Source organism: Corylus avellana, chromosome ca8 (assembly GCF_901000735.1).
Source record: "Corylus avellana chromosome ca8, CavTom2PMs-1.0".
NCBI lineage: Eukaryota > Viridiplantae > Streptophyta > Magnoliopsida > Fagales > Betulaceae > Corylus > Corylus avellana.
In genome coordinates, this window is record NC_081548.1 from 20,319,323 (window position 1) to 20,380,270 (window position 60,948).

The 60,948-nt window shown below is 37.6% G+C and overlaps 8 protein-coding genes across 8 annotated transcripts; 6 read left to right on the plus strand and 2 right to left on the minus strand.

Moving 5' to 3' along the window:
- Positions 1-621: 621 nt before the first annotated feature.
- LOC132189664 (7-deoxyloganetin glucosyltransferase-like) lies at positions 622-2,432 on the minus strand. The gene is made up of 2 exons (XM_059604426.1): positions 1,777-2,432; positions 622-1,685 (listed from the first exon to the last, which is right to left on the minus strand). Exons 1-2 carry the CDS (start codon positions 2,291-2,293, stop codon positions 748-750), a joined length of 1,455 nt encoding a protein of 484 aa, XP_059460409.1. The 5' UTR covers positions 2,294-2,432; the 3' UTR covers positions 622-747.
- A 12,144-nt stretch (positions 2,433-14,576) lies between these two features.
- On the minus strand, positions 14,577-15,545 carry LOC132190498 (protein PHOSPHATE-INDUCED 1-like). Its single transcript, XM_059605508.1, has one exon. The coding sequence runs from the start codon at positions 15,504-15,506 to the stop codon at positions 14,577-14,579; it is 930 nt and encodes a 309-aa protein (XP_059461491.1). The 5' UTR covers positions 15,507-15,545.
- A 7,071-nt stretch (positions 15,546-22,616) lies between these two features.
- Positions 22,617-23,837, plus strand: LOC132189658 (protein PHOSPHATE-INDUCED 1-like). The gene has a single exon (XM_059604418.1). It carries the CDS (start codon positions 22,698-22,700, stop codon positions 23,661-23,663), a length of 966 nt encoding a protein of 321 aa, XP_059460401.1. The 5' UTR covers positions 22,617-22,697; the 3' UTR covers positions 23,664-23,837.
- Positions 23,838-26,826: 2,989 nt separating this feature from the next.
- On the plus strand, positions 26,827-28,024 carry LOC132189989 (protein PHOSPHATE-INDUCED 1-like). Its single transcript, XM_059604852.1, has one exon. It carries the CDS (start codon positions 26,925-26,927, stop codon positions 27,879-27,881), a length of 957 nt encoding a protein of 318 aa, XP_059460835.1. The 5' UTR covers positions 26,827-26,924; the 3' UTR covers positions 27,882-28,024.
- Positions 28,025-39,486: 11,462 nt separating this feature from the next.
- On the plus strand, positions 39,487-40,693 carry LOC132189910 (protein PHOSPHATE-INDUCED 1-like). The gene has a single exon (XM_059604747.1). The coding sequence runs from the start codon at positions 39,606-39,608 to the stop codon at positions 40,560-40,562; it is 957 nt and encodes a 318-aa protein (XP_059460730.1). The 5' UTR covers positions 39,487-39,605; the 3' UTR covers positions 40,563-40,693.
- A 3,227-nt stretch (positions 40,694-43,920) lies between these two features.
- On the plus strand, positions 43,921-45,084 carry LOC132189847 (protein PHOSPHATE-INDUCED 1-like). The gene has a single exon (XM_059604661.1). The coding sequence runs from the start codon at positions 44,001-44,003 to the stop codon at positions 44,955-44,957; it is 957 nt and encodes a 318-aa protein (XP_059460644.1). The 5' UTR covers positions 43,921-44,000; the 3' UTR covers positions 44,958-45,084.
- A 4,362-nt stretch (positions 45,085-49,446) lies between these two features.
- LOC132189983 (protein PHOSPHATE-INDUCED 1-like) lies at positions 49,447-50,647 on the plus strand. The gene has a single exon (XM_059604847.1). It carries the CDS (start codon positions 49,571-49,573, stop codon positions 50,525-50,527), a length of 957 nt encoding a protein of 318 aa, XP_059460830.1. The 5' UTR covers positions 49,447-49,570; the 3' UTR covers positions 50,528-50,647.
- A 4,246-nt stretch (positions 50,648-54,893) lies between these two features.
- On the plus strand, positions 54,894-59,993 carry LOC132190398 (uncharacterized). Its single transcript, XM_059605374.1, is given in 3 exon segments — positions 54,894-55,050; positions 55,052-56,107; positions 59,741-59,993. Coding segments are annotated over 3 exon segments (1,167 nt in total). The 5' UTR covers positions 54,894-54,946; the 3' UTR covers positions 59,748-59,993.
- The last annotated feature ends 955 nt before the right edge of the window (positions 59,994-60,948 follow it).

Sequence of the window (60,948 nt, forward strand, 5' to 3'; positions counted from 1 at the left end):
AGGGACCACTCATAAGTCATATATATCTTCGTACAACATGCAACTAAAAAACAATCTTTTTCCATTTGAAGGTGCAATCACTGACAAGAACCATTCAAATGGCCAAATCTCCTTCGATTTCTGAATATATATGACAAATTTGTCGTGCATGATCTTTAAAGATAAGCTACAGAAATATATATAAACAATCTTTTTCCATTTGAAGGTGCAATCACTGACAAGAACCATTCAAATGGCCAAATCTCCTTCGATTTCTGAATATATATGACAAATTTGTCGTGCATGATCTTTAAAGATAAGCTACATGCAGAAATATGAGATATGCTCTTCTTCATTCTACCCACCATCTCCCCACCATCTCTTCTCTCTCTGCCTTTTTTTTTGTTTTTTTGTTTTTTTGAAAAAATCAAGATGACAAGGTGAAGAGATGGTGGGTAGAATGCATGGCAGCATTCCTCCAGAAATATATATAAACAATCTTTTTCCATTTGAAGGTGCAATCACTGACAAGAACCATTCAAATGGTCAAATCTCCTTCCATTTCTGAATATATATGACAAATTTGTCGTGCATGATCTTTAAAGATAAGCTACAGAAATATATATATAAATCAAGAAACAATAAAAAATTAAAATGAAGAATATGACAAATTAATATGTCGTACATTAGATTGTTCAGGACACAAAGTTTACACCATGCTCTATAAGCTTATTGAATGTGAACAACCTTTAATCAATCCAATAAAATCTAATTTTTTGCACAAAGAAGAACTTCATTGATCATTTTGTCAACATTCACGAAAGACGACCCATTAGGCCTACTGGTGGCCTCCTTGGTCAACTTCTTCCAATCCATGGCCTTCTTCTTCAACTCTTTCCCCTTCTCTCCTACCATCAGCTCTATCACAAGGCTTTCTATTTCTCCTCTCTTAACGCCACCATCAATCTCCATGCCTATGCCCCACTCATTGCAAGAGTATCGGCAATTGGTTTGCTGCTCAGCGAAGAAGGGCCAAGAGATCATTGGCACTCCGCCGCACACGCTTTCAATCGTAGAATTCCACCCACTGTGCGTTAAGAATCCTCCGATGGAAGGATGACTGAGAACTTGTTCTTGAGGACACCAACTTGCCAATAGACTCCTTTCTTCGATGTCTGCTAAGAACTCCGGTGGAAGAACGGCAGAATCACCCTCCACAAGATCAGGCCTTATTATCCACAAGAATTTTTGGTTGCTATTCGCAAGTCCCCAAGCAAACTCAATTAATTGCTCGCTTGTCATGACCGTTATGCTTCCAAAATTCACGTAAACAACGGAGTTGGGCTCTTTTTTGTCTAACCATTCCAGACACCCATCTTCTTCTTTCCAGAGGTTTGACCCAATTGATTTAAGATCATCATCTGGGATCTGATTTTGGAGAAGATGCAGGGGACCAATGGAGTAAATTGGAGGAAACATGGACGAAAGTGCGTCTAACACTTCATGCTCCAATGCATCAAAAGTATTGAAGAGGAGAGCTGAAGCTTTCCGGGCTCTCTCGCATTCAACCATTGGAAAATCTAGCATATACTCATCTGGGTCTGTTGTTCTAATGAAGGTCGGAAGATCCTTCAGGCGAATACCTTTCATACCCGGAATCCAATCTATCACCGTATCCAAATACCCATTCGTTAAGTAGCTCGCATCTGCACAACAAATTAAGAAACTCAATAAGTAAATTTACACCTGAAATTGGGCATGTTTCACTAATAAATGAAATGTGGTGGATTATTATACCTTTGAGTGGTGTTAGACCCTTCTCAATGAGACTGCGATATTGAACGTACCCCATGAACCCACATGCGCTAGTTGTCCAGAAAAGAACCTCCGGGATGCCCAGCTCTGCTGCGGCGTCTAGAGTGAAGCTCATGACACCATCGGAAACTACGCAAGTGACAGGAGGGACGTTGGAAGAAGCGGTGTCGTTTAGTCTCGAGAGTAGGCTTCTGAAGGGAGCTAAGCAATGCTTTTTTGTAGAGCGGCATAGGGAAGGTATGTCTTGAGTGGCTTCGACGTCGGACTCAGGAAGGCCGTCGGGAATAGTCTCGAATCGGAAAGAGGGGAGGCCGTCGAGGGAGTTGGGGCCTCGGGATTTGAGGAGGCGTTTGTGGTTGAACTCGGTGTTGACGAAGGTGACATGAAAGCCTCTGAAATGGAGGATTTTGGCCACCTTTAGCATGGGGTTGATGTGGCCTTGGGCGGGGAAGGGGATGCAAACTGCATGGGGCTTCTCTGTTATGCCGATGGAACCCATATGATATTTCTCACACGTACGTACAGCTGAAAATGGGATATTGGATTGTGTTGGTGATAGAAGAAGCTTTACTTTCTGTTTGATTTTATAGAGGAAGAAAGAGGGCTGAAGACCACTATTCAATTCCAAGAAAACGCAAGGTGATAAAGAGTCGTTCAATGACGCCGCCAGCTCATTCAATCAAAAGTCTCTTACGTATTTCGGCCATACCGACTTCTTAATGGAGGCTCTGTGTCAGTTTTGGAACTCCGTGTGGGATGTGTCGATCGATGAAATTATATAAAAAGCAATATATTATATATACCCAATAATAATATTGTATTTGCCACATGCAGATGATGTCACTAGTGATGAAGGCCGGCTTTAAATAATGCTAATTATGAATCATTCTCTTTTTTTTTTTTTCTCTCTGTTAAGTGACATTTAATTGCAACATATGCCCTATTTTGGGTTGTGCTACATATAATTTTTTTATGTAAAATTTAATTTGTGAAAAATGAAATTTATTTTATTTTAAAAGTTATTTTAGTGAACAAACTTAGCTTATATGTTGGTTCTAAGTTGTAAAATTATGAGTTTTTTTTTTTTTTTGTAAACAAACTTTCCATAGAAACCAGAGAAACAACAAAATACAGCAAGAAAAAAACAGAAAACAAAAACTAAAGGGGAGGTGGATCTTTACCACTACAAATGGGGATGGAAGAAGAGGGAGGAAAATAAGTGGGAATGCAGCCTGAGTGAACTCTAGCCGCGGCCCAATACGCTACATGATGAGCGCAGAAGTTAGCACTTCTGTGAATTTTCCGAGCCTCCCAAGAGGAGGAGGCTGGAATGAGAGAGATGGAATCAGCAATGACATTTGCAATCTTCCAGTCTTGAACAATGTCGAAGTGTTGAAGAGCAAAGATAACCACAAGAGAGTCTCCTTCTAAAATAAAATGCTGAAGCTGTAGAGAGGAAGCTAGAGATGTAGCAAGGCGAGCTGCAAGAGCCTCTCCATAGTTTGGATCACATGGAGGGTTAATTTGAGAGATAGCCTTGATGATGCACCCACAGGAGTCTCGGCAAACAGCAGATTGGGCTGAGAAGCTTTCCCTGATGGCTGTATCAAAATTAATTTTGAAAGATCCAGCAGGAGGTGGAGACCAATTCTCTTTAGTTGGCTGAGACTTGGCCTTCCAAGCTGAAAAATGCTCCAAAGTTGTCTTTCTTATAGAGTTTGCCAATCCCAAGATATCAGGGATAATACCATCGTGATGAGCTTTATTTCTGCTAAACCAAAGGAGATCACAAAGAACAGCAGAAAAAATCTGGAAAAGGTGAGCATCAGCAAGGGGAATACCAAAAAGGAGATGTGGGGAGAGGATGCCCTTGATCCAACTAGATAATGAGAGGATAGACCAATTTTGAGAATCAAGAGGCCAAAATGAAGACCTCCAGGCAACCCTAGCAAAAATGCAACTAAAAAATAAGTGAGGCAGGGAGTCCACATCTGAATTGCATAGAGGACAAAGCAAGTCAGCAACAGGAAGATTTAGAAAATTGTTCAAACGAGCCTTGGAAGGGACTATGTCCCAAGCTATTTTCCACAAAAAGAGTTTCAGCCTATCATTAAGATTTAACTTCCATAAGAGTTTCCAAGAATTTGGTTCTAAAGGAGGGAAGACTGAAACTGTCCTAGAGCTATTGATAAGATTAAAAGCTGATTTGGAAGAGAAAAGGCCATTTGAGGAAGGGGTCCAAAGGAAATCAGAAGAGGAGGAAGAACTAATATTTATTTTCAGGATTTCTCTAACACTTGAGGTCTCAAAAAGGGAGTTCAGCATGGGAATATTCCAAGAGGAATTTGAGGAAAAAAGATCGCGGACAGAAAACATGGAGTGGGAGAGGTGACTTTGATTTTTTGAGGTGGGAATAAAAGAGGGAAGTGAAGGAATCCAAGGAGCATTCCAAATGGACAAAGTGGAAGAAGAGTGAATTTTATGGCATGCTCCTTGGGCAATAAGGCCTTGGGATTTAAGAATGCCTTTCCAAAGCCAAGAGGCTGAAGAATGGGAAGAGAGGGAGAGAAAAGAACTAGATTTGAGATACTTACCTCGCAATTGGGACACCCACATGCAGTCAAAATTGGAATGCATCTTCCATCCAAGCTTTGCAATAAGGGCCAGATTAACATCTTTCATCTTTCTGAGGCCTAAGCCTCCCATGGCTTTTGGAAGACACATAGAATCCCAGGATTTGAGAGTGAGATTTCTAGTCTTTTTTGGAGAAAAGCCCCACCAGAAGTTCTTGAAGGATATGTCTAAACTGCTGCAGAGCTTTGTAGGGAGAATAAACGAACTCATGGCATAAGAGGGCAAAGCAGCAGCTACTGACTTTATAAGAACCAATCTCCCTGCCTGAGAAAGAGTCTTAGCTCTCCATCCTTCAATCTTTTTTTGAACCTTATCAAGAATACCTTGAAACGCCATTTTCTTTGAGCTTCCAAAAAGAATGGGGAGACCAAGATAGATGGAACCAGAGGGATTAGTCACATAGGGGAGGACCCTGTGGATGGTGTTTGAAGTGCTTTGGTTGGTATTTTTACTGAAACGGATTGAAGATTTATTTGCATTGATGGATTGGCCAGACCATTTGCAATATTTATCCAAGCAAGACTTAATACAGCAAGCCTCAGAAAAAGTAGCTTTACCAAAAATCAGAAGATCATCCGCAAAGAGTAGATGGTGAATAGCTGGACAGTTTCTAGCTATTTGCAAACCTTTTAAGAAACCAGCCCTTTCTTCCCTGAACAAAAGTCTTGAGAGGACCTCAGAGCCTAAAATGAAAAGAAAAGGGGAGAGAGGGTCTCCCTGCCTCAAACCTCTTTCTGGAGAGAACAAACCAAAAGGACTGCCATTGATCAAAATGGAGAAAGAGGAGGAGGAGATACAAATCCTAATCCAATTTATCCAAGTAGAATGAAAACCCAGCTTTTCCATAATGGCCAAAAGAAATTCCCACTCCATCTTATCAAATGCCTTTTCCATATCCAATTTGAGAAACATAAAACCACCCTTACCTTTTTTGTTTTTGAAAGAGTGCAGCAGCTCATGAGCTAAAATGGTGTTGTCTTGAATGTTTCTATTAGGCACAAAAGCTGTTTGAAAAGGAGAGATGATCTTGGGGAGAAGAAGCTTCAGTCTATTTGCCAAAATTTTTGTAATGGTCTTATAAACAATATTGCACAGACTGATTGGCCGAAAATGATGGACAGTGTGAGAACCACTTTGCTTTGGAACTAGAGTAATGAACGTGTGGTTTTGCTCCCTCAAAATCTGGTTATTCTCAAAGAAATTCCAGACACAACTTAGCACATCATCTTTAACCGAAGACCAATATTTTTTGTAGAAGAGGGCTGTAAAACCATCTGGACCAGGAGCCTTGGTGGAACCAAGACTAAAGAGAGCTAGAGTCACTTCAGATTCAGATGGAATTGAGCAAAGATTAATATTTTCCTCCTCAGAGATAATGGGAGCAAACAAGTCCAGCATTTCATCCTCTATGGGGGGAAAAGAAGAGGAAAAAAGATTTGAAAAATGAGAGACAAATTTACCTCCAATAGCAGGCCTATCCGAGAGCCAAGCCCCAGTTTCTGTCTTCAAAAAATCTACTGCATTGGACCTTCTTCTGATGAGAGTTGAAGTGTGAAAATATTTTGTGTTTAGGTCTTTGCAGGTCAACCAAGATTCTCTTGATTTAGAACGCCATAGAATCTCTTCCTTAACAAGCAGATCTTCAAGCTCACCTTTTAGCTTAACTTCCAAAACAAAAGAGTTAGAGCTTTGAGGAGCACATTGAACTAGATCAATCCTAGCCATTGTGGATTTGATCTTTTTCTGAATGTTACCAAAATGGAGAGAATTCCACCTCTTCAGAGCTGCTTGAGTATGTTTGAGCTTTTTAACCAAGCAGAATGCCGGACTCCCAGAGACAACAAGTTTCCAGGCAGCATCAATAACAAGGCCACATGAAGGGTCCTTTGTCCAAAATTCCTCAAACTTAAAAGGCCTAGGGACAAAAAGAGAGGAGCTAGCTGTGTTGAGGAAAATAGGATTATGATCAGAAGAGAAAGCAGGGATGTGGATCAAAGAAAATTCTGGATGAAGATGAACCCATTGATTTGAAGCCAAACCTCTATCCAATCTTTCTTTTATGGAATTAAAACCATGCCTGTTATTACTCCAAGTGAAGGGATTACCAGAGAACCCCAAATCAATCATGCCAAAACGATCAATAAAATTTTTGAAGGGACACCTAGAAGAGCTTGCCACAGGTCTTCCACCTTTTTTTTCTGATTGGTCTAAGACATGATTAAAATCACCAATACAGAGCCAAGAGCTATCAAACTTTTCACCAATAGCAGAAAACGATTCCCAAAAAACAAACTTATCCTTCCTAACTGGAGGACCATAAACACAAGAGAGGATCCAAGGGGAGTTAGGAGGATCTGAATAACACCAAGCAGAAATATTATTTTTATTCAAAACAAAGCATTCCAGCTCAACACCCGGTCTCCAAGTTAACACAAGACCACCACTGGAGCCAGAGGAAGCCACATGAGACATCAAGAAAAAACCAAGCCTGTTCAAAATGGAGAGGACTTGAGGGGGAGAAGATTTTGTTTCAGACAAGAACATCACATCAGGATTCAAATTGCGGATCAGCACCCGTAAGCTTCGGACTGCAGCAGGACGGGTAAGCCCCCTACAGTTCCATGAGAGAATTTTCATGTGTTTTGTGGGGGCATGGCAAAGCCCGCCTCCTCAGCTGAAAAGTTATCTGGAGAACAAAAATCAACTTCATTTTGCTCTTCAACTGGAGCAGTAGATATAGCTTTTTTCCCTTTTCTGGCAGCCTTGAAAATAGCTCGTGCTGGATGTTTAAATTGATTCTGCATTGAGGCTGTTTCAGTGGTTACTTCCATAGGATGATGAGAGTCCAAATTCTGAAAAGAGGCTCCAGGACCTCTTTTGGAAGTTATGGGATTCTCATATTGACAAATTCTTTTATTTTTATTTTTTTGGGATGAGGGGGATTTTGAGGGTAAATAAATGTCATCTTCTGGGAGGGATATGACTGGGGAAGTGTTTGAGAATGGTTTTTTGGGTGGACGAATGGTATAAGGAGAAAGCCTATCCTTTTTGGGAGAACCAGATTTTAAGATTTTGGCGGGAGCAGAAGAGAAGGCTGAGACATCAGCAATGGGAGTAGTTAACCAAGTGAGAGCTGGGCCATTTGGTGGGGATGAGAATTGCTGAGTTGGGCTGCTAAAGTCTTTTTTGGAGATAGGCCCAGAAGAGTGGTTTTTGGAGCCCAGAGGAAATAAGCCCGGCAGAATTTGGAAAATGTTAACATTAAAATTTGGGTTGGATGAAGGGGTGCCAATATCTGTGTCATGATTGAAAGGGGTATGACAGTGGATGTCTTCTCGAGCATCTGTAGGTGAGAAAATGCTAGACGCATTTATGGAGGGGTGAGGTGTGTTATCAGAGGGTTGTCCTAACAAGGATGACTGCAGTTTTGGAAACAGAGGTAGATGGTCTTTGAGGGGTTCAAGAGAAACAGTGGAATTGTTGGCTGGTTTCACGCAAGACATGGGGACTTGGGAAAATGAGACAAATATCTTGGGATTGTTATTTGCATCATGGGACTGAGTTAACTCACCACCATGCAATTGGGATGATGAGGAAGAAGATTGAGAAGACTTACCTGTAGTAAGCTCTGAAACACTGGAGGATTCTGGTAGCAGGTTTGAGAAGATCGTGACTTTGAGAGAAATCTTATATTTTTCCGGGGTGATGAGCTCAGGAGATGAACGACATCCCTGTTTCTTATGGCCTAACAGACCACAATCTGTGCAGTAGTCTCCCAGTCTTTCATACTTTAAGAAGACCCATATGGCATCTCCACCTTCACGATGAAAAGGGAAACCTGGCTTAAGAGGTTTGCTCACATCAATCTCCACCAAAAGTCTGAGATAACTCCTAAAAGTAGCTCCTGAAGCTCCAAAATCTTCCACTTTTAGGAAATTTCCGAGACCTTTTCCAATGGCTATGGCATTTTTGAGCGTCATGTTGATTAATGGAAGACCATGGACTTGCACCCAAAAGGAAGAATTTTTTTGAGTTAGTTCTCCCATCGTGGCCGAGGGAGACCATTTTTGAAGGACCAACAGAGAACCATTTACATTCCACGTGGCTTGTTTGAAGATTTTGACTAAATGCTCCTGTTTGGTGAATTTGAGAAGGAATTTGTTTGGGCCTAGAACTGCAAAAGAGAAGGGGACAGCAAATTCCCATGATTTGATGAGAGAAGCTTTTATTGACTGGTTATTATGGGTTTTTTGTGAGATAAGATACCCTACCAATGGTAAACATTCCTCAAGAAGAGAGTCAGAGGAGAGTGACTCAAGCTGAGAAGATGGATCTTCCCATGAAAGGGCAGTTGTTTGGGAGATAAGAGTATCCAGGTCCAGTGAGATATCCATGAAAGGAGAGAAGATCAAAGGATTGAGTAGAGGAAGGGGAATGAAGGGGAGGAAGACAAAGTCTTCAGATGTAGAACGAAAGTTCTAGGAGGAGCTCTGCAGCGAGAGCGAGTATTTGTAAAATTATGAGTTTAATAACTACTTTAAAATGCAGTTAACGTGATTTTTCATTTTTCTCTCTTTTCCTCTAAAGTCATAATATCTTAATATTTAATTTTTTGTATTTATTTTTTTGTTGTAATTGGGACCTTATTTTATTGGGGGTACCTTAGGCGATTGCCTACTTCGCCTAGGCATTTTGCCGGCCTTGCTAGTGATGCCTCTCAATTCCAAGTCTCTATCGGGGTTTCAATTGCTAATAATTTCGACAGCATACAAGATTGCAACGCTTACTTACTTTGCTGGCGACCATACAACCCTAAATGCAGGATATCTTGATAGTGACATAATTTGCATTTATGTGCAACAGAAATAATAGAGGTACTTGTTAGATGCAAATTACGTTTTTCAAAGGATACGCAAATGTTAGATAATATTTATTGGCAAGGCTGGCAAAACTGATACTTACCATGACCGATTTATGACCCATTTATCTTATGTATGTTTTTTTATAATAGGGTTCATATAAACATTATAAAAAATAATTACATGCATAAAATAAATAAGTTCATGTTTATTTGTCAAATACCTGTTTTGTCAGCGGGAAATATTATTATTCTGATTTGGTAATAAAATACATTTAAATATATATGGAAAGTCGGCAGGCTTTTTTTTATTTAATATCCCGTGCAAGTTAAGTGAGTTTTTCTTCGTTCTTTTTCTGGACTAGAGTGAGTTTTTCTTCAGTGTCCTTTCTTGTCAATCTAAAAATGATTATCATATAAACGACTGTGGACGTTTGGAAGCTCTGACCCGATTCATGCAATAATTCTCCGGCGTTGCCTTCATCAACGCTGCCCTAAGTTGACGACATTCAAAGCATTTGTAATGCCCAAAGGAGATGCTCAACAAAATCAAAGCGCAGATTCAGATCTAATTAAAAATTCTGCTAAAAGGAATTTTTTAAAAATAGCCAAGAAATCTATGATTTCTTCGCTCTTATATATATGCCTCCTACATGTAAACTTCTAGCCACCTAATGCGGTGTGATTACTGTTATGAAAATCAAGTAACCATCTAAGTCAATCACAATAACAATGGTAAAAAAATCTATAACTTTATATTACATCAATCAACGTCAATTATAGGAACAAAGGCAAAAGAGTTTGTTGTACCAAAAACAAACAAACCATAGCAATGGTATGCGCTTGTTAATTTACTATTCCCACGGCATTAAAAACCCTAACCAATAAATATGAGAAGCAGGGATAGGGACGGAACCAAAAAAATTTATGGGAGGGGGCTGGTCAATTTTTTTTTTTTTTTTTTTTTCGTTCTTTAGAATTTTTTTATTAAAAAATATATATTTTGGTTGTTTTTTATGAACTAAATATTACCGTAATGGCTAAAAAGTGGGCATTTGAAAGCAAGGGCCAAAAAAGACAACTTAATGGGTATGGCCCAAAAAAAATTAAGAATAGGGCAAAAAAATTTAAAAATAGGGCAGAAATTTTTTTTTTTCAGAGGGGCCAAATAACTTAAATTAAAAATTTACTTTTTTTTTTAACTTATAATATTTTTTTTTTCCTTATTTTGTGGGGGCCAGGGGGCATGACCTATCCCGGTCCCCCTCCCTCCGTCACTGGTGAGAAAAAGAGAGCATGCATACCGTGCTTTGAACGGAATGGGATCCTCTCCATTTCAAAAGAAATGAAAAGGAACCGGTTCGTTAGTACAGTATAAGAAGACAAAATGATCTTTTTAATTTTTTTATGACTATTTTGCCTAATCGCCCTTTTTGGCTTTGAACGTGCATTAGGTTTTAAAGCACAATGAAAACGTTAATGACGCAGAATTCCAATTTCTATGCGAGCTAGTGTGAAAGATTAATTGGAATTTGGTGTGTAAATTTTGTTCAAGTCATTTGTGAAGAGACAAATTTTTTTTTTTTTTTTGACATGTTCACACAAGAAAATGAAGAAGAAGAATTCAAACTAGTGACCTCCACTTTATTAAGCATAGTCCACAACAAATTGAGCTTACCCTCGTAGACATAAAGAGGCAAATTTACTGCACATTGATGCCGTGCCAAGTTGCCAACATGTGAAGGGAACGCCAAGTCAAAGGAGGCCGACGTACGTAAAAGGCATTCGTGTGATTGGGTGCCAGTTCTGACTTAACATTCTGTGAAGTCCCGTGACGACTTCAGATCGGTCAAAAATGGAGTAAGTCAAACTTCAACAATTATCAATTCCAGAATGGATCGCACCAAGTGCTTTAAACGTGCAATTAATCAATCAACCCACCGCTTCTTACCCTAAGACAATTTCTTCTTTCTTTCTTTTTTTTTTTTCTTTTTTTTTTAACTTCATTTAACTCCCTTCAACTAACACTCTAATAATAATTTACTCCATAAACTATTACTTACGACAATTTACCTCTTAAACTACTAAAATAATAATAATATACCACCAATTTTAATTAAATGCCAAAATTACCCTTACTAAAATAAAAACAAAAATATTTTTAAAAAAATTTCAAACTTTGAAGGGTATTTTTGTATTATTGAAAATTTTATAAGGGTAATTTCGTCATTTTGCTAGCGTTGGGGGGGTACATTGTCATTGTTTTGGTAGTTTGAGAAGTAAATTATGGTAATTGATAATTTAAAAGTAGATTGTTATTAAGGTAGTAGTTCGAGGGGGTTAAGTGAAATTTACCTTTTTTTAAAAAAAAAAAAAAGAAAAAAAAAAGAAAGAAAAACACAACGGATTCTTAAAACTGAATATTCGGTATATTGGTGTACCCTTATACAGTTGTATGGGATTTGCTACATGTAGGTAAAGATGGCATGCATTATGGTACTCATCAATAAGGTTGACCGAACATTGGAGTGTTATATACCGAATGTTTATGAGACGATACGCAAATATTATAGTTGAATATGTAATGAGCTCATAAGTGAAAGTTTAACTTGATATAATAAACATAATTTTTTACAAATGTAACGTGTATTGTCTCCGTTATTATATCATAGAAATGTAGTTTATTTTAAAGAATTATGGGACATTATTCAAGTTACAACCACTGATATTTTGATGTAAGAAAATCATATTGCTATATAGGTATATAGTAAATCATAGCTATCATATGGATGATCTATCAAAGCTCATAACCTCGTTTTAGGATGGTTGACGTTGTTTCGAAAAACTTGTAATACAACATCGGTGCCCCAGATATCATATGCATACCGTCCACTCACTAGCAAGCCGACCGAATTCAACTTCGGGTAGTCCACGCTACTAATAACGTCCATCTATAGAAATCACTCTCAAACATAGTGGTGTCGAGCGCAAAACAACCATTGATCTAACCAAACATAGATGATAAACATATTTTTAACCGGTCAAGCTCATATAGTAAGCTTATTGTCATACCATGTCATATAATTCAAATATTGTTTATTCAATTAAATATTTATTCATCTTTATAAAAGTATTAATATGTTAACATCTTAACATATTATTGAAATTTACTAGGCTCTTAACATACTTATTCATCTTTATAAAAGTACTAGGCTCTTAACATACTCAATTTGTTGACATATCGTATTTTTTATTTATTTAAAGCAATTATAAATATTTACTTATCTCATCCATAAACTTCGATATCTTAGACTCCCACTACTGCGAAACGTAGTCTAACACTATACTCAATACTTCAAGAATCTACTTTATGCATATAATGCTAGAACACCATTAAAACATCTAGCTAGTTATCCATTTTTGGGCACTATTGAATGTTGGCCTCAATAGTGAATGTTCGGTATAAGATAGTTGAACGTTCAAGTTTCAACCATATCCTATAGAACGTTCAAAGGGCATCAAAATCCATGCAAAATTCTAAAACTCCTACCTAACACGTATCATCTTTAACCAAAGCTTCTAACAACTTAATTAAAACATGTTAAACAATATCAACATGATAAATCTTGAAAAACATGAGTAAGCTAATTACTTTTTGGGAAAATCCTCGTCTTTTAAGAATAATAAATTATAAATGCATTTTGTGATATTTAGGACTTACAAAAATCATGGTAAATCACATGGATAGAGTATAAGCAACATGAAAAACAGACATGGTTCAAAATTTACCTTAATGAAAATGGATTAACACCAAAACACTCCCTTCCCTCTCTAGAATTTTGTTCTCTCACTAGGTTTGGTGTGGGTGAAATTCATGGAAGATGATTGCGATTTGAAGGTCGTGATGGTGGGTTTATATAGGAGTGGGTTAGGTTGATAAGGTAGGATGACGTAGCTCATAAGTTAAATTTTATTTTTAGGTTCATCAAACGTTCGATGTACTACATTCAAATGTTCGGTATACTATTGTACTAACTGCTCTAGAGTTTTCATCGAACGTTCATAAAAAAATAATTAAAAATTAATATTTGAATTTTTACAAAAAATTATTTAAGTCGTTTTAAATTGTTGGTATTATATGAAATGTGACAAACATGGTTAAATACACATTATTATTATTATTATTATTATTATTATTATTTTTTAGTTATTACATGTGCACCCGCTCTCGAAACGAATATGCTTATGTTCGAACAATACTAAGTCAAATGAATTAAATAAGCAACGAGTTAATATCACATCTCACCACACAAATTTTAAACAGACGCTTAGCATTAAAATGTACATCCCATCAATTTTTTGGCACTTGGCGAAATTGTGGTCGTGGATCATCACGTCTCACTCAGTCGTAGGCAGACACATGGAAATATTGTTCCATTCAAACATGTTCTTTTATTCAAATGTGATCAACTCAAATTTATCACCGTCGTTCGTTTTTTTCCGCACTCACCATTGTCTGACACATGGCACATCATCTTATTCTAGCAGGATTACCTTCTGTTTTAATAGGACATTCTGTATTCTTTAAGGGGGAAAAAAAAAAAAATGAAGTTTTGAGCCTAAGCATTAACCCTTAATTGATTCGACAGCTTTGGGTCTAACCCTGCATAATTCTAACACAACCAAGACATATTTCTTATGAATATTTCCTTAATACTAATATTAATATTATTATGATTAGTCTTTAATTTATTCGAGTGTTACATTCCTTGTTATGAAAATTTTGTCATCAAAATTTAAATTATAAATATAGCGGGATGTGTATTTACCTTAATTCTCAAAAGAGTCTTCTCATAGCCATTTTTTGGGCCTAAGTAGTGCTGAGCCCATTGGTACTCAGCTCATCTCACAATGTGATGAGCTTCGCATATGGGCTAAGTTTGGGCCACCCTGACTCAGCATATATCTCTTATTTTCAAAACGACTCTTTGGTGTATAGTATTACGCTCGTTAAAAAGCTCACGTGAAAAAACAATTAAAAAATAAAAACCATGTTCTTAAAGCACAGTGGGTGTATTTTTAAATGTTTAACATGAATAACAAATTATCCCATCATATGCTTAAGAAATTATTCATGTAACACTAATTAATATAAGAATTTGAAAATAAATTACAGTCTCGCTTCTGCATTTCGTTCATTGTATGTCCATGAATTTTATTTTTATGTACATGGTTCATGCAGATGTAGATAAATTATATACAAACGTCATCGATGGACGCCACTTGTGTCTCACACAACCGTTGAACACTGAGAAGTTGAAGGGTCAAACACCGCGGGCAACAAATACTTCCTTCCGCTCGCGCCGTGAGCATTATAGCTCGCGCCACTGACCGAATCCACCAACAGCTCTCCGGCGTAACCCGGATACGCCCCCTTACCGTACACCCCCGGACAAGCCGAAGCGGCCTCGAGAGGCGGCGCGCCAGCCGAGCCCAGGAAATAGCCGTTCCCGAAGGGGTTCGTCACGGTTCCGGCTAAAAGACTCGCGATATTTACGATCATGCCATCCAACCCCACGTCCCCGTTGGGTGTGCCCAGGGGTGCGGTCTGTGGTCCGTAGATGGGTTGGTGGAATGGCCACGCGCACTGACCCGGGCACTGAGTCACCGAGTTGCCAACCCAGATGAAAGCCGATTTGAGCTTCGTATCCGACCCGTGAAACCCACAGCTACTCATGCAAAAGCCTTCAACCGCAACGTCTTTGGCTGTCAGAACGAGGGTCAACCCACCGGGTTTCGAGTTGACCCGAGCAGCCAACTCGGAAATCCGGGGTTTCTTTAAAATCTTGCCAATGGAGCAGTTCTCGTCTGAGATTTGTTTCGACAAGACAACGCGGGTTTCTTTCATTCCAGCTTTTTTCATGTAAATTTGGATGGTATTCCACCACTGAGAAACAGAGGGCTTTTGTTCTTTTTGTGGGTTGAGAGAGAGAAGGAAGTCCGAGACGACGGATTTCTGCGCCGGTGAAAATTCTCCGTACCAGAGAACGGAAACCGGGAGGTCTCCTTCAAGCAAAGCCCCATTATGGTAAGTTAGAGACAGGGGTGGCGGTTGATAAAGAGAATTTAGCTTTCTCGCACATAAACACAAGTCAGTAAAGCTCAAGTGAACAAGAAGAAGAAGAAGAGCGGCTCTTTCTACAAACTGGGAGAACCCCATTTCAGAGATTTCAGACAATTTGAATTTGGCAGTGAAAGAGATTTTGGTGAAGGGAGAAGGGTGAAGAGAGAAGTATATATAGGTGGATGGGTGCATGCACTGAGCTAGTGGAGGTTCATTGCAACTTCGTCTCATAAAACTATAGGGTCACGAGTATTTATCAAAAAGATAAAGGAGGAGACATTTGGCGAGAATCTTTCTTTTAGGATTTACTGTATATATCAAGAAGATTAAGGAGACTTTTAATGGCGGTTGCATTTATATCTCAGCCGGCAGAACATGCATGGAAGTATATATATATATATCTGATCAAGATGAAATATTCGTAGACCACGGGCATATCATATGGGCTGAATCAGCATACTGTCGAACAGATATTAAGTACCATTTAATTATGGCTATCTTCAATCTTAAGCCACTTTAATTGGATAGCTCTAATTGTTTAATTACGTGTGATTTTTGGGCATTAGACGAGCACAATCTCTTACTAATTTGATCCACCTTTCATGAGGAAGTATATTGAGTCCATCAAAGTAAATGGGCCGCCCCGGTAGCCATGCTTGGTTTCTTGAGCTATTTGCTTGGCTAGGGGTTCTTCCAGTTTTCGAAATTACGGATGCCAATAATTTTGCTTCAACAATGCCTTCTAAACCCATCATGTGACGAATTCATTGTTTCGCATTGCTGCGAGAATTTTGCAGTTTTCTAGGGCCGGGGTTTCTCAAGATATGTGCAGAACTTGAATGTGCATGCCCCTTGCTTTCATCACTTTGTCCACGGCAGAAGTGCACTGAACTGACACACCGTGGGATTCCAAAACTTTAGCTTGCTTTTTTCTATTTTTTTTTATAATATATCGCAGGATCCATTAAAATTTGGTTATTTAAATTTCACAAAAATTAATTAACCACCTTAATATGGAAACTAGTTTATTATAAAACCATTTATGTAGAAATGGCTTTAATTATCAGCATATCGACTTTATTATAAGAAGGTATTGTGAGTTACGTTATGGAGATATACACCACTCGTGCAAGTTTAAATTATTGAGATAATCATATATGGGGGAGACCATGTTTGGCGGTATGCGAACAGGGTTTAACTCCATCAACCATGAGACAGGCTGGATGCTCTGCTCGAGCTCATCGGAAGCTGGTGACAGGCATCCAGGGAGTCTTAATGCGCTGCTAATGGAATATTAAATTGCCAGGAAAAATAAAAAATAAAAAACTTGCCATTTTTATATTATTTATAGGTTATCTTCAAATTTGTAAAGATACTTTTGAGATGTGATTCTTCCATATTCGAGTTAATGAGGAAGAGTGGCAGACAGTTGAAACGTTGGAGAGGTTGAAAATGCTTAGACAGTGGCGGAGGGATTGGCCGGGGCCGATGCGACCAAGTTCCCCCCACCGGGGGACACCCTTAATTAGCAAGGAAAATTTATGCTGCCCCCTTCCCCTCAATAAAAATTAAAAAATAAAAAACTTTTTACATTAATTTTTTTTTTTTTTTCATTTTTTGGTACCATTATATATCTCTCAAGATGATGCGGAAAAGACTGAGTAATGATGCAAAGCACGCGGCGTGCCACGCACGCCAGTGCAAAAATTTTTTTTTTTTTTTTTTTTTTTAAAAAAATAATAAAATAATAATAAAATAATAATAAAAAAAAAATTTTGTGCCTGGCGTGCATCACTGTTGATGCACGCCAGGCGTGCTTTCCATCATTACTCGAAAAGACTATAGCAGATTCTCTTTTCTAAAATATTATATTCCCATTTTCTCAATTAAAAAGATTTTTTTTTTTTTTTTTATTCACTTGTTTTAAGAAAGTCTCAATAGTAAGTTAGCAACATTGTGATCATGCTGGGTGTGCCGGGTATTGGATGTACAAGTTTAACTTATTCAATTTAATTTATTGTAAACATGAGCTAAGTTCGAGCTTTGATTCATTTATTTTTTGAATAAACTCTAGCCCGTTCACGAACTGTTTAAAAAATTTATTTATTCCTTATGCAAAGTAAGTATAGTGATTCTCTTCTCTCTCTTTTTTTATTTTTCTTTTTTCATTTTTTTATTTTATTTTTCTGAAAATTCATACTAGTCATTAGTTAATTAATTATTTTTAATTAAGATTTTATCATTTGAGTTAATTATATAAATTAACTAAATTTTAAACAATCCAATCTCAATATATATTCATGTTCTGATGTTATATATATTCATTATAGACACCACACACATACATATTGGCCATGAAAAGTGTGAGTGCATTTTGTCTTCTCATCCTCTGACAGTTTGGAGGCCTCGTAACTTTAATTAGTATTTGCATCCCATCAAACAAGAAGCATATATTTAAATAAATAATAATAATAATTTAAATATAAGAAATATCTTAAAATTATTGCCTTTAAGTCTCAAAATTATACACCACATACTAACATGCATAAAATTATAAATATTTGTATACATATAGTAACAAGTCTGAACAATAGGTCAGCTTACTCTCGTATTTATATTTTTCTATTCCGATGAACGTGTATATATATATTCTAATCGTTCGGCGTAGATGTTGGTATATATTGACTTTGTGTGACACATAATTTTCAAGCTCAAACTAAATAAAGTTGTCTAGCTAGGTTGAGTAGAAAAAAAAAATAAAGCTGTCTAGGTTGCTTTTTAAAATAAAAGGCAGGTATAGGTGGAACGGCGACATGACATATAGACCAACAATATTCAATGGGTGCACTGTTTGCCTGCACACGGGCTTGTAACTCCATAATTTCATTTGTTTTATAAGGAGAACGTTGTTTAATTCCATTTCTTATTATATGTGAGAGACTTGTTGCGGCTTTAGAAATCTAATTCAACGTACAACTGTAATCTCCATCATGCAGACGAATTGGAGAAACGTTCTCGTGTCTCTCGCGTTTGTATCGCCTCGAAGCTTCACGTCCAGACAGGTTTTTGATTCCAAAACCACCAATTGCAAATTAGTCATATCAACGCAAGTAGTATTCGATATTGCCCCTTGTCTAACCCCAAAAACAACCTAATTAAAGTTAAAGATATGACCCAACCAAAAACATTATGATGAAAGGCAACGTTCATTCATTAAGAAATGTCATGAAAGAGTGTCAATTTTTTATATGATTTGTGAATATGACACGAAATTATAAATACGATTAAATAGATTGAGGTATAATTGACTTATATTTGTCTAATATTCATGTTTCGCTACCATCCAAACTTAACAAGTGACAATTATGATATCAATTTTTTATATCCGACTCACGAGCCCAACGTGAATCTAGTATGAAATTAATTGATTATGGCTGAAGTGTCTAACTTGTTTAATTAAATGAGTAGAATTATAATTGATTTATATAATTTTTTACACATGCCTTGATACGATCTGATAAAGTATTTGTGTCTTCTGACCAAAAGATAAAACAAGTCCGCATGCCTAAGAAAAATAAAACAATGCAAAGTGTTTGAAAGAAATTTTCTGATTTGATAATAATTCAATTGATTAAATTTTATATTGCAAATTAATATATTTATAGAAGATAAATACTTGCAAACAAAGTACACATAATCTTAGTAAAGAAAGTAAGTAAAATCCTTGTAAAGAGAGGATTTATAAAATCAAATAATTTTCTTTTCTTTTCTTTTAGCCTTTACGTCCTACATCATACGAACAAGTCACGTGAACATGAATTGTCACTCCTAATGTAACGTGGTGTGAATACTAAATATCAATAGGGACAGGAACAATTACACCACTAATGAAAATGATTTTACGTTTATTGATTTGTTTTTTGCTCTATCAAACATTCAAATGAGAATATACCAATCACAGTCATTAGTCACGGAATTAATATATAAGAGACAGCAATATTCGGGCTACGTAATGAGGTAGTAGAACAATTGCTGAGAAATAATAGACAATTACGCAATAATCCTGCGACCACATTGCAGACAAAAAGAATCAAAGATTGATGTGAAATTTTGTCAAAGCTCTCATCCATAAACGTGACTCCAATCAAAGATTAAGGTGGGTTGGATTCGTGGGACCTCGTTAACGTAGCTACAAACCACGTCAAAATGTTTACTTCATCATGTCATGTCTGCAAGTATGAAACATTGCGCGCAGCTATCTCCAGTGATGAAAAATACCCCATCAGACACGTTCATTGTGTATATATATATATATCTTTCGCGTATATCGGGAATTCAGGGCATTGTAGGTGGACACACTGCTAAGTATGATGATTTAAATATAAATGTGCGACAATCACAAGTAAGAATCTCGTAATTAAATAAGATAATAGTGCATGCCTCGTGAATGCTTTTGTTTAATTAATTAATGTTTAAGTACTATTCTATTACTCTTAAGCTCGTGAATTCAGGTTGAAGATAGGATGACGACAGGTTTTCGATCTAGCTTCTTGTGATCATTTTATTATTATTACAAAACCTTTGCTTTTTTTTGCCACCTTCTTTTCTTTTTCTTTTTTTTTAATCTAATTAAACAGGGAAAATGGTTATAACTTATAAGGGAGGGTAGATAAAAACGAGAAATATTAGGTGTACTAAATTTTTTATTAAGAAATACATGCTAAGATGATATGAATTAGCTTATTTATTAAAAATTATCAGAACAATTAATAAAAAAATTGGTAAATAAGTTCTATACACCATTTTAGTATTTATTTAAAAAAAAAAAAAAAAAAATTAGTATCATATATAGTATTTATCTATTCTAAAAGAGTAGAAAAATTTGCAGCTGTGTAAAACTTGCCAGTTAAGATTGAATGGACTTGCTTTTCTATGAAACTAAGAAAGTATCCAATGAATAATGACACAAAATTAGGATATTTTATGCCACTAACATTATTCAATCGTGGTATATATCCAGATTAATTTTTTTTACAGCGTTTTCGAGGTAAAAGATTCAGAAACTTGACGACGCCAGACTTGCTATTACCCAATTACTTAAGCCAATGTCTCGTTCATTGCTCCCCACTAAATTATCACATGGTTAAAACTTAAAATATGTCTTTTATCTACATATCTTAATCCGCAATAGAAAAAACATAATAAAAAATAAATCCTCTAATGCTAACATTTAGTTAAACGAAAAATTAGCTTATTGTTATTCATCTAAATAAAAAATATGGGAAACTTCAGTTTAACCCACTAAACTTCTAACCAATTTGACAAAGCTTTCCTCAATTTTTATATCTTCCATTTTGGACTTTTGAACTTTAATTTGCTCTCATTTTGGATCTCTCTATTACTTTTTAATGTTAAACTCAAACAGTTTGACTTTTTATGCCTATTATATCTTCACCCAGTCCACTTGAAATTTCGAAAACACCTAAAACTAGAGCACCCACCCCCAGCCCAAAATGATACCGCTTTGGGCATTAAAATTATTATTTTTTCTTAAAAAAAAAAAGAAAAAAGTAAATTCAAAATAAAAAATTACAAAAAAAACCCCAGCCCAAAACGGTGTCGTTTTGGGCATTAAAATTCTTTATTTTCTTTTTTAAAAAGGCAAAATATTATAAAAAAAAAAAAAAAAAAAAAACAAACAAACAAAAACACTAAGAAAAATCGAGGTGGTTGCAGCCACCTCTTGGCCAAAATAGGGTAGCCGGAGGGCCAAGGGGTGACTCCGGTTTGGGGGTGGTTCCATGGCCAAGAGGGTGGTCGGACCACCCCCAAAAGGCCAAAAAAAAAAAAACACAATGGGTTTTAGGTTGGGTTTGGGCTTTTTGGGGTGGTCCGGCCACCCCCAAAAGCCATTCTCTTTTTTTTTTTGTTTTTGTTTTTTTTTTTTTGCCTTTTTCCGATTTTTCTTAGTTTTTTTTTTTAATAATAATTTAATGCCTAAAACGGTGTTGTTTTGAACTAGGTGAGTGTTTGGGGCTCAAAATGGTGTACTTTTAACGTGATAGTATAATAAACATAAAAAATTAAATCGTTTGAGTTTAACGTTATAAACTAACATATGGGTCTACAATGATACAAATTAAAAGTTTGGAAGGCCAAATTAAAGTTTTTCCCTAAAAAAAAATATTAGCTTAATCTCTGACCAGCCAGGATGGTTATCATTTGGACTTACAAATGGCCCCAATTTTGTACTCCTGTAAAAACGTACGTACCCCCATTACTTCCAAGTTCCAACTAGGACTGGCTCTGACCCCTTGCTGCACTATACGGGCAGACCCAATAAAGTAAAGTAAAATTTTGTCTTTAGTCCAATGAATTTTCAATAAAAAAAGGTGGGAATTGAATAAATACATAATAAAAATCTACGTAATTTTATGACTCCTGAGTGTAAAATCAAATTATCTTTCACTTCCATGATTCAGAGTTGTTGTTTCAGGGCAGTGATAAAGGCTGTCCTTACGTGTTACCTTTAACGTGTCAGCTTGATCCAGCTGGACTGGTGCTGACTCATCTGATCTCACGGGTTGTGCATGCCTGTCATAGTAGACGAGGCAGGGGCGCGTCATCTCACGGGCTCTCCTCGGATACCCACTGGCTCTGGTGGCCCAAACATGACTGCCAGTTGGATGAGCGCTTCCCAATAAAATACACCCAATTTCATGGTAGCCTCCAGCTGTCCTACTAACGTCTATTTTTCACCCTTTTTCATTCAATACCCTTCTCTGCTGTTACCGTACAATAGCAGGAGTTGGGCTACTTTGGGCATTTACCAACTCCTGCCATCTGTTGCCAATCTGTAACGCTTTTTGTATTCTTGCGAGAAAAAGGTTCACTTACTTCCACGTTTGCTTTAGCAAACCACAAAGCCACGGGCTTCTAATGCTTACCCCCCCACGCGCCTTAGGAACTTCTGTACGCCTGGAGCGTGGAATCCAAGTGCGTGGAAGTAGCGTGAGATCTCTTTTCCGAAATAAAGAAAACGCGCTGCGGAGTACCGTTGCCCGTTGCGATCTCTTTTCTTACTCGACAAGTCGCAACCAAACACACACAGTGTATTTACTGTCTATTTCTGAGCAATTTCCTTCGCCTAATTTATTAACAAACCCCTAATTTCTGACCTATAAATAACGACGCCTCTCCCACCATCAAATCCCACTCACAATCGCAAGCTATCTCAGCTTCTATCTCCTCTTCTCTTCACTATTTTTATCCGCTAAAGAAAAAAAAATGGCCTGTTTAGCATCTGAAACTTTCATCAAATTATTCCTTGTAATCTCTCTGATTCAAGTAGCTTTGGCTACTAGAAAGCTCAATGAGCTCGTGCAAGATCAGCCTCAGCTCTTGCAATACCACAATGGGCCTCTGCTTTCGGGCAAAATTTCCGTAAATCTCATCTGGTACGGCAAGTTCAGGCCATCCCAGAGAGCCATCATCTCCGATTTCATCACCTCTTTGTCACCTTCTTCTACTTCCCAGAACGCCCAACCCTCTGTTGCCACCTGGTGGAAAACCACTGAGAAATACTACCACCTCACCTCCTCCAGGAGACTACACTCGTCTCTTTCGCTCTCCTTGGGAAAGCAAATACTGGACGAGAGCTACTCGTTGGGGAAGTCGCTCACGTCCAAACAAATCGTGGAATTGGCTTCCAAGGGTGACCAGAAGAACGCTATCAACGTCGTTCTTACCGCCTCAGACGTGGCCGTCGAAAAGTTCTGTCTTAGCCGGTGTGGGACTCATGGGTCTGCACCAGGCAAAAACATCGGTCACGTCAAGGGCACGAACTACAGATTCGCTTACATCTGGGTTGGTAACTCTGAGATCCAGTGCCCGGGGCAATGCGCGTGGCCATTCCACCAGCCAATCTACGGACCCCAGAGCCCACCCCTGGTCGCACCCAACAACGATGTGGGTCTGGACGGAATGACAATCAACCTGGCTAGCCTCTTGGCAGGGACTGCCACGAACCCATTTGGAAACGGCTACTTCCAGGGCCCGGCGGAGGCTCCCCTGGAGGCGGCGTCGGCTTGTCCTGGTGTATATGGCAAAGGGGCTTACCCTGGTTATGCTGGGGACCTTTTGGTGGATCCAACAACTGGTGCTAGCTACAATGCACATGGAAGTAATGGGAGGAAATTCATGCTTCCTGCGTTGTATGATCCTGCAACATCGTCTTGTTCAACTCTGGTCTGATCGGAAAGTGGACAGTGGATTAGTACGGTTAGAGCAATGGCTAGTGGAATGATCAATGTATACTCTAGAGAGAGAGAGAGAGAGGCAGATAATCTAATTCATTTATTTGTTCATTTGTTTTGGTTTTGCGGATTAATAATGCAAGAGCAAATTACTTTGGTTTGCTTCTTTAAATTTTTGAATCTCTGTGTCTATTTTCAATCGTTGCATGACAACAAAGCTCTATTTCAACAAAGTCAAATTATTTTCTTGTTGCAATTTTTCCAACCCCGGATCTGGTTGCCAAAGTTCCCAACATTCTGGGACCACAAGTATGATGGTCACTTCCACAAATGATTATTATTGCTATACACTGGATTTTCAATAGATATATGGGGTCCCAGAATGTTGGGAATTTTTGGTAAATTCCGTTTGATAAAATGTCGTTTTTTTGTACGCTTATCTCATGCTTTAAATTCCTTTTATTTTAATTTTTTTTGGTTAGAATGTTGAAAATATTTTTATTTAAAAAAATAAGGTAAAAATCCCAACAACAACAAAAAAAAAAAAAGGTGATAAGATTTGTCACCAGCGGCTGTGGGTCAGTTATAGGTGTGGCTGTGGGTGAGAGAGTTCAACGCATTTTTTTATTTTTTTAAAAGAAAAAGGGTATTTCAAGTATTTTGGTGAAATTAAAAGAGATTGAGATATTGATATTCCAGTGGAAATGAAATTTCTCCATTGAAAATTAATATACAAAGTATTTTTGGCGAATTCCATGAAAAAAGCACGTTAGATCTTGTCTAAATTTAAGTTTTTTTTTTTTTTTTTGACATGTTCAAATATATTAGGTTTTGTCTAAATCTAAATTGAGCGGTGTTAATTGATTATTGATGACATAAGCACCACCCTTAATTGATTGTATGGTTTTTACTTTGTAGGACATGAAGCGATATGAATAACCTTTTAGTATTATTATTATTATTGTTGTTAATATTATTATTATTATTATTATTTAGTTAATTTTTATGGTTGCTAATGGATCTATTAATCTTGAATGAGATCTAAAGGCTAAATCAAGTCTCACTTTTTCCTCCAAAGCAGCCGCTCTCATCACTCTTTAGCAGCCTCATTCTTTTTTCCAACCACCTCCTTTTCCGAAAGTTGGCTTTCTTTTTCTTCTTTTTTTTTGAACTTCAAAAGGTCAAAAAAATTCTTGATCAAATGTGTTCAAGGGAGTTTAGGGCAAAACAAGATGGTTTTAAGATGTTATGCTAGTCTTTTTGGTAAAGATTAGGTATAAGACTTTCATCATTTTTATGCAAATGTTTTTTTTATTTGCAAGTGTGACTTAGATGAAAAATACATTAAGATATGCATGAACAGGTCGCACCCACAGTATGCTAGTGGGAGATGGGCGCCCACATTGGGAGCGTTCCTCCATGTGTTTTTGAAAAGCATGTTACAAAGCTAAGCGTTTGTAATACATAACTTGATTATAGAAATCCATAACACCTTCATTTATGTCTTCATTTATGTCTCATAGGCGTTAATGCGTTATGCTTAACAATGAATATGAGTAAGTGGTGGCTCCTCCCATCAATGGGGGTGAGGCTATAAATAGCCCTCGATTAAATGAGTTAAAGCATCATATCACATTTCAACAATTTGTTTGAGTGTCAAACTCTCTCATAGAGTTTTTTAAGTGGTCTTAGACTGTGGGTTTGTGAGTATTACTCTAGTAACTCTGGTAGTGTACTCTACTGCCGAGAGGAAAGACAATTTGCTAGAGAATCACATGGAATAACAAAGTTCAGTATAATTGAAGTACTATTTTAATTCCACTGTGCTATCATCCCATTGCAATGGGGGTCTACTATTTTTTTCACCAAAAATACAACTGACTGTCAAGCTTTCTATTGTGATGTTGAGCAACTAGAAACCCAAGCAACTAGAAATAGTTTATCAATATACATGGGAAAAAAAAATACCTAGCTCATTCAAATGACAAATGGACAGCCTTTTGCAAAGACACTCCAATTTATCATTTGTGGCATTTAAATCCATTAAACAACCATTTGAAAAAAAAAAAAAAAAATTGGTTCCTTGGTTAAACGTTTGAATTAAAATGGATGAAAATTGCACTTTGCACATATAACATGCATGTACAAAAGTTTGGGCATTTTTTTCCCATATGTGGAGTCGTCAATTATGTGAACCCAGTGGCGGAGCCACTTGAGTCTTTGGCACCCCCAAAGCTTTTAAAAAAATAATTTTTTTTTGTTATTTTCCTACTCAAGTTTCACACGGCACCCCAAAGAAAAGAAAAAAAAATTATCTCCTACTTATGCAAGTTAACACTTAGCACCCTTAAAAAAATTTTAACTGCACCCCAATATTAATTGTACTCCGCCACTGCATGAATCTAATATCCAAAATCAACATAATTTGGGCATCTTGAGTCCAAAACATGCACGTTTAAATCGTGTATGCCATTTATCATCTATTTTAACACTAACAACTAATAGTTTGGAGATTTCGTTAAAAAAATAAAAAAGAGTGAGAGTTTAACAGGGCTTTTCATTTTTTTTGCCCTGTCCAAAAGTGTGTCAGACAAGTTTTGCTCTCTTGTAAAGTATCCCTTGCTAATTAGGATCCGAAACACCAAAAAGAAATGTCATTATTGATTAATATCACCACCAAATTTGCCCAGTACCTAAATATTCACCAAATCTTGTAGTGATCATTATTGATTAACCACTTTATTCCTGAAACTCTCTTTTAGGCTTTGTAACAACTTTATTCCCACCAAATAAAAAAAAATAAAAAATAAAAAAAACTTTATTCTCAAGTGATCTTAGCTTTAATCATGTCATACACAAATATGATATGAACAAAATCATCCGTTGGAACTTGGAAACGTACCTCGTAGGCTCATATAAGCCTGGACCACAAGCACTCGATTTCCCCTTAGCTGGCCAAAGCCTGTAGTGATACACTATTGACTTATAAAAAGTAGGATTCGGCTGAAAGTGAGACTACACTCCATACATATTCATTAAAAAACCAACGCGTTCTCAAGCTGGCATCTCACTCTCTAATTACTACTTTAATTTAATTTAAACGCCCCTTCCCTGCACTTTCTCACCCACTACTTTTGAGCACTATATATACATATCCACCCTCAATTCTTCTTCTCCACAATCGATCCCAGCTCCTCCTCCAATTCTCATCTTCTCTAGTTGCCATATTACCACTGAGATTTCAATCCTCAAATCTACGATGGCCTCTTTTGTTTCCACACATTTCTTTCTTCAGCTACTCCTCGTCATCTCCTTCTTCCATTTCAGCTCGGCGGCGAGGAGACTGGCGGAATCCGATGAGACCCAACAGCCTTTGCTCTTCCAATACCACAGTGGCCCTCTTCTTACTGGCAAAATCGCCATCAATCTTATCTGGTATGGAACATTTAAGCCCTCCCAACGAGCCATCGTCTCTGATTTCATTACCTCCCTCTCTACTCCCACACGCCCAATAGCCCAAGCTTCGGTTGCCACGTGGTGGAAAACCACCGACAAATACTACCACGTCGTCAATTCCAAGAAGCCCTCCGCTCTTGCACTCTCATTGGGTACCCAGATCGTTGATGAGACCTACTCTCTAGGCAAATCACTCTCGAATCAGCAAATTGTTGCGTTGGCATCGAAGGGAGGCCAGAAAAACGCCATTAACGTTGTTCTGACATCCGCTGACGTGGCAGTTGAAGGGTTCTGTATGAGCAAATGCGGGACTCATGGATCTTCAAAGGGTGCATCCGTGGACGGGAAGAGCTACAAGTTCGCTTATATTTGGGTTGGGAATTCAGAGACCCAGTGCCCGGGGCAATGCGCGTGGCCATTCCACCAGCCCATCTACGGGCCTCAGAGCCCACCTTTGATTGCACCCAACAACGACGTGGGTCTGGACGGCATGGTCGTCAACCTGGCAAGCCTTTTGGCTGGGACAGCCACGAACCCATTCGGAAATGGCTACTTCCAGGGTCCAAAGGAGGCGCCACTAGAAGCTGCATCGGCTTGTCCTGGTGTGTACGGGAAGGGGGCTTACCCTGGCTATGCTGGGAACCTCTTGGTGGACCCAACCACTGGCGCCAGCTACAATGCAAATGGTGCACATGGAAGGAAATACTTGCTTCCAGCTCTCTTTGACCCATCAACCCAAACTTGTTCAACTCTGGTCTGAGGGACGACCTTCCAAACGTGCCTACAAGTAACACGTTAATGTATACAATTAATAGATTAGCCACTAGAATTAAGAAATATTAAAATTCTTTGATTTATTTATTTGTATTACGGTTGAATATTAAAAATACAAAATTTATTCATATCCCATGCTCAGACTTGTGGCTCTTTTTGCATTTATTAGTTATTGCCGTTCATTACTGCAGGGACATGCAGTGGTCTCAAAATTAATGACATTCAAGTCTAAATACGACTAATTTTAGGAGGTCTACTTGTGTTTTATTAAAAATGATGTGGCTATTAAAATTACTATTGGGTTTGTGATTAATCATTATTGAGTTTCGATCCAAGAATGATTTTAATAGCCATATTATTTTTAGTAGGATGCAAGTAGAACACAAGTAAGCTATTTAGAATTACTCGTCTAAATACTGATTTACTTCATCAAAACAATTCCGCTGCGCAAAAATGTTGGGAATTTTTTGTAAATTCCGTTTGATAAATTAAAATGTCGCATTTTTGTACGCTTATCTCATGCTTTAAATTCCTTTTATTGTTTTTTTGGTTAGAATGTTGAAAATATTTTTATTTAAAAAATAAGGTAAACATTCCAACCAAAAAAAGGAAAGAAAAAAAAACTGAAAAGATTTGTCACCAGCGTCCGGCGGCTGTGGGTCAGTTACCCGTAGTGTGGCCGCGGGTGAGAGTTCAACCCTTTTTTTTTATTATTTTTTTAAAAGAAAAAGGGTATTTCAAGTATTTTGGTGAAATTAAAAGAGATTGAGACATTGACATTCCAGTGGAAATGAAATTTCCCCATTGAAAATTAATATACAAAGTATTTTTGGTGAGTTCCATGAAAAAAAAAACACGTTAGATTTTGTTTAAATTTAAGTTTTTTTTTTTTTTTTTTTTGACATTTTCGAATATGTTAGATTTTGTCTAAATCTAAGTTGAGTGGTGTTAATTGATTATTGATGACATAAGCACCACCCTTAATTGATTGTATGGTTTTTACTTTGTAGGACATGAAGCGATATGAATAACCTTTTATTATTATTATTGTTGTTGATATTATTATTATTATTATTTAATTAATTTTTATGGTAGCTAATTGATCTATTAATCTTGAATGAGATCTAAAGGCTAAATCAAATCTCACTTTTTCCTCCAAAGCAGCCGCTCTCATCACATAGCAAGTAAAGTTGGATGATACAAATAGATGTAATCTTATTGGATTCAGGGGCGGAACCTCTCTTCACCTTTAGGTTTATTCGTCCCTCTAAAACTTAATAGATGTCACAAAAATTTGAATATTTTTTTAAAAAACATAATTTTTATCCTCAAAATATTGATTTACTAAGTTTTGTCCCTCCCCTCATAATTTTAATCCTGCTCCCCAATTGGAGCTAAGATGATGTCCATGGAATTGTTTAGTATATCCATAGATAGCTCACAATCCATGCAGCAATTGATTAGCAAGATGCAAGACCTTAATTTGGCGTTTGAGGTAACGAGCAAATGAAGGACTCGGATTGATGCTCGAGTAACGTCAGACTAAGATCCATACAATGTTTTGAGTTTAGACATACTCTCGTTTGGAAAGATAACTTCATTGCAGTACATTCTATATGTGTTTATTTGACTGACAATGGAGATGAGTGAATATATCCTGCTGTCTCACTGTGTTAGTCCCATTCGTCATATTTATGACTATTTTATGCCTTCGTTGACCTTTGACTATGTCATGCGATGAAGGTCTTGATATATGCTACTATAGTGTGTTGTGTTGTCTATGACCATGATTGATGCAATGTAAAGGAGCATGACTGAAAAAGCAATTGGACCAAATTTGAGTTACATGAAGGCGAAGAGAAAACTATTCGATAACACATCATTGAGTGTATTCATTGTCGACGGGTTATGACGATAGCAACATAATCTTGAATACATCATGGTAAAGAAGGGTACGTAGGTTAAGCATTGTTCTAATCTTTTTTTTTTTTTGAACTTAAAAAAAAAAAAAAAAAAAAAAAAGCAAGCTTGATTAGATGTGTTCAAATGAGTCTAGGGCATAACGAGATGATTTAAAGGATGTTATGCTTGTCTTTCTGGTAAAGATTAGGTATAAGACTCCAGAAACAGAACTGGCAGGGAGTCGATATAGGCCATGGCCCTACCATTTGTTTAGAAAACAAATTACACAAGGTAAAATCAGTATGCTTTAACTATTTTTCCTAACCATGCACAATTTTGGACCCTTGCCATAGAATCTAAAAAGGCCAATTGGCCCTATAAGTCAAAAGGAGTCAAAAGGCTTCTCTCCTTCCTCGAGCCGCTTCTAGTGAGAGAAGCTCTTCCCACTCTCTAGTTTGAGCTTTCCTTTTCCTGGTTTTCCTTTTCTTCTCTTTTCCTTTCCTTTCCTTTCCTTCCTCTCCTCTGTTTCGTTCCCCCACCCTTCAGCTAGTTATGGACCTTCTCATCTCTCAAACTGAAGCTCTTAACTGGTCAGACAAACCTCCTTCCCTTATTCCCACAGTTACCAATAGTGAAGCCCCTCCCTGTATCCTTGCTGGCCGGGTTATTTCCCTTCGTCCTACCACAAAAAGTACTGTAAAATTTAATCTAGAAACTGCTTGGCATTTTCTATCCTCAATATCCATAGAAGAGACTGAAGCCAAAAACACTTTTCTCTTCACCTTTGAAAATCAGCAGGATTTGCAACGTGTTTTGGACCTATCCCCGTGGAACATACGTGGTCATCCACTTATCCTCAAGTATTGGGATCCTAGAATGACTCTCTCAGAGCTAGACTTCTCTAAAGGAGAATATTGGATTCAAGTGCATAATTTACCCCTTGAATTAATGACCGCTCAGAATGCGGATATCCTTGGCGGGCAGCTAGGGACTCTACTGGAAAAGGAGTCCTTCCGACGTGAATTCCTCAGGATTAAGGTCCTCATTCCCCTGCACCAACCCCTGGCTTCGGGGTTTTATCAGGAACGTTAAGGTAAACCTTCCTCTTGGGTACAACTGAAGTACGAAAGACTATCAGATTTTTGCTTTTCTTGTGGCAGATTGGGTCATGCAAAAATATATTGTCCAGCTGGGCCTCCTTCCAAATCTTTCACACCTTTTGGTCCTGTTATGCGAGCGAAAACCCCTCCCCAACAAAAAACTGTTAACATGAACCCCATCCATAAAGCCAATTCTCCTCCCGTCATTCCACCTCATTTTGAGACTTTCAAACCCCTTGTCCCCACTCCTTCCCCTTCAAAGGGAAAAACCCATTCGAATGAGGCTTCTAGCTCTCTTCCTGCCCCCATGGATACAACTGAGTCCATTTACTCTACCTCGACTCAGTTCACAAAAACCCAGTCCCATCATCCCACTCCCCTAGGTCAGCCTAAGTCTCAATCTCTTACAATCATCCCCTCATCGAGCCCATCCCCTGGCACTGAGTCTATCTCTACCATACCCTCCCATCGCTTCTCTTTAAACACTCCACCTCTTTTCCAAGTTACCAGTAACCCTACTGTCCCATCTAATATTTCGCAAGCTCTCAATCACAAACTAGATATTCCCCCGAGTATTAAAGACCCTCACATCCCCTCCTTAGCTAATTACCAAATCAACCCTCCTGATTTCAAATCCCTTATCACTGATATTGAGGATATTTCTGACCTTTTCTTGGAATCATCCTCCTGTCTTGACCCCACCTTCCCTCATCTGGCACTCAACCCTTCCGACGTGCTATCCCCTCCTCAAAATAACCAAATTATCACCACTAACCTTACCCCTCCCCACCCTAACTACCTGGTTAGAAAGAAACACGCCTCGTCCAAATTCCACCCTTACTCCTCTACCAGAAAGCCCCTAGCCTCTCCCCATGGATACTCATCTTCTAACCCTTCCCTTGATCCTCCCTCTTTTGAAGATCATCCCAACCCTGCCCCCCTTGCAACTCTGGCAATTACTTACCCACACCAGTTCTCTCTCTCTAATGACACGGCTGAGGAGGCGGGCCTGCCCATGCCCCCCCCAGTCCCATGAAGATCTTATCATGGAACTGTCGAGGCTTTGCCCATGCATCGACAGTGCGTACTCTCCGGGCACTCTGTAGTCTTCACAAGCCTGATATCATCTTCTTGTGTGAAACTAAGATTTTTCTCCATGCTGATCAGAATCCTCTCTCTAGGATGGGATTCCCTTTTTTGTTGCATGTCCCCCCAGTTGGCACTAAGGGGGGTCTTGCAGTAGCTTGGAAGATGGGTACTGATATTGAGCCTGTTTTCCTTAACAATCATCAAATCTCCTTTTTGGTTTATTCAGATCCGATCTCCTCCCCTTGGCTAGCTTCTTGTGTTCATGCCCCTTTTGCTTGGAGGTCACGTAGGGGCTTTTGGGAAGATTTGGATCGTGTTGGTAATAGGTTCGGAGGCCCGTGGATGTTGATTGGTGATTTTAATGCTATCCTTTCTTCAGCTGAGAAGAAAGGAGGTAGGCATTTTGGTTCCTCCTCCCATTCTCTCTTTGGGAATTTTGTTCAGGATAATGGCCTTGTGGACCTGGGTTTCTCCGGTAATCCTTTTACCTGGAATAATAAGCGCCATGGCAGATTCAACATAAAGGAACGTCTAGATAGGGGTCTTTCCAACCACCTTTGGGTCCTTCTTTTTCCAAATTCCCACCTCACTCACTTGCCTGCTTCAGAGTCTGACCATAATCCTCTTTTGTTATCCACTTCTGGAAATTTTCCAAATCTCCCTAAGCCATTCAAATTTGAAGCCTTTTGGACCCGTGATATTTCTAGCCATGCTGTCATTGCTGATGCTTGGAATACCCCCTTCAATGGCTCAGCTGCTTTTGCTTTGAGTAGGAAAATAAAAGCTTCAAAGGCCTCCTTGAAGCTATGGAACATACATCATTTTGGCAACATTCACCATAACATCAAGAATTTGTTGGCTGAGCTCAACAAAATTCAATGCTCCCCTTCTACTGATGATGCATTGGCCAAAGAAGATAACTTGCAGTTTGCTTTACAAGAAGAGCTCATTCGGGAAGAAAGCCTATGGAAGCAAAAATCTAGAGACCTCTGGCTCTCTAGTAAAAATTTGAATACCAAATTCTTTCACGCCTCTACTACCATTCGCCGCAGGTATAATTCTATCTCTTCTTTAAAAACTGACAATGGCTCTTTTGTTTCCAACCGTAATGATATTGGCCTTCTCTTTTGTGATTATTTCAAATCTTTATTTACCTCTTCCAATCCCTCTTTGGACGATGAGCTTGATTCCCTGCTTCCCCCTGTTATTACCTCAGAGGAAAATTTGAGCTTATGTGCCATCACTGACGAAAGGGAGATCAGTTTAGTCATCTCCCAGCTTGGCCTTTATAAGGCTCCTGGCCCAGATGGCTTTACTGGCCTCTTTTTTAAAACCTACTGGTCTATTGTCCGTCTTAATGTGATCAATTTTGTCCAAAGCTTCTTCAGACATGGATTTCTTCTTAAGGAATTCAACCATACCCACCTTGCTCTTATTCCAAAAATTGACAACCCCTCTCGTGTTACCCAATTTAGACCTATTAGCCTTTCTAATTTTACTTATAAAATTATCTCCAAAATCATGGCTAATAGGCTAAAACCTCTTCTTCAAAAAATTATTTCCCTAAACCAATCTGCTTTCTTGCAGGGTCGTTCTATTCAGGATAACTCTATTTTAGCTCATGAGATTTTCCACTCTATGAAGAAGAAAAGAGGTAATGGAGGGCTTATGGCTCTTAAGCTCGACATGGAGAAGGCCTTTGATCGAATGGAGTGGAGTTTCATCCTGAAAATCTTCTCTTGTTTAGGCTTTAATTTGAAATGGATCCAATTGATTGAGCAATGTATCTCCACAGTCTCCTTCTCGGTCCTTTTGAATGGCTCTCCTTTTGGCAAGTTTTCTCCTAATAGAGGTCTCAGGCAAGGGGACCCTCTTTCCCCCTTTCTGTTTTTGCTGGGTTCAGAAGTGCTCTCCAGACTCATTCTCAAGGAAGAAATGGCAGGTAATATCCACGGTATAAAGATCTCTAGAAATAGCCCCCCCGTGGCTCATCTTCTTTTTGCTGACGACCTCATGGTCTTCACCAAGGGAAATGCTTTTGAAGCTTCTTGCATTCTGAAATGCTTGGATAAATTTTCAGCTTGGTCGGGTCAGAAAGTTAATATGGCAAAATCTTCTATGTTTTTAAGTAGGAACTGCTCTCCTACCACTTCTGCTGCAATTCAGTCTATCCTCAATCTCAGGAAGATCCCCTCCAATGCGAAGCACCTAGGGTTGCCTCTGTTTTTTCACAGAAACAAAAGCCTTGCTTTTGAAGACCTCAAACTCAAGATTCTCAGCAATCTTTCTGGTTGGAAGTCTAAGCTTCTGTCTCAAGCGGCTCGCACAACTCTCATCAAGTCTGTCGCCAATGCAATGCCAAGTTACTCCATGTCTCTGTTTCTTTTCCCCAAGCCCCTTTGCAAAGCAATCGACTCCTCCCTCAGAAAATTTTGGTGGGGTTTTCCCCAAGACAAAAGACATAACCTTTTTCTATTGGGTTGGAACAAAATATGTTCCCCTGTTGAGGCAGGAGGTCTCGGGCTCAGAAATATGGAATGCCAAAACCTTGCTCTCCTTTCAAAAATTGGCTGGAAATTGCTTTCTAATCAAGACCTTCTTTGGGTTAAGGCTCTATCTACCAAGTACCTCCAATCTTCCAGCTTTCTCTCCTCCCCAATTCCCTCCTCTGCTTCGTGGTTATGGAAAGGGGTCCTAAAATGCAGAACTGTAGTAGCCAAAGGCGCCTGTTGGTCGGTCTCTGTTGGGCATAATCTGAATGTTTGGAACTCTCCATGGATCCCCTCCCTTGCAGGTTTTAAGCCAACCCCTAACCCATCTTTGTTTTCCCTCCCCAACCTGGACGTGTCTGATCTTATTTCCCCCATTACTAGAGATTGGTTCTTACCTCTCTTAAACCTTCTTTTTGATCCCATTTCTGTTGCTCAAATTCAAGCCATCCATCTCCCCCATTCCCCCTCTTTGGATCGTTGGGTTTGGACTCCTTCTCCCAATGGTTCCTTCTCAGTTAAATCTGCCCACTCTTTGATCTCTAGCCAACTCAACCCTTCTATTTCCCCCCTTTCCGAGTCAGATTGGAAAACTCTTTGGAGTCTTAAAATTCAGCTCAGACTCAAACATCTTTTATGGAGAATCTCTTGGAATATACTTCCTGTGCGTACTAATATTTTCAGATTTCTTCCTAATGCAGATTTAGAGATGCTTTGCTGTCCCATGTGTTTGGGCCCTCCTGAAACTTTGCAACATTTATTTTTGGGTTGTCCTTTTGCTAGAAGATTGTGGCTTAACTCCCCATGGCCTTTGATCACCGAAGTTTTCAGTTCCCAGCCCATTGCTGTTTGGGCCAAGTCGTTGCTGCATCCAACTACTTCTCTTGGTATTCAGCCGCAGGATGTCCATAGCTTCCAGATTTCTGTTTTGGTTCTTTTCAATCAGATATGGCTCTCCCGTAACTCTCTTATTCATGGTGGATCCCATCCTGACCCGGAAGCTGTGTTGAAGAAGATTCGCACTACTACTCTCCACCATCTTCATGCATGGAAGTCTGGAGATGCCCTCTCTGCAGAATGGCTTTCCCCTCCTCCTGGTTCTCTTAAGGCTAATTTTGATGTAGCCATTAGGCCTAATTTTGCTGTAGCTGCAGCAACTCTCAGAGATCATGAAGGTAACTTCTTGGCTGTGTGCTCCAAAAAATTGCCGTCTATGGATGCTAATTTGGGTGAAGCTCATGCGGCTCTTTTGGCTACTTCTCTCGCTGTCTCAGTAGGTTGTTCCTCTTTGATTTTAGAGGGTGATTCCCTCCTGTCTATTGTAGCTATCAAAGATCCACACCTTTTCTCTGATTGGGTTTCGGCTCCTGTGATCTCTGATACTCTTGATCTTCTGCTCTCCATTCCTGTTTGGTCAGCTTTGAAGATTTCTCGTAGTGCAAATGTTTGTGCACATAATGTAGCTAGATGGGCCGCTTCCCACCATGTGTTTGGAAGCATTCCCACTTCTTCTTCTTTTCTTAGTTCTGTTCGTTTTAGGAGTGGCAAGGACCCTCCCTTGTAGCCTCTTTCCCTTTTCCTTTGTTTGATTAAAAAAAAAAAAAAAAAAAAGAAGACTTTTGAAAAGCCTTGGCCAACCCACAACCGCATATATACATATATTGCACCCAAGCATTGTGTTACCGTGGAGTAATGGTAGAAAGAAAACTAAAATCTTTTTAAAATTATTGTGGCATTTAAAATTATTAACAAATCAAATTCAATAATGATCATTTCAAATTCAATAGTAATTTTAAATACCACATTACAATTGAGATGACTCTAAAAAGACTCTAATTCTCTTTATATCATTACTCGCTACCATATACAATAAGGCCTAGATGCAAGAATACCCCGTAGGTCACGTGCTTATGTTAGAAATATATCATTGAATTTTGAGCTCTGGCCAAAAAAAAAAAATTATTTAAGACTGCAAAAGTATCAACTTTGCTTATCTCATGCTTGGTTTATCACAAAAAATTGAAAAAAAAAAAAAAAAAAAAAAAAGAAGAAAAAAAGCCGATTATATTTCTGTAGTAAAATGTGTTTATAAAAGAAATTGTTATCATTAAATTGTTATTTGATTACAAATTACAATATTTTTTAATTGCTATAATTGAGAATTATAGTTTAGAGTAATTTTTAGTTCATGAGAAACAACAATATATATATATATATATAAAGAACAAAAATTGTAGAAAAAAACCCTGAGAACCAATAAATATAAAAAGATTAAGAAAAAAATAGTACACAACTAATTGGTTATTAAAAGTTTAAACAACCAATTTGAGAATTTGACATCTGAAAGCTATTATATTCTATTATTTTTCATGTGATTCTGTTTATTGTTAACCACATATATGTTTTTCTATCCTTTTCAAAGACTCCAATGTGAAACAAATTTATTTGTAGCTGATGAGAAAGCTAAATCTAATACCTGACATGTTCGAAAGAATTTTTTTTTTTTTTTTTTTTTTAATGTTGTATAGTATAAAAAGAAATTGCAGTGCGATTTAGTATATATTCAATCATAAATGATTTTCAGAATCTAAAAAATGCGAAGTTCCATTTTGATAAATAATTTTTAGGATCTCAAAAATGCGAAGTTCCATTTTGATAAATGATTTTCATGATCTAAACAACGCGAAGTTCCTTTTTGATAAGGGTTTCAGCTTGAAATTGAAATATATTTTATGAAATAATTGTTTTGTCTTTTTTTTTTTTTTTAACACCGAATTTATGCTAAGTTTATTTTTATATATTAATTTAATCATATTATTTTAATGTATAATCTTAATATATTTCTCATTTATGCTTGGCCTGCTTGACCCTCCCATCAAAGTTTTTGGTTCTGTCCCTATAAGACTCCCATCCTTTTTATGCAAATGTACTCGGCAGTTGCTCAGTTTATTTGCAAGTACGAATTAGATGGAAAATACATTAAGATATGCATGAACAGGTAGCGCCCACTATATGCTAGTGGGAGATGGGTGCCCACATTGGGAGCGTTCCTCCACGTGCCTTTTACCAAGCCAAGCGTTTGTAATACCTAATTTGATTATAGACATCCATAACACCTTCATTTATGTCTGATAGGCGTTATGCTTAACAATGAATATGAGTAAGTGGTGGCTGTTCTCCATCAATGGGGGTGAGGCTATAATTAAACAGCCCTCAATTGAATGAGTCAAGGCATCATATCACATTTCAACAATTTGAGTGAGTGTCAAACTCCCTCATAGAGTTTTTTAAGTGGTCTTAGACTGTGGGTTTGCGAGTATTACTCTAGTAACTCTGGTGGTGTACCCTACTGCCGAGAGGAAAGACAATTTGCTAGAGAATCACATGGAATAACAAAGTTCAGTATAATTGTAGTACTATTTTAATTCCACTGTGCTATCATCCTATTGCAATGGAGGTCTACTACTTTTTGTCACCAAAAATACAACTGATTGTTAAGCTTTCTATTGTGATGTTGAGCAAGCAGAAACCCAAGCAACTAGAAATAGTTTATCAATATACAAGGAAAAGAAAATACCTAGCTCATTCAAATAGACAGCCCTTTTGCAAAGACACTCCAATTTATCATTTGTAACATTTAAATCCCTTAAACAACCATTTGACAAAAAAAAAATTGGTTCCTCAGTTAAACGTTTGAATTAAAATGGGTGAAAATTGCACTTTGTACATATAACATTCATGTGTAAAAGTTTGGACATCTTTTTTCCCATACGTGGAGTCGTCAATTATGTGAATCCAGTGGCAGAGCCACTTGAGGCTTTGGGGGTGCCAAAGCTTTTAAAAGTCTTTCTTTTTTTTTTTTCTTTTTTTTTTTTCTATTTTCCTACTGAAGTTCCATACGGCACCCCCAAAAAAGGAAAAAAAAAAAAAAAATTCTCTCCTACTTATTCAAGTTATCACTCAGCACCATCAAAAAAAATTTAGCAGCATCCCTAATATTAATTGTCTAACTGTATGAATCTAACATCCAAAATCAACATAATTTAGGCATCTTGAGTTCAAAACATGCACGTTTAAATCGTTTATGCCATTTCTCATCTATTTTAACACAAACAACTAATAGTTTGGAGATTTCGATAAAAGAATAAAAAAGTGTGAGAGTTTAATAGAGCCTTTTTCGAAAGTGTGTCCGACAAGTTTTTCTCCCTTGTAAAGTATCCCTTGTTAATTAGGATCCGAAAGACCAAAAAGAAATATCATTATTGATTAATATCACTACCAAATTTGCCCAGTGCCTAAATATTCACCAAATCTTGTAGTGATCATTATTGATTAACCACTTTATTCCTGAAACTCTCTTTTAGGCTTTGTAACAACCTTATTCCCACCAAATTTTTTTTTTTTTTTTTTTTTAAAAAAAAAACTTTATTCTCAAGTGATCTTAGCTTTAATCATGTCATACACTCATATGATATGAACATAAACATCCGTTGGAAACGTGTTTACAAAAATAAATAAATTAAAAAAAAAAAAAAAAAGAAAAGAAGGAAAGATAAAAAGGTCAGCCATATATTAATTAGGAGGTTCTACATACCTCGTAGGCTCGGATCTGGCTTACATGCTGTTATTTTAATAACAGCATGTATGCTGTAGTTGAATCAACGGTCAAGATTGAATTTTAAAGTTGACTTATTTTTATAAGCATTTAATAAGAGAGAAAAAATAAAAAAGAGATTTTGAAAAATTCAATCTTAACCATTAATTACACTACAGCATGTAAGCCAAATTCGGCTCCCATATAAGCCTGGACCACAAGCACACAAGCACTCGATTTCCCCTTAGCTGGCCAAAGCCTGTAGGATTCGGCTGAAAGTGAGACTACACTCCACACATATTCATTAAAAAACCAACGCGTTCTCAAGCTGGCATCTCACATTCTCACTCTCTAATTACTGCTTTAATTTAATTTAAATGCCCCTTCCCTGCACTTTCTCACCCACTACTTTTGAGCACTATATATATATATCCACCCTCAATTCTTCTTCTCCACAATCGATCCCAGCTCCTCCTCCAATTCTCATCTTCTCTAGTTGCGATATTACCACTGAGATTTCAATCCTCAAATCTACTATGGCCTCATTTGTTTCCACACATTTCTTTCTTCAGCTACTCCTCGTCATCTCCTTCTTCCATTTCAGCTCGGCGGCGAGGAGACTGCTGGAATCCGATGACACCCAACAGCCTTTGCTCTTCCAATACCACAGTGGCCCTCTTCTTACTGGCAAAATCGCTATCAATCTTATCTGGTACGGAAAATTTAAGCCCTCCCAACGAGCCATCATCTCAGATTTCATTACCTCCCTCTCTACTTCCACACCCCCGACTGCCCAAACCTCAGTCGCCACGTGGTGGAAAACTACCGACAAATACTACCACCTCGTCAATTCCAAGAAGCCCTCCGCTCTTGCACTCTCATTGGGTACCCAGATCGTTGATGAGACCTACTCTCTAGGCAAATCACTCTCGAATCAGCAAATTGTTGCGTTGGCATCGAAGGGAGGCCAGAAAAACGCCATTAACGTTGTTCTGACATCCGCTGACGTGGCAGTTGAAGGGTTCTGTATGAGCAAATGCGGGACTCATGGATCTTCAAAGGGTGCATCCGTGGACGGGAAGAGCTACAAGTTCGCTTATATTTGGGTTGGGAATTCGGAGACCCAGTGCCCGGGGCAATGCGCGTGGCCATTCCACCAGCCCATCTACGGGCCTCAGAGCCCACCTTTGATTGCACCCAACAACGACGTGGGTCTGGACGGCATGGTCGTCAACCTGGCTAGCCTTTTGGCTGGGACAGCCACGAACCCATTCGGAAATGGCTACTTCCAGGGTCCAAAGGAGGCGCCACTAGAAGCTGCATCGGCTTGTCCTGGTGTGTACGGGAAGGGGGCTTACCCTGGCTATGCTGGGAACCTCTTGGTGGACCCAACCACTGGCGCCAGCTACAATGCAAATGGTGCACATGGAAGGAAATACTTGCTTCCAGCTCTCTTTGACCCATCAACCCAAACTTGTTCAACTCTGGTCTGAGGGACGACCTTCTAAACGTGCCTACAAGTAACACGTTAATGTATACAATTAATAGATTAGCCACTAGAATTAAGAAATATTAAAATTCTTTGATTTATTTATTTGTATTACGGTTGAATATTAAAAATACAAATTTTATTCATATCCCATGCTCAGACTTGTGGCTCTTTTTTGCATTTATTAGTTATTGCCGTTCATTACTGCAGGGACGTGCAGTCGTCTCAAAATTAATAACATTCAAGTCTAAATACGAACAATTGTAAGAGGCTTTGTTGTATTTTATTTGTGTCTTATTAAAAAAGATGTAGCTATTAAAATTATTATTGGACTTGTGATTGATCATTATTGAGTTTTGATCCAATAGTGATTTTAATAGCCACATCATTCTTAATATGATATAAATAGAACACAAATAAGCCATTTAGAAATTAGAATTATTCATCTAAATACTGATTTACTTTGTCAGAACAAGTTATTCTTTAATTTTAATGGATATCAGGACCTTTATTTATTTTTTTTTTTTTTGGACGTTTAGCATTTCTTATTTATTTGTAGGTCTTTTTAATAACTTCAAGACTTCTTTGTTTTTGGGTCTTTTCTAGAAGTTATAGGATTTTTTTTTTTTGTTAATTTTTTTTATCTTTTGTTTTTTTGTTAAAATATATTTAATAGTTGTTCCTTGAGCTGTCCGAACCTAGTAAACATCGATCATTGGCAATAATGTCAAGACATGGGACACGTGTCCAGACTTAAGGCAATCTAGAGACTTTGTGTTTTCTAGAATGTGGGGTGTTGTCCGAACATGGAATTAGACGGTTTGAGCATGAAATCCTAATAATTTCTGGACATGAAACCATCTGGAAGCCGCCATACGGACTCTGCAATTTCTGTCTTTGAAAGGTTAATTGTTTTGCCACTATGAAGTACGAAATTTGAGAGCACTCTAAAGGAGTTAAGAGACCAGTACCAAGATATTGTTGTGTTGATGGCTCTTGGAGTTAAAATCTTATGTAAAATAAGGATATTTTATAGGTGAAAACAACCACAAAACAGTAAGACAACGACTTAGTGAGTATTAAACCCTCGTAAAAATGGTAATAATATGAACCCTCTTTTAATGTAGGTAAAAGTAAAACACTACATGGAGCAATTCGTCATATTTGAAACGAGGCTAAAATTATGCTAATACATTACATAATTATAAGTATAAATAAAGTGTCATAATTCTATTCGAATATGGCCTATATGTGCACTTAACCATTTCACGATAGGGTTTATGCTTTTCGTAAGACTTACGGCACAATTTTGGTGCCCAGAATTGCACTTAGCAAGTTATTCCCTATTTGACCAACCGAGTTTAACTTTAAGTGATCCACCCAATTAGTAATGCAAGCGGGGGTGACTCCACTCGTACACGGTTATGCTAATCATGATAGCCACCAAAATCGAGGGTAGAACTCGCACACATGCCCATCAATCTGATCACAAGGTCAAGTCTTGGAGGTTGTTTGGCAAACAACACTCCATCCCCAAACACTATTCACTCAATTCCTCAAAAAAAAAATCAATATCAAAGCATTTTCACTTTTATACCACATCATCCACTTTTTATATCATATCATTTACTTTTTATTACTATACAAATAAAAAAAAATCAATACAAAACAAAACTTTTTTTACTTTTCAATACCACTTTTTCACGTTTCTATATCAATCATTATTTTTTTTTTAACAAAAAAATGTGAACTGTATAGTGGTGTTTAACAAACAACCCCATATAACGGGTTGCCACAAGTTCAGTTTAACAAAGTTGTTTAACATTTTACTAGTGAGCATGACATACAATTAAAGATTCATATTATCATATACATGTAAACGAGAAGTAACAATCACTCAATCAAAAAGATCTTATCCTTAACTAATCTTAACAGTTATATTGATGAAATTTTTGACAATATCTTAGGAGTTAGTTGGGAAAGCCGAGACACCAGCTTCAATGAATCAATATTGAAGAGGGGATGGGGCAGGTAGAATTCGCGAGTCGAAGAAGGTTAAGTCGGTTTAATTGTAGTGGTTACGTGGGTAATGGGTGTACTGTGAGCAAGCCATGGATTGGTTGACGAGTGGAGAGCATGGACCAATTAATATGCCAGACTTGTTGACCAAGTTATGGGTTGGCCTACGATCAAATTTATTCAAAAACCCAACGCGTTATCAAGCTGGCATCTCACTTTCTAATTTCTCGTTTTAGACGCCACTTTCTAGCCCCTTCTTTCTAGTTTCTCACCCACAATCCCAATTAAGTGCTCTTCAAGCCAACATGGGTATGGTTGTGAAAGGATTTTGGTACGTTTCTTTTGAAAAAAATGAAAAAGTAAAAATATTTGGTATAAAAAAATTTGTTTTATAATATTTTTTTTATTTGAATAATAATAAAAGATGATTGAAAAATGTAAAAAGTAAAAGAATATTAGAAGAATGAAAAAGTGAGATGAATAGTAACGAATTAAAGTCGTTTAACAAACGGGCCATAATCATCCTTTGAAACACATGAATCAATATTTCAACGGAACTAAAAATGAAGAGGGATTTTCAATAGAATAATGCTTGACACACTCATTCCCTCTCTCACTCTAACACATTTTAGGTGGTTTTCAGTCTTACCGTTAAATTAAAATCCAATAATAATATATCATAAATCCAATGGTGAAAGTAGGTGCCATACACTAAAGGGTGTATGAGAGTGAAAATAAAAGAGTAAGAGTATGTGTAATATTAACGAGAACTTTAAAAAAATTTATTATGCCTTCCATAAGAAAACTTTTTTTATAATTTTGCTCCCACATCAAAATTTATGATATTTCTAATCATTTTGTATATTGATATTTAATTTTGACCATCACATGGAGTTATATTACTATATGGGTGTTTATTTATCTATGATTAGTAAATTGAAAAAAAAAAACTTGGGGGCATATAAGTAGATAAACATGCACCATTTAGGACGTTATATCCTTCCTCATATAAGTCTAGACGAGAAGCACTCAATGTTGACCTCTCCCGTCCACGATGGGGCAATGGGCTGTCGAAGTTGTCCTACTCCCCTTAGCTGGCCTAAACCTGGAATTATTATATCCTTTTTAAAGCAGATTTGGCTGAAAGCGAGACTGACTAGCTAGGCCGCGCACAAATTTATTAAAAAAACTAACGCGTTTTAGGGCTCTCATCTCACTCTCTCTATTTACTAATTTAAGGTGCCCCTTGTCATCCCCTTCCACGTAGTTTCTCACCCACTACTTTTTAGCACTATATATATATCCCCCCCACATTTCTTCTTCTCCACAACTCAACTAGCATTCTCATTTCTCAGCTCCTTATTTGCTTTCTCATCTTTTCTATTTGCTCACTCTCGCTCAGATTACAATCCTCAAATCTACCATGGCCTCTTTTGTTTCCACACTTTTCTTTCTTCAGCTACTCCTCGTCATCTCCTTCTTCCATTTCAGCTCGGCGGTGAGGAGACTCTTGGAGTCCGATGACACCCAACAGCCTTTGCTCTTCCAATACCACAATGGCCCTCTTCTTTCCGGCAAAATTAATATCAATCTTATCTGGTACGGCAAATTTAAACCCTCCCAACGAGCCATCGTCTCAGATTTCATTACCTCCCTCTCTACTCCCACACCCCCAACAGCCCAAGCTTCGGTTGCCACGTGGTGGAAAACCACCGACAAATACTACCACCTCGCCAATTCCAAAAAGCCCTCCGCTCTTGCACTCTCATTGGGTACCCAGATCGTTGATGAGACCTACTCTCTAGGCAAATCACTCTCGAATCAGCAAATAGTTGCGTTGGCATCGAAGGGAGGCCAGAAAAACGCCATTAACGTTGTTCTGACATCCGCTGACGTGGCAGTTGAAGGGTTCTGTATGAGCAAATGCGGGACTCATGGATCTTCAAAGGGTGCATCCGTGGATGGGAAGAGCTACAAGTTCGCTTACATTTGGGTTGGGAATTCGGAGACTCAGTGCCCGGGTCAATGCGCGTGGCCATTCCACCAGCCCATCTACGGGCCCCAGAGCCCACCTTTGGTTGCACCCAACAACGACGTGGGTCTGGACGGTATGGTCATCAACCTGGCTAGCCTTTTGGCTGGGACAGCCACGAACCCATTCGGAAATGGCTACTTCCAGGGTCCAAAGGAGGCGCCACTAGAAGCTGCATCGGCTTGTCCTGGTGTGTACGGGAAGGGAGCATACCCTGGCTATGCTGGGAACCTCTTGGTGGACCCAACCACTGGTGCCAGCTACAACGCAAATGGCACAAATGGAAGGAAATACTTGCTTCCGGCTCTCTTTGACCCCTCTACCCAAACTTGTTCAACTCTGGTGTAAGAGACGACCTTCTAAACGTGCCTACAAGTAGCACTTCAATGTATACAATAGATTAGATAGTAGAATCAAGCGAGGGATTTATTATTTCATTTATTTGTTTGTATTATGTTTATATAACGAAAATAAAAAATTTTCTTTATAATTTACTATGCTCAAACTTGTGTTTCTGTAAAATTTGTTTCTTTTTACCGTCGAAAAAAAAAAGCTAAATGAATCCTAAATCTCAAACGTACACTCATAACTAAGAAAAAGCTAAGAAAATATTATTGTTAAAGTTGTATTTATAGTTTTAGAGCAAATTTTGACGTGAGAAATAGTTAATCATACATTACACAATCAAATATGATGGCCTTTAAGTGCTAAGAATTGAGTCATTATTTTTCCTTTTAAGAAAAATGAAATTTTGCATAATGGAACTGCTTAAATAAAGAAACCTTCAGAGTGTTGAAGTTTTGAGGTAGGTATATAATTTCATTTCGGAGTGGGTCTGTTCCATTGTTGCTGGGCAGTTGGCTGGCGTAGGTTTGAATTTGAGGTAACTTGTGGAAGTCTACCTTCATTTAGGCTTGTTTGAATGTGCATTTGAGAGGTCTAAAAGTGTATTTAACACTTAAAAAATTCGTTTGAAAGAAAAAAAAAAATATATGTTTGGTAAAAAACATTAAAAGCGCCTTTAAGGGTCTAAAAAACCTAAAAATATCAAAAACACACTTTTGGCAAACGCTAAAAAAAAATGAAACTTTTACCAAAAAAACGATTTTTCACTTAAAAGATCTATTTATCGAACACAATCTAAAACATACTCTTATAATTTAAACTTTTCAAATTAGCCGGTTAGAAAGACCATGGAGTTAGGCCATGCCTCAATAATTGCACCTTCTTTTAGTTCAATGTATTTCCATCATGCTGGGGCAGATCTACAGCCATGGTCGGGACGAATGTCCCCTCAAAATTTTTATAAATTTGCTTAAAATATACCAATTTTATAAATTTGTCATCTCAAAATAATATTTTTGTCCCCTCCCCAAAATAATATTTGTGTCCCCTTTTAATTGTTTCTTTTTTTTTTAATACCCCCGCTTTCAACATAAAAAACCTAAAATACTCCATTCATTTTGTTTTCCTTCATATTTTAGTTCGCTTTTAACTAGAAGCTCAATTTGGTTTGGGACTCTGATTGAATATATAAAAAGAAAAATTAAAATGGTTTGGATTCGATTAGTGACTTTTAACTAACAATCAGTTATCATTGTTTGGCTCGACTCTTAGCATTGTTGTTATTTGGAAATTCAGGGAATTATTAGAAAAAAAAGAGTATACAGTCAAATGTACCGTTTTTCTTGAACCCTATAAGTCATGTTTAGTTTATTTTACTAGTTATTTATACTATTGTGTGTTCGCGATACTATGAGATTAAATGTAATACTTCTATGATTTTAGTTTATATAAACATGCACAAACACACATGTAAAGAGATTATACGTATCTATGTACTTTTGTATTTATATAAGTCTATCCATCCCAAAAAAAAAAAAATTAATTAATTCGTCTCCCCACACCGTAAATCCTAGTTACGCCCCTGTTTCCATGATTCCCCCTTCCCTTTCCTGTTGTAATCTCAGATTTTTTTTTTTTTTTTGCAATTGCAGAGCCAAAAAAATGTTTAAGAGCCTTTTGATGTTATTATTTAGAGGCTTTATCTATTGGAAGACCTAACACAATTACCTTAATTGTGCATGCTAACCGGCCTTGGGACCCGTACGCATGCACACCCCACCGACTAACCCGTCATCCGTGCACCATACTCTAGCCACTTGAGCATTAGGCCCCCCATCCCCTTTACCAAAAGTCTCAAACCATGAGCCATAACTTGCACAACAAGCTAGGCCGCCCATATTGGTCCATGTGCTAGTGCTCCACGCTTGAACCAATTAATACATGACATGCTCAGAATGTCACCAAACTAAGCACTAAGAACCGACAAACCTTCGCTGGCCTCCCGAGTTGCACCTGCCCCCACCTTTCCGACACTTTCGTGTTGGTGTGTTTTGGCTTTCCGACCTATTCATCTCATCAAAGGCTTCTACCATATGTCCACATCCTGGCTTCAATATTAAGACATATTTGGTTCGAGTGTTGTACAAAGATTTACATTATTTTTTTAGGGTTAAGATTTGATTTAATTTATTATTATTTTTTTTTATATAAATACATTATTTTTCGCACTAGTATTTGACAATATCGTAGAAGCTGGGATTGTGGGACACCAACACCAATATCTGATGGTTTCTCAATGGTGGGGGCGGTTGCAACTCGCGACTCGATGAAGTTTGGCCGGTGCTTCGTGCTTATTTTGATGACATCCACATTTCATGCATTGGTTCATGTGTGGAGCGGGTGGGCCGACATTAATGGATTTGTTATATGATGCAATTTTTTTTTAAAAAAATATATATTGTAACCCTTCCTTCGTCAATCTTGTGAAGGTTTCTTTTAAAAATTTCAATTTTTTAAAGAATTAAGTATTTCCATTTTTGATTTATTTTTAACGCGTTATCACTTCATTGATATAAGAATAAAATCCGACAAATGTTCTCTGCAATGCCAAAGATACAATTTGGAATATTCACAATCCAAATACTATATATCACACACACAATAGTCACTTGGGCTATTACAAAACAATGTCTATGAAAAGTCACCATCTCAATAAGTTTTTAAATTTACAGCAAATTCCGACGAATCAAGTCTTTATTCACTGTCATGCCATTGATTTCCTGTCTTTTTCGTATATGCTACTAGTGCTTTACCAAACGGAATCTCATTCGCCACCTCTACCATGGTGACAATTTTTTTGTATGCATGATAACTCATTTGTCAATGGTCTATGGTTTACTCTCAAAAAGGAAACAGCATAAAACAAAAGACCAACTGGAAATCAACTCCGTTATTCTAAAGGATTCCTGAAAATAAAACCTAAAACTTCACCCCAATTCAAATTTTTAAATAAAAATTACTTTTGACATTAATTATTAACACCTAGAGGCCGTGGTATGTGAAGGTGTAATGTATGATTAGCCAATTGGCATGTAGAAAATTGCTCTGGAACAAATATGACACAAGTTCGCCCAATATTATGGGCAACATTTCGTATTGTCTATGCTCTATGCTTAAATGGTCCTTGTCCATAATTAAGTCATTCAATTTGAAAGCAAGTGTAATTAACCATGAGAGAGAGAGAGATGGAGATGGAGATGCCTAAGTTTACCCCATCCCATGGCAATATGGGTCTGCTCTTTTATGTTGACAAGAATAAAATGATTATCAAGATCTACATATCTTGATGTTGCGCAAGAAGCAACTAGAAATAGTTTTATCAATACATTGTTAGGATTAGTCCCATAAAACTCAATTTATTTCTATGACATTTTGATTATTTTTTAAGATGAACAAGAACATTCGGCATTGTACATTCATTTAATTTGATGAATGTAGAGTCCTATTGTATGTGGTTTAGGTGTGTTAACAATATTAATATACAAAATATCTAAATCACAATTCCACTAATTTATCAAGCCCTTTCGGTTATCTCCTCCCATTAAGATTTTCTATTAAATTTTAATGGATGAAACCGAAATGACAAAAACACCTAAAAAATAAAAAATAAAAAATAAAAAAAACCATAAAAAAACCATGGCTAGACCATAGGTTAGTTCAAGGAAGTTTCTTTAAGTAAGGGCATAGTTTTTTCTTTTTAATAAATTTTATGAGGGACATAATAGGTATTTTACATGACGTGATGTGTTTGTCATCTAAATTAACAGAAAAACAAAATTTAACAGTAGGGTCTAAATGAATGAGCTTGATTGATTGTGGGGTATGTTACAACTTTAAAAAATTTGAAAAAATAAATATATTTTTTATATTTGTGATAAAGTAACGATATGTAGTAGATTGTTAAATCAGTACTTGTAAAAAAAATAAAATCAATGACCAATATTCTAATCTAGCGGAAGCAAAAAGGGAATGAATTTTGTTCTCAATGCACAAAGTAACACACACGTTGATAATAATAAACCAAAATATTATTGATGGAAACGGGACATACAAGTTGTACCTTCGCGAATATATGTCACGTCCCCACATAATATAGCCCATTAGCCCTACTCATACGCAAGTGAAAAAATAAATAAAAAGGGTAGGTCATATACTAGGGAGGTTGTACATTCCTCGGATCCTCGTATAAGAATAGAGCACAAGTAATCAATTTTGTTATCTAAATTGTCCGCATCCTCGTTGCGCTGTCTAAAAAAAAGTGTCGTATTTATTCCCCATAGCTGGCCAGAACCTGTAGTCAAACACTATTGACTTATAAAAGCAGCTTCTGCTGAACAGATTATTGATTAAAATACAACGCGTTATCAAGCTGGCATCTAACTCTCTACAGACTACAGCCCCTTCTTCCCTGCACTTTCTCACCCACTGCTTTTGAGCAGTATATAAATATATCCACCCTCAATTCTTCTTCTCCACAATCGATCCAAGCTCCTCATACAATTCTCATCTTCTGTAGTTGCGATATTACCACTAAGATTTCAATCCTAAAATCTACCATGGCCTCTTTTGTTTCCACACATTTCTTTCTTCAGCTACTCCTCGTCATCTCCTTCTTCCATTTCAGCTCGGCGGCGAGGAGACTCTTGGAGTCCGATGAGACCCAACAGCCTTTGCTATTCCAATACCACAATGGCCATCTTCTTACTGGCAAAATCGCCATCAATCTTATCTGGTACGGCAAATTTAAACCCTCCCAACGGGCCATCATCTCAGATTTCATTACCTCCCTCTCTACTTCCACACCCCTCACAGCCCAAACCTCAGTCGCCACGTGGTGGAAAGCTACCGACAAATACTACCACCTAATCAATTCCAAGAAGCCCTCCGCTCTTGCACTCTCATTGGGTACCCAGATCGTTGATGAGACCTACTCTTCAGGCACATCACTCTCGAATCAGCAAATAGTTGCGTTGGCATCGAAGGGAGGCCAGAAAAACGCCATTAACGTTGTTCTGACATCCGCTGACGTGGCAGTTGAAGGGTTCTGTATGAGCAAATGCGGGACTCATGGGTCTTCAAAGGGTGCATCCGTGGATGGGAAGAGCTACAAGTTCGCTTACATTTGGGTTGGGAATTCGGAGACCCAGTGCCCGGGGCAATGCGCGTGGCCATTCCACCAGCCCATCTACGGGCCCCAGAGCCCACCATTGGTTGCACCCAACAACGACGTGGGTCTGGACGGCATGGTCGTCAACCTGGCAAGCCTTTTGGCTGGGACAGCCACGAACCCATTCGGAAATGGCTACTTCCAGGGTCCAAAGGAGGCGCCACTAGAAGCTGCATCGGCTTGTCCTGGTGTGTACGGGAAGGGGGCTTACCCTGGCTATGCTGGGAACCTCTTGGTGGACCCAACCACTGGCGCCAGCTACAATGCAAATGGTGCACATGGAAGGAAATACTTGCTTCCAGCTCTCTTTGACCCATCAACCCAAACTTGTTCCACTCTGGTCTGAGGGACGACCTTCTAAACGTGCCTACAAGTAACACGTTAATGTATACAATAGATAGCCAGTAGAATTAGGAAATATTAAAATTCTTTGATTTATTTAGTTGTATTATGGTTATAAAATAAAAATGCAAAATTATTCATATCTCATGCTCAAACTTGTGGCTCTTTTTTCATTTATTAGTTTTTGCTGTTAGACAGTCCGTGGTCTCAAAATTAATGACATAGATAAATAGTGAGTCAAAAGTCTTAAGTTTAAACTTTAACTTTGTCATTTATCTTTCATTTAATTAAAATATTATACATGTTGAACTTTACTTATTAAAAGAAATTTTAAGCCTACGTGAAGGAAAATAATATCTTTATTTCAAATGAAATGACGAGTATCCATTTAGTATAAAAAGAAAAATAATAATGTCTTAACATTAAAGTTGAAAGATAATATTTACAATATTATTCGTAAATGAATTGGTGAGCCAATTCCAGTGTCAAACTCGTACAGTTGTGTGCCAAAGGATTGACAGTTTTATATACTTTTGCGTGTGTAATTAATAACTACTGTAGTAGTGCCATATGAAATATGCAAGCGTATTTCACACTTATTGGCTTATATATTTAAGTTGAGACACTACCGTTGAGCCACCTCCTCTATTATTAGGCGGCCACTTTCATCTTGTTTGCCCTTCAACTCTGCTCTTAAGACCGTATATATCTTACCATTTTCCATTTGTTAAGCCATTATTATGCCAAACATGGTGAAGTCCTTCCTAGAATAATAAGCTGCATGAATAGAAATCCATTAGGAAATCTGCTTCTTTTTCTTCTCTTTTTTCTTAAAGACATGTCCTTCTATTTTTGAGTTGCCACATAAGATAGTAGTCTCATCCCCATTGAGCACCCTGTTTTCCACGAGCTTATTAAAACAAAATTATCAAGTCAAAGTATCAAACATCACATACAATACAACCCTTTCTAGGATAGTGGATACACCTGCCGTTCTAAAACCACCTTTTTTTCTTTAATGGGTTTATTAAAATAACAACAGAAAATTAAGAGGATCTTTCCTACTAACAAGTTGGATATGGACAAGAATCTCATTCTCTCCCTCCATCGCACCTGTCTCTGTCACTCTGGCGAAATATTTCCGACGACTCGAGAGGAAAGTGGTTGGTTAGGCGTCGGCACCCCCGGGAAGTCTCTCTCTCTCCCTCTTGCTCTCTCTCTCTCTCTCTCTCCAGTGCTTTGAGCACCATTATCTGATGACAGTGACAACAAAGACGCACGCCGGCGGGGTTGCCTCCCTCCGGAAACGAAGGTGGTTGTCTCCAATGGGGGTTTTCTTGCTCAATAAACGCCAGTGATTTGACTCCGGCTCCATCTCTCTCAACACATCCGGCGGTTGGGCTTAGACAACGGCGATATTAATTAAGAAAAAAGTAATGGATACCAATGAAATGAATGAGTTACATATTAGTATGATAAGACCCTCTTCGTTAAAGATTTAGTTAGCCAAAATAACTAGTTGAATATAATTTTTTATAAATATTTTTTTTCTACAAAATTAACTAAAATAACATTTTGCTTAAAATAATGCCAGTGCCCTAATCATTTGTCACCAAGATGAGAATTGTCTGAATGCAACAACCACGATTCAAAAGCCTCTGCGAGGTTGATGGACAGATTAATGGAGCTGAATTATTCGGACAAACCAAAAAAACTATAATTGAATAAATATGATTTTTTTTTTTTTTTTTTTAAATGTCAAGGGTACCAAATCTTTTACCAAGAGAGTTTTACCAAACTATTGTGTAAATAAAGAAAATAGAGAAAGAAAAAATATTTTAAATGAAATAGTAAAAATGTATAAAAAATGATGATTAAAATAGATAAAAAATTGATGGTATATATATATAAAATGTTATAGTGCAATAAAAAGATTATTTTTTTTCCTATAAAAGTTCTAGGTGACAAGAGGCCACAGATCTCAACCATAGTTACTGACATGCTGTGGCCCCACCCACTGATGGAACATGCAGCATCTTACTTTTTTTTTCTTTTTTTTTTGAATAAAAGACCAACATGTCTCATGGAGCATGTGACATCTTACTACTTAAGACTTATATGAGCCAAAAATTGCATTTTTATTGTACTATAGCATATTTCTCTCTCTCTCTCTCTCTCTCTCTCTTTATGTATATATAAGTCTTAGGTGACAAGAGGCCATAGGTCCCATCTATAGTTGTTGTGGCCCTACCCACTGATGGGACATGTGGCATCTTAACTTATATGGGCCAAAAATCGTATTTTTATTGTACTATATCATATCTCTCTCTATATGCTTAGTTTGTGTGAGACCTTATAGAACTAAATGTAAGCAATTCAACAAATATTTAGTTAAATTTTAAGTAATATATAAATATTTGTATATTTAAAATTTAACTAAATATTTGTTGAATTGCTTACATTTAGTTCTATAAGGTCTTACACAAACTAAGCATCTTGCGTATTCCAATAAGAGGTTGACACATCGGTTTATTTCACCAAATGATTTTTTTTTTTTTCCAATTCCCCTAATCCACATCTTGAGTGAGGTCTTGCCATTGTCTTGTGCGGCTTTTCTAGTGAAGGAAAGGAGGGTTCTCCCTCTCGGATTTTTTTATTTATTTTTGGTTGCTTTTCTCCTTTTTCAATTTCCTACCATACATGGCAGCTCCAACCCCTTCATTCCTGTTGCCAGCCGCCTTCTCTACGTTGCCGTTCAACACCTTCACCGCCCTTATTTGAAAAAAAAAAAAAAAAAAAAACTTATTTACCAATTTGAAGTGTTTTAAATAGTTTTTGTACTTTTATTTTATTTGAGATAAATACAAAATTAGTCCCTATGATTTGCCTGATTTTCAAATCACTTCCTGTGATTTAAAAAATAATTTATAGGTCCTTAGGGTAGGTTAAAATAACATTTTACTTTATGAACTCAATTTCCGTTAAATGACTTAACAGAAACTGTTTCATTGTCACCTCACACCCAATAAAAATAAGACACGTGTTCTTTTTTATTTATGCTTTAAAAATGACAAATAAGCTTTTTCACGTCATTTTGAGGCTCTAGCATACATTATACGTCAAATTGAATAAACCTAATCCCTCTATATCCCCATGTGTCGCCGTCGTCTTCATCTTCCCCACCGATTCACTGTCCATGTCATCATCTTCATGTCTGATTATGAGAGTTGAAAATCAACAAAAAAAACAAAAACAAAAAATTGATTACCAGCCATCACCCAATTTTTTCCTCCTTTATTTTTTTATTTTTTTCTTTTCTAATACACTCTTTTGTGGTATTCACCATTCGTACTTTGCGTCTGATGTTACTTCAAAATGATACCTGATGTTCATCATCATTGTGCCTACCAATAAACAGCACAATTGTGCTTGCCATAGAACCTAAAAAAAAAAAAAAACAAACAAAAAAACAAAAACAAACAAACAAACAAAAAATGACAGAGAGAGAGGGGGATAGATTGTTTCTGATGTCCAGAAACAATTTTTGAAGATGCTTCAATGCCCAAAAACAAATCCAAATTTCCATTGAAAGATTGCCCAAAAATGCACTACTTAAAAAATGCAGATTCCCAAAAATCTCAGAGTGGCTCACATATTGAAGATGCCCAAAATCTTAAAAGTGGAAGTAAAAAAACTCTAAAGCAAGGTGGCTTAATTATCGTCGTGACATTTCCGGTGATTCTCTGGTGGTGATTTCAGTCATGCTACGAAACCCAACAACTCACCTGGAGATGGATGCAAAAATCGGTGGGGAAGATGAAGACGGCGGCAAGGACAGCAAATTAGTGGGGAAGATGAAGATGACATCGACACAAAGGGATTGTGTTTATTTAATTTGACATGAAGTGTGTGCTGGAGCCTCAAAATGACGTGAAAAGCTTATTTGTCATTTTTTAAAAACATAAATAAAAAAAGAACACGTGCTCTATTTTTATTAAGTGTGGGGTGGCATGAAACAGTTTCTGTTAAGTCATTTAACGGAAAATGAGTTCATAGAGTAAAATGTTATTTTGGCCTACTCTATGGACTTAAAAATTATTTTTTAAATCATAAGAAGTGATTTGTAAATTAGGCCAAGCACAATGACAAATTTTACATTTATCCCATTTTATTTAAAAGTAATTAACATTAAAAGTTAATGGTATTAATGAATGGAGTAATTATAGAAGTAAGACTTTAACTCTCTTTTTTAAATGTAATTCGATTATAGTTTTAAAAGTAATCCCACTTTTGAAGGATAAGAGAGATAAAAATCCCTATTCTAGCGTTACTCTAATTGGTTTCAATAGTAGCGTATATAACTCAACAATAAGTAAAGCTTCCAATACGCAACTCCCTTTCGTTTTCGCATCGCCCTCTCTCCATGGAACACCACGATCACGAAGACTGCTCCAAATCCCCCCAAACCCCATCCCCGCCCCCCAGCACCAGCACCAGCACTGGAGCTTGCTGCAAATGTGGCGGTCCCCCCACCAGCTGCCCCCGCCCCAGTGGTTCTGAAAATCAGCCCGCCCCCAATCTACCGACCCATCCGCTCCCCAGCCTTGAATTTGCCCCCCAACACCCACTCCCAGCAAGCCATAATTCTCGCCCCGGTCCCCCACTCCCAGAAGGTCCCACTCGTCTCCCATCCCTGCCAATTCCAAACCCCAACCAAAATAATCCAATCCCCCGATGACATCCGTCACTTCCACGACTCCGACTCCGGCAAAAACTTTATCGGCTTCGTTGTCGCCCTCTCCGAGTCCATTCGCGGCCACAAGATCTCCGACCCCTGCCACGTGTCCCGGACGATCAACTCCATCGTCTCCATCCTCGAAACCCTAATCCGTTGGATTGACGAAATACCTCCGCTCCAGCAACCCTCTCGCTACGGTAACCTCTCTTACCGAACCTGGCACGAGCGCCTCACCGAGACCAGCGAGTCCTTGATGCTCGAGTTCCTCCCCGCCGATCTCCAATCCGCCACGGTCGAGATCGTCCCGTACTTCGCTGACAGCTTCGGGAATTCGAGCCGTATCGACTACGGTACAGGCCACGAGACCAACTTCGCCGCGTGGTTGTACTGCTTGGCTAGGTTGGGGCTCATCAAAGAGGAGGATTACCAAGCCGCGGTGGCTAGGGTTTTCGTGAAGTATCTAGAACTGATGAGGAAATTGCAATTGGTTTATTGCCTGGAGCCAGCGGGGTCGCACGGGGTTTGGGGCCTCGACGACTATCATTTCCTGCCGTTTATCTTCGGGTCGTCCCAGCTGATCGATCACAAGTATATGAAGCCCAAGTCGATTCATAATCAGGATATACTGGATAATTTTTCGAACGAGTATCTGTACATTGCGTGCATCGCGTTTGTGAAGAAGGTGAAGAAAGGTATGTTCGCGGAGCACTCGCCGTTGTTGGATGATATAAGCGGAGTGGCTAATTGGAACAAAGTGAATAGTGGGTTGCTGAAGATGTATAAGGTGGAGGTCTTGGAGAAGGTCCCTATCATGCAGCATTTTCTGTTTGGCTGGCTTATTAAATGGTATGGCCTTTGCTCCTCTCTATGAAGTACCAGGATAGTGTTTATATGGATAGGTAATTGTGGGCTTTAGCTTCTTTGCTTGGTTGACATATTACAAACTTGATTTTAGTTATTTCAATTCTCTTCTTGTCCTGTTTGTGGTGACTTGTGCTGGACTTTAGTTTGTTTTCAAATTAATATTATTTTGTGGGCATAAATTGATAGAGACATCAATATCAACATATTTGTTTAATTGAGTTCTGTAGATGGTTGTGATGCAATGCATCTAGGTATTAGGAGCAAAAGAAATTATGACAAAGTGACCAGTGGGCTTGAAGGTTCGATATAGAGTTTGGAGATTTTTGAGCTTGAAAGATGGTTCTTATGTTCAACGACTTGGGGTTCCCGTGAGTTGCTTGATGTTGTCGCCTTTTTATCGTAGTTTATTTTCTCCAGAGAGCATTCTTGAACCATATGAGCTATATAGTAGCTAAACATTTCAGGGTCAGACAGTAGCAAGATTGGCTTGGAAAAGAAATCTAAGCAAAACCTTATGGACTTGGCTAGACTTGTGGCATTACATTTTTAAATAGCTGATTTCTGGAAGCTTATGTGCTGTTGGAGTGTTTGGGGACAAAAGAATAATTAACACTTTTTTTTCTCGTTAAAAGTTTTTTTCATCAAAATGACATTGTATATCTTGGACTCGGGGCTTCATCCCATGATCCTCCAACAGGGCTGTTCCCCATCTTACCCTATCATTAAATCCAATTGTCTTGCATTTAAACTCTTGCATCGCTTCTATCTTCCCCTATAATATTTTGACATTTTCCTCTCATTTACAAGGTCTTCTCCATTTCCTTGTGTTCCCGTCATGTTCTTACTAGACTTGCTGCAGTGGCTCTTTTTTTTAGATATATTAGTGTGTTTCAATGACATCATTGAAAAGCAATTAGGGGCAAATTTTTGCTGATCCATTGTGGCTTCTATGATCCTTTTCTAATTATTATTAGGGTGAGTACTTGCCTCCTCAATATTTCTTTTTATAAGTATTTTTTTTGGTCCCTTCCCTAGGGGAATGAGAGATTCAAACTAGTGACCTTCACTTGATGAGACGTAGTCCTTAGCCAATTGAGCTACCCCTTGGGGACAATTTGCCTCTTCAACATTTCCACAAGAAGTGGTATCATGAATATGACAGTCTCTTTACTTGCTATGATGGCCAAGTCAAACATTCTATGAACAACAAGGGTGATCCGAAGATCTGTTGTTAGTTTACTTGTTTTTCACATGGTTGCTTCTTTCTGGTGCATTTTTGAGGGATCTCTAATATTAATGTGAAGTGGACTTACTAAGGATTTGGCATAAGCTAATTCACCCTAACTCCTTATCAAGCTTTTGGTGTTTGTAAGTTAATATAGTCTATCAAATGTTGCGTTCTTTTAGCTATTTGGTGATTGCAAAACCCCACCTCGTATATGAAATTAAGAACTAGTTGATGTCAAAACATTCACAATTTAGAATGTGCTAACTATATCTGCATGATACCCTAAAGGATTAATGACAACTAGAGCTCTTTTTATTTATTTATATGTAGTTTGGATCAACCGGTCTGATGTGATCTTACACATGACAACGCCCTCTCAATCTAAATCCTTAGTGTGGTTAACGCAAATTCCCTTACTCAACCTGCGACATTCATCAGAAAAACCTGTATTCATGACTCACATGGACTTATTGGGTTGGCTCTGATGGCATTTGCAACATGAACCAGGGATGTGATAGCCATATCTGCATGGTACCCAAAATGACTAGGCACAATTGAAACTCATTATTGATTATAAAACCTAGATAGACTTAGTACATGCAAGGCGTACAAGCTTGTCCATTGCTCTCACAACCAAGATGTCATTGTTTAGGGTATATAACCAAGATCAATATGGTACATGTCTAATGTGAATCTAGTAAACATCTATGCAATGCCCTCACACCATACACTCTGAGGTACTACAATCTCTCCCATTTAAATTCTTACCTCCTTGGCAGAGGGAACTCGTGTTGTGGTACAGTGCCACTGAGCCAAGTTGCATCTAAAGATTAGTCATAATTAAGGCTTCTTTAATCACTTATATAGCTTAGATTGACCTTGTACACATTAGATTTTGAACTTAGGCACCCGGCATACGCTCACGTGTGCACGATGCCCTCATATATACAATGTGGGCTACTACAAAATTACTGTGGAAGAACTTAGTACTTTTCTAATATTCATTGGTTTTCGCATGCTGAAGGCCGTCAAATATTTGTTGGCTTTTTATCCAACTATTTTTAACACCTATTTAAAGTTTTATAGATATATGAAACCTATCCTGCACTGAATGATGTCAGTATTTACTGTTGAGAGCAGTATCTGGTTTAATATTCAAATTTGCCTAGAATTTCAGACCTTGTTAAGTGGTATTTATATTTTTGTTGACAACTTAAAGTAATGTGGCCCTCATTAGAAGGGAGCTTTACCGTATTCTTCACAGCATAGTCAGCTTTCCTTTCCAAGACACATTAGAACAAGTTCGTGGAAGGCTTTTTGTTAGCACGTGGGAAACATAAAGCTCTATTTCCATCTCCTTCACATAAGTGCTTGTTCAGCTAATATGAATGCTGATAGACATGCTAAAGATGCCATCCTTGCCAGATGCGTGGCAACCTGTTCTTGGTTGTGTCAAACAAAATTGTTCCTTCATGAGATTTTGCTCTTTTCATAATTGCATATTGATATTTTTTTGGTCAATGTGCTATATCCTGATTCCCAAACATGTGTATTTATTATATGTTTGTAGTTGATAAATTTCTGCTTATATTTTAGTCACGTCCAAAACTAGTGGAATATCGTTGAAATTCATTTAAGTCATTTGCACTGAGCTCATGTTCTGAGCCAATTCCAGTCAGTTTCTGTTTGCATTGCATTTTTCTTTTTCAACATTTGATGCCAATATTATATGTTTTGGGAGAAAGGGACTAACTTCTGGGGTTTGTCTTCCTGGAAGGCAAAGATGGCGAGGACTTGTTTATGCATGGTTAGTACAAGTACCAAAGGAATTTCACTACACATGAAAAGTTATGACATATGTTTCATTTATTGTTAATGATTAAAGCTCCAGATATGGGATTACCTCATCCTTGGATGCTGGTTGGATGATTTACTAAACTACATTGAACAACTTATACTTGAGCTTTCTGGAACGAAGTGCTAATTAGAAGACTACTGTAAGAGTAAATATGATGGTTGACCTGTTAAAGTAATATTTTTAGCTTTAGTTCTCTTTGTGCATAGTTGCTGGTGTTATTGATATGTTGATTGTTTTTTTAACTATTTACTCATCAAAAAAAAAATTGTTTTTTTAACTATTGTCATTTGTAAGTTTCTTGGTTTTTTTGTCAACAAAAAAAAATTAATCTTTGATGGGAAATGCCTAGATTATGACATGGAAATATTGTGAAGTGTTAATTTTAGCTTTAGATTCATGGTTACTCAAGTTCGTTTCTGATTGGTAATTGAAGCTTGTTTTATTTTCAAAGTGAAGGTTACTGCAATTGTTGTTTTCTTTTAAATGATTAATATCTTACTAGTTTTTTTTTTTCCATTTTACCTCTCAGGGAGTAGTGTGCTTTATCAGCTTACTGGGACATTTGCTGTGGAACCAAGAAAGTTGTTTCTCACCAGGTTTCATCCAATTTTTAGAGTAGAAAGTTGGCAAATTGGAAATATACCTTTGGTAGCATGAATCAGTTGAGTTTTTTTACCTTTTTGTTTTCCTCGATGGTTTATTTGTTGCTATATTTCACAGTTAATGGAAGTTTGGTTCCATTTCATTTAATATTTAATATGATAGATATCCTTCTTTCCGTAGATTTCTGTAAGTTAACCTATGGGTGCCTATATATATATAGGTAGGGGGGACGAATGTATATATATAGCACATCATTCTTAATTTCTCAAAAACATTTTTTTCTTTTAAATTATTTTTAAAAATTTTATAATCGGTCAAAAGGCGATGAGAGCCGTGTTCAACTCCTTATGAATAGTCATGTATAATTTACCTCAAGTTTTGGATGTTTTTTCAAGGTAGTTTTTTGGCTCAGGTGCAATCACTCTGATGATGGGTGTTAAAAACCCGGGAATTGGATTAGGTGTTGTGAAAAAACTATAGCATATCATATGTGGTCCAGATTTAATTCCAATTTTTTTATGAGAGAGAGAGAGAGAAGTTAAATTTGGACCATTAAAAACTACAATTGGTTTTTTTTACAACCAAATTAAAAAAGCCGTATGATATGCATGGCTACCAAATTTCGATATATATATATATTGTCGATAATTGATTGAACCTTGCACTAGACAGTAAAATTTTATAGGGTTATCTTATAAGAGTGTATTTCACTCAAAAAGTATTAAGGTTATTGAAACTATTGCTGCATATTTGTAGATTTGCTCCTTCTCTTTTGGGATTACAAATATTTATGAGAATAGTTAGAGAGCCAAACAAATGAATCAAAAAAAATTTTCAAACTGACGTGGTAAATGTTTTTTAATAAAAAAAAAAAATGCAATTCTTTCTTCCTTGTTTACTATTTACGGTCTGTTACATCAGTTTGAAAATTTTTTTGAGTTCATTTGTTTGGTTTTCGAGCACTTCTCAATATTTATACATCTTTGGTGCTCATTGTGATTGATTAAATATTAAAAATTCGGGATTGATACTTGATACTTTAAAATTTAAGGTAATCTCGTCTTTAGTTTAGTTGTTAGCAGTGAACAATGACGGGTTGCTTTGGTTTTTTTCGTAGATTGCGGGGGCCTTTCA

What these genes read in the sequence shown, in the direction of transcription:
- LOC132189664 (XM_059604426.1), bottom strand. Translation starts at nt 2,293, where the DNA reads ATGGGTTCCATCGGCATAACAGAGAAGCCCCATGCAGTTTGCATCCCC. An exon ending in GGGTCTAACACCACTCAAAG is followed by an intron (nt 1,686 to 1,776) that starts GTATAATAATCC and finishes TTTGTTGTGCAG; the next exon opens with ATGCGAGCTACTTAACGAAT.
- LOC132190498 (XM_059605508.1), bottom strand. Translation starts at nt 15,506, where the DNA reads ATGGGGTTCTCCCAGTTTGTAGAAAGAGCCGCTCTTCTTCTTCTTCTT.
- LOC132189658 (XM_059604418.1), top strand. Translation starts at nt 22,698, where the DNA reads ATGGCCTGTTTAGCATCTGAAACTTTCATCAAATTATTCCTTGTAATC.
- LOC132189989 (XM_059604852.1), top strand. Translation starts at nt 26,925, where the DNA reads ATGGCCTCTTTTGTTTCCACACATTTCTTTCTTCAGCTACTCCTCGTC.
- LOC132189910 (XM_059604747.1), top strand. Translation starts at nt 39,606, where the DNA reads ATGGCCTCATTTGTTTCCACACATTTCTTTCTTCAGCTACTCCTCGTC.
- LOC132189847 (XM_059604661.1), top strand. Translation starts at nt 44,001, where the DNA reads ATGGCCTCTTTTGTTTCCACACTTTTCTTTCTTCAGCTACTCCTCGTC.
- LOC132189983 (XM_059604847.1), top strand. Translation starts at nt 49,571, where the DNA reads ATGGCCTCTTTTGTTTCCACACATTTCTTTCTTCAGCTACTCCTCGTC.